Consider the following 72,089-nt stretch of genomic DNA (forward strand, 5'->3'; position numbering starts at 1 on the left):
TATGCTAGTTGAGAGCATTCCACACTTAACCCTACTAAATCTCCCACTCTTCATTTGACAACCTCAAAGAAATGCAGTTCGTGGAGACGAGGAGGACAAGGAAGACCGAAATGGCATAGGGAGCATCATGAGTGAAGTCTTTCTTTATGTTCATGTTTCTCATTTATGCTTTTTCATACTTTCTTGATATCATGCTTGAAATAGTTATGGTTTGTTTATATATTGACTAACTTTGCTAACCATTTTATCTTGATACACTTTGTAATATAAATGTTTGCATGGATTCATTAGCTTCTGAATTCCCAAGTGAGAAGGATAATGATCCTAGAGATAATATTGAGGAAATTAATTCTTATTAGCAACTACAAGTAAATAATTTTTATTTTAGGAGCAAACAAAAACTTTAAAATACATCTTCTTAACTCCCAAATAGTAAGTTAATATATGCAAACCTAAAGCTTAGCAATAATACCTTCCTCAAAAGGTAAATGATTTGAATGCAACTTTAGACAATAATTTAAGGAGTATAAGTTTTAGGAGGGTTGCAACATAGTTGAGGACATGCGGAAACCAAAGCAAAAATTATAGTGGAAGATCCAACATAACTCATGGAAAAAGGATAATTATTGCTAAAATCTTTGACTAGTAAAGGTAAGTTCAAAGCCACAAGTACACATACTGTTTCCTATTCATGAAAAGAATAAATATCTTTTTTACTAATAGTAAGGATGTTTAGTAAGAATATTCATAGATAATTGGTAGATTCTAGAGCTTTTTATCAAAAGTTGAGGTTAGTCCTTGAAAAATCAATTGAAAGGGTCATGAAATTAGTCAATTCATTGCAAATATAATAAATATATATATATATTATTCATAAATAATAAATTGATAAGCCTAGTGTACAATAGTTCATTGGCATTCAATTTGTTCACATCCTTGAAGCATTTGGATTATTGTTGAGCAAAGTTTCTAAATAATACATTTGTTTCCATTTGAACCTCATATTATTTGATTGATAATATTTTTTTAAACCCCTTTTTGTTTCTACCTTTTGTATTCGATATGTTTATAGCTATTTGTTGCCATGTATCTAAAATAAATATTTTGAAATTAAGTTCACAATATTATTAGAGATTATTGAGATCTATGAAATTCTAAACCCATTGCTATCCATAACCATTCCTCAATTTTCATTTATATAAGATAAACATGTTAAGATATGACTATTATATAAGTGCATTCTACCCTTCACTGACCAGATGGAACACATCCAACATCAATCATTATACGTTGACTAATTTATCTCCTTGAACCCTTGATACCCTTGATAGAAAGTGGTATAATACCTCATATTTTAAAAGATTATTGAATCCCCTTTTATGAATAGTCAAGGTACATGAAGAGGGTTAAAACTAGGAAGGCAATATTCAATAGTTATAATGTAAATAAACTAATTAAAACACAAAATAAAACCATTATACCTTACTAATTATACCTTCTCCTTCAGATTCGGCTTGATGAAGTGGAAGATGTGCCCTTGTGCTCCACATTTGGATTTGCCCTTCTTGGTGGATGTGGATTGCTCTCCAATTGCACAACAAGTGATTAAGGATGTGGAGTGAGAGATGGTTGAATGCTCAAATGAGGATTTTTGATGCAAATATGGCTATAGTATGGATGCACAAATGAAGATTCTAGAGCTATTAGGCTAGCATAATATTACTTGAATTGGAGATATGAAATGAACGAGAGGAGACCCCAATTTATAGATTTGAAGGGGGATGAATGGATGGTCAAGATTGAAGATGAATCAAGGGTGGAGATTGAAGGAAAGGAAGCATATGGATTTAGGGGACATGAGAGGACAAGGTGTGGAGACCAAGAGATTTGTAATAAAGGCATTTCTTGTGTCCACACTCCCCAAGGTGCATAGGGAAGATACCCTCAAGTACCTTGGGGGAATAAAACGAATTAAAAATTACTTGGAGAGAGGACAAGGGAATTAAAAATTCTCAAATAATGACTTGCATGGGGAAAGGAAATGGGAAAAGGAATTAAAATTTCCTTGGGAAGATGAGAGACATGGGAGAGTGTGAGATTTTGAAATCCTTGAGATGATTGAAATGGGTGCATTTAAGGTTGGGAGGTGAGGAGGGGACAAGAGGATTTAGCCAGTTATGGCTATTGGTTGACTTGGTGGCTAATCATAAGGATTAGCATTACCAAATGATTAAGAGGGGTGTTTAGGTGGGATAATGAGGGATTAGAAGACAAGTGGGATTTGTAGGAGGATTTTACAAGAGGAGAGAGAATGAGTGGAGGAATTAAAAAGTAGGAAATAATGATAATTAGGTTTCTATAAGAATTAATTATCTTAATGAAGAAATAGTGAAAGTGATTTGTAGGAATCACATGACTAAGTTAATTAATTGTCATTAATTAACTAAAAGGGAATTTAGAAGAATTAATTAATTTTGAGGACTTTAGAAGAAATAGGGAATAGTCAATTTATTTAATAAATCAATTATTGGACTATAGTGACATGATTAATTAAATTAAATTAAATTAATTCTGAGAAGAATAAAGGTAACATAATTAAATCAATTAATTACGTAGAAAGGATAAAATTAATTAAATATTTAATTTAATTAATTTTGGACGTCTACATTTTGCCCCTCTTTTACGCATCGGAAAAATTGGTGATGGGTAATAGACAAGAAAAGAGATGCCCCAACGTCAAGACCGAGTAGGTATATGCCCCCGTGAGAATTTAACTGGGAATTTTGGAAAATTTTTGGAAAAATTCTCGAAAATAAGAAAATGACAGAAAAAAGGAAGAAAAGGAGAGATGAGAAAACAAAAATAATGATGGGAGAAGAAAATAAGTGAATTGACAGAAGGGCGAGAGAACAGGGCTATGGGGGCCCTATATAAGCCACACGGGGCCCAACGAGGGGTCATTGTCACATACACCTTTAGGAGATTGGAGAGCACAAAGCCCTTGGAGAGATATGGATCACATTTCTTGTCTCCACACTCCACAAGGTGCATAGGGAAGATACCCTCAAGTACCTTGGGGAAATAAAAGGAATTAAAACTTCCTTAGAGAGAGGACAAGAGAATTAAAAATTTCCAAATAATGACTTGCATGGGGAAAGGAAATGGGAAAAGGAATTAAAATTTCCTTGGGAAGATGAGAGACATGAGAGAGTGTGAGATTTTGAAATCCTTGAAATGATTGAAATAGGTGCATTTAAGGTTGGGAGGTGAGGAGGGGACAAGAGGATTTAGCCATTTATGGCTATTGGTTGACTTGGTGGCTAATCCTTATAATTAGCCACTAGAAAATGATTAAGAGGGGTGATTAGGTGGGCTAATGAGGGATTAGAAGACAAGTGGGATTTGTAGGAGGATTTGACAAGAGGATAGAGAATGAGTGGAAGAATTAAAAATTAGGAAATAATGATAATGAGGTTTCTAGAAGAATTAATTAGCTTAATGAAGAAATAGTGAAAGTGATTTGTAGGAATCACATGACTAAATTAATTATCATTAATTAACTAAAAGGGAATTTAGAAGAATTAATTAATTTTGACGACTTTAAAAGAAATAGGGAAAATCAATTTATTTTATTATTGGACTATAGTGACATGACTAATTAAATTAAATTAATTCTGAGAAGAATAAAGGTAACATAATTAAATCAATTTATTACGTAGAAAGGATAAAATTAATTAAATATTTAATTTAATTAATTTTGGAAGTCTACATTTTGCCCCTCTTTTACGCATCGACAAAATTGGCAATGGGTAATAGACAAGAAGAGAGATGCCCCAACGTCAAGATGAGGGTAGGTATATGCCCCCTCAAGAATTTAATCGGGAATTTTGAAAAAAATTCGGAAAAATTCTTGAAAATAAGAAAATGACAGAAGAAAAGAAGAAAAGGGGAGATGAGAAAACAAAAAAATGATGGGAGAAGAAAATAAGTGAATTGATAGAAGGGCGAGAGAACGGGGCTATGGGGGGCCCTATATAAGCCACACAGGGCCCAATGAGGGGTCATTGTCACATACACCTTTAGGAGATTGGAGAGCACAAATCCCTTGGAGAGAGATGGATCACATTCCCGTACATGAGCATCACGCCAAGAGGGTCTATCGACATTGACGACCAGAGCAATATGGCCCACTAGTAGGTACCTTAACCCTACTTTGTATTTTAGTAGGTTAGCGCATTTATTGTAGGCAATAAATAGGCCAAAAGGTTAGCAAGGCGAAGGCCTTGATCGCCATATCAACATCTCCATAGGGGTTCAACATCTCCGCAGGTGAATAACGCCTGTGTAGGCGTTTAAAGGGCTAAGGAAGGGGGCCTGACGCTAGTGCTTGTGGTCTAACGCAAGCGCAGGCACTGATCAGGATCAAAGGGGATAGAAGGGGGCAGAGATTGTGGTTCAACATCTCTGCCTGTGGCGTGACATATGCATCGTTGTTTCGATGCTTCCATTGGAGGGGAATCAACGTCTCTGCTAGGGAAGCAAAGGGGAGAAAAATGAAGGGCAGGAAGGGAGGGAAATGGGTTCAAGGGGCACATACGTTCCCCAAGGAAGGCATAGAATAGGAAATAGGTTAAAATAGGCTAGGATAGGGTAAGGTAGAATAAAATGAAATTATGAAGGTTAATGAAGTGAATTGGCTAGATGTAGGCGGATCAGGGACCACTTACATCATGAGAGTATTGGCCTCCGACTATGAGGCTATACAGGTAGCTCCGATAAGACGAGAGGGAGATCCTGAGCATGGTGGGCTTAGGTATCCTTAGGAGATGGCTCAGGATTAGGGACCATACCGCTATGATGACTGCACTGGTGGAGTGGTGGGACAACAGGACATGCACTTTCCACCTTCTTACTAGAGAGGCTCCTATCACATTGCTAGATGTTTGGAGGATCTTGAAGATCCCCATCCAAGGCTTCATCCTCAAGTACAGGTTGGATAGAGGGGAGTACTATCTGTGGCAGGTGTGCGAGTACACAACATTACCTATGGAGGGGATGCAAATGCACCTAGTCCGAGATATGCAGATTCGACACATCCCAGGGCTTGTACTATTTATTTGCGGATTGATTAGTGGACGCATGATGCTAGATCTGAGCGGACATGAGTTTTATATCGGATGGGATAGATGCATTTATTACATGGTAGAGGATTGTGTGATGTACTATTGGGGTGCATTGATGCTGGGACAACTGTACCATGACATGCATTTATCTTTATACCAGGATTATCAAAATCTTGGTATAGGGATCACATTGCTCCATATTTAAGCATGGGAGCACATTGCAGTAGCGCGGCCAATAGGTCGACATGAGAGGTGGTGATGGTTCCCATACATCGATAGATACAAAGACCTGTTGCACTATCACCATTTGGGGGCCATGTGGTTTTGGAGGCGCACTTTTGATGAGATGATGTTCTTCTATTGGCACCCATACATGGATTGTGAGAGGTGGAGGGAGGACATGCAGCTAGTATGGGTGCAGACTGAGTGTTGTCTTTACGGGATGCTAGTATATGTCACTGAGCACTATGCACCACACCGGGTCATGTGATAGTTCGGGCATGTGCACGATCTGGTGGGATATGAGAGGATATACTTGTGGATTACATGAGAGGATGGGATGTGGGGATAGGTAGTCAGACCATTGGAGGCCCAGATCAGTTGGGAGACAACATAGACCATTGTCTGGGATGAGCGATACCAGGCTAGTGAGGATCCTGGTTGCACAAAGGTATACATGCAATGGTGGGAGGCACATAGGCCGGTTCGACTGAGCATTCCTGGAGTTCTGGAGGCAAATGAGTTGCGACCATCGATTGATGAGGTCATAGGGGGAGATGAGGATGGGCGAGCGAACGGAGTGGTAGCCAAAGGGGGACAAAGATGAGGAGGAGGAGGAGGAGGGAGAGGATAGGCTACATGAAGAGGGAGGGGGAGACAATAGGTGCCTCATGATGAGGTACCATTATAGCTGCCGACAATGTAGCTTGGACAAGTGCCTGGGGATGGAGAGGGTTGTGATGCAGAGCCTATGGACATTCCAGATGTATAGGTTCAGGGTTAGGTAGGTGGGGAGACATAGGTAGGATGGGTCTCCTAGGTGGAGTACAAACGAGTTGTCTAGAAGAGGGATGGGGCTAGGGAGAGGGAGAGGAGACTAGAGGCCAAGCTACAGGATAGGGATACTGATCGGTGGAGGACAATGAGTCTGTAGGAGGAGCTAGCAGTGGAGAGGGTGAGGGAAGCTAGCCCACAATCAGAGGTAGAGCGACTGATCAGGGAGGTGGATGACCTGACAGAGAGCCTATAGGTTGCTCGGGCAGAGGTGGCATCTCTAAGACAAGAGAGAGATGAGACTGACCAACTCCTAGAGGAGGCGAGGAGTGGGGAGGCTATCAGCCAAATGAGGGCAGAGTTGGAGAGGATGGACGGGGAGATGGACACACTCCGTTCTCGACTGAGCAGAGCAAAGGCGGACGCAGTTATACTACAAGGTAAGTGAGATGCAACCTGACATCTACTAGAGCCAACAGGGTTTGCACAAGTTTATGCAGATCTTACCAGTTGATAGCGTAGGGCAGAGATTCTGAGTCGGGAGGCTGCTTATTACATGGGGTTATATCATGGAGTAGTGCCGACAGAGCCGAGGGAAACATCCTATGCAAAGAGCACTCGATCCCATAAGATCCATAGCGAGCAGTCATGAGGATTAGTGGCGATGAGGCCATCTCAAGGCCGTGAGGTAGGATCATCCAAGGGAGCAAGTAGAGGAGGTGGGGATGAGAAGAGAGGGAGAATGGGATAGCCCTCACCATATGTATGTGACACTTGATTATTTTGACCCTTCGGGGTTGATGTATATTGTACCATGATTGACATTCATTCATTTTTTTGATATATATGAGATGCGATTTTGGCAGCGTATATGCATGTATGGACTTTATTATGGGCTTTGATGGAATTTGATTATTGTTTTATGATGTGATGGATGATGATGCTATGATTATGATTTAGTGTTATGATGATGCATGTGATGGATATTATCTGACTTATTTGTGATGCATGATGGATGGTTCTATATGTATGTGTATACTATTTATGATGTTTCTGACATGTTTGTGGATTGAGGATGCATGTGGATGATATGTCTATATGATATGCATGTTTTGGATTTTTATGTGATGATAATGCTTATGCTTATGATATCTGATACAAATGAATGCTATATATTATGATGTGATAAATGTGAGGTGATTAATAAAATACAACTAAATGAATGATAACTAAATGTGTCGGATGATGTAATGAAAACCCTTATTTAGCCACTAAAAATAAAACAAACCAAAACCGTGTGGTCGTTTAATGACTTCCATGACCATTGGCATGAAAAATTAATGAGTGAGATCCTGATGCATAGTATGTTGAACTTGTTCTTGACTAACTTAACGTGATCATCTTTAAATGTTTTATATTGAATTGTGTGATTATTAATGATTGTGGAAATAAAAAGAGGCCAATTAATGGCGTGCATTACCATTCATGTGAGATATTAATGTTTGAATGCATCTAAATGTAATGAGATTATTTTTCAAATGTTTTATATTGAATAGTGTGATTATTAATGATGAATACAACACTAGATGAGATGCTAATGTTTGAATGAGATTTCATTAAAATTACATCAATATTTATTATGAACCTACAATATGCAATTGCGAATGTGCATGACAGATACATTTTGATATATAGTCAAGATTGTATGTACTCGCTTGCATGTCTTAAATGCAATTAATGTTATGCAACTAAATGAACAATGATTATGAAACAAAATGAACAATGCACCTAATGGTTATGCAAGTAAATGATAATGGCGATGAAATGATTTTTAGAATGTGCCAATCATAATACAACAACATAGGACTAGGTGGAAGAAAGGAAAAGATGAACAAATTGAGGTCTCCAAAATGCATAATGGTAGGATGAAATGAAAATGATGAGATTGAGATGGAGGGATTTGTTGTGCGAAATAAGGAGAGCAAACCTAGTTTTGATATTTCCAAGGATAGTCTACACCACTAATTATATGAACAAGGATGTTATGAAAAACCCAAGGCGTGGACTGACTCTCAGACAATAGGTATCCCTTGCACACAATCGTGTAAACACCATATAGATGTAGATATAGGGCTGTAGGTTAATGCAAGAGAAACCATCAAACACACCATACCATAAAGACATGCCCCAGTATACATCCATCCAAAACATACCAGGATATAAGATGATCCTAGCAGCCATAGGCAGGAATAGTCATAGGACAAAATGATGTAAATCAAAGTGAAAAAGATCAAATCATGCAAACAAAATGCACAAGGCCAACCAACATCTCTTGCCAATAGTAGGATGTAGGACTAGGGATAAACTGCCAGACCTGGGAAGGATGCATCCCGTTGGGCAGAATTGTCTGATAGGACTATTTAGGCAATAAAGTAGAATACGTGTATGTATGGATGCAGTTGTGATGCGAAATGTAGAGACTTGATTAGGCTCATTGTGGATGGGTGTTTGGATGACGCACAAGTAAAAAAGAAGCTCAAAGCTCAAAAATTGGGGTTAAGCTCAGTGTACTAGAATTAAACCTCAGTGTGATGGGATAATCCTTATTCATGTCTTGGGAAAAGACTCGTCATCTCAGAGATAGTGGAGTAATGAAGATAACCTTGATATGCACTTGCGAGGTGGCGAAGGTTTATGTGGTGATGTGGATTGAAGGAGACAACCAGCTATAGGTGAGGCTAGAGAGGGATGCCATTATGTTGATTCATTAAGAGATTAGACATTCCAAGAGTGGGATGGGAAGAATTATGTGATGGATTGGATTGAAGGAATGGATGGGTCAAATGGTTTCAAACGAGCAAGGGGAATGGAATGGGGGATCATAGGATTGCCTTTTTTTGTAGAATGAAGAAGACAACTGGTTGCAAGCGAAGTAAGGGTGATGATGGTAAATCAATGAGAGAATCATCCTGCATAGATGGCCATGTAAATAGGCTTGTATAATCCTCCTCAATTCTAGGGTGCAGGAATGACGTCAAAATATTTGATTTTTATTAAGGAATATGAGAATCAGGTGGGCGGGTGGTAGGAAATGGGAGGATAGTGGAGGATCACAAGATGACTCATGTCATGTTAGAGCATTTGAAACAACAAATCTGATTGTTTGAGTCATGTCAATTAATTTTGCACATTTAAATTGATCATCTCCATGGGTGAGTGGTTGAACTGCATGTCGGATTATTTGATTTATGGAATATGAACGCCGAGTGGGTGGGCGGGGGAAGGATATGCCATGAAGTGGAATTTGGTTGTGAACACTGTAAAAGTGGCAAAACCACGAGATGGGGAGGGGTAGCCATATTGTCCGAGTAGATGACACAAAGTGGTTTTCACTAGTGGACGAATTGATTTTTTCTTTACTTTTTCCATTTTTCCATTTTTTTGTATTTTTCTTGATTTTTTGATTTTTTTGATTTTTTGATTTTTGAAAAACTTGGTGATCTTTGAGGACTAGGCATAAAAAATTTTTAGGTACATGATTTTCATAGGTTCATCCAAGGGTTCACCTTTAGGAGTAGCCAACTGATAGGCACCTGATCCATATTTTGCAGTAATTACATAGGGTCCAAGCCAGTTAGGCTCAAACTTGCATTTCTTTTCGCAGTCCTGCATGTTTCTTTGTTTCTCCATGAGCACAAGGTCACCAACATTAAACTCCCAAGTTCATACCTTCTTGTTGTAGCTTAACCGTAGGCGATCTCGATAAACCTAGAGGTGATTCAAGGCCTTGAGGCCTCTTTCATCCAACAGTTCAAGCTCTTGTAGCCTAGCAACTCTGTATTCTTCTTCTGGGAGGATGTTCTACAATGAGACCCTTAGTGATGGGATCTCGATCTCAAGGGGTAGGACAACTTCAAAACTGAAGACTAGTGAGTATGGGGTGGCACTTGTGGGTGTGTAGATGCTTGTGCGGTAAGCCCAAAGGGCAAGATGGAGTTGCAAGTTCCAGTCACAACCAACTTCATTGACTATCTTTATGAGGATTTTGATGAGGGTTTTGTTCGAAGCCTCAGCTTGACCGTTACCTTGTGGGTAATATGGAGTGGAAAAGTGGTGTTGGATGGATAATTTCTGATAAAGTTCCTTAACATCCTAATTTTTAAATGGTCTGCCATTATCCATGATGATTGCTTTGGAAATTCCATAGCGATAGATAAGGTAATTCAAGATGATCTTGGAAATTTGTTTTCTAGTTGTGAAGGTGAGTGGTATGGTTTCAACCCACCTTGTAAAGTACTCAATGGTGGTTATTATGAATTTATGACCATTGGAGGAAATGGGATGGATTTTACCTATGAGATCAACACCCCACTGTAAGAAGGGCCAAGGTGTTATGAATGACTGCAGATCTTGAGAAGGTGCATGTATTTTGTCTCCTTGTTTTTGACAAGGAACAAATTTCTTCACACAGTGATATGCATCTTCTTCCATGGTTGGTTAGTAGTATCCTGTTCACAAGAGATTTTTAGCTATTGTAAGGCCACTTGAGTGTGCCCCACAAATGCCTTTGTGTACCTCACATAATGCCCATTCAAACTCCTCTTTGCCTAAACACCTTAGGAGGGTTCCATCGAAATGCCTTCAGAAGAGGGTGTCACCAAGGATAGTATATCGAGCGGATAGACATATGAAGGTCTGTTGTTGGGTTTTAGTGAGGTGAGGTTAGATAATGTTATTGCGAAGGTAGATGCAGATTTCTTGATAACAGAGAGATTGGGGACCAACAAGAACACACACCATTTCAGATTCAGGGAAGTCATATGCCAGAACAAGGAGTTGCTCAACCAAGAACTCAAATTTTTGACTGTTTGTCAATATTTGTAAGAGGGAACCAATTGTTGCCATGGCCTCAACAACTCTATTGTTTGTTCTAGAAACTTTCTCAAACTGGATAACAGTGAAGTGTTGCTCAAGGTCTTCAACCATGCTAGGATAAGGGAGCAATTTATCATGCTTAGTCTGATACTCATTGATGCTCTGCAAAAAGGGAAGGTTAGTCAATGATAATAAAACACAAACAAGAAGAAAAGCCAAGTTGTTAGTGTTAGAAATCATAAACAAAATACTTTCCTACACAAGCATATCAAAAGAGATACCAAAAGCATGATAGAATGTCTAACTAGGAAGGTAAATATGATGAGGCATCTCCAAATGCCTCCTAACATGCTCTTGAATTCTTCTCCCTTGTTCCTCTCCTCTCCAAGTTCCAAAATAGTGTAGCTCTCAGCAGCTTTTTGCACTATGGATGCTTATGGAGGATTGAGATTGTAGTATTGTGCTCCAAATGTGAAATGAAAAGCTAATACTATGATGATATTAAAATGATTGATTTTTAACTAAAATAACAAAAATATTAGTTTGCTATGCTAAATGCTCTCTAAAATGCCTATAGCTTAGATGCATACAAGTTTTCAAGATCTGGATTATGAAGAAATGGGCTCTATTTATAGGAAAAATGGAGCAATGGATGGTTGAGATTGAACAATCTCAACAAGGGTCAGGATTGAATGATTTCAAATCCATGTGAGGGCTTTCAACCCAATCCCAGGATGACAAGTGTCAATGTGAGATAGGTTGAGAGGGGAGGGAATAAGCATTAAATGCTTGACATGACCTTAAGAGTTAAAGTCAAGGTTGGTTGAATGAATAAACTCTTTATTCAAAGAATAAAACTTTTATCCAATGGATAAACTCTTGTGCAAATGTGAAATGGATGAATATGGTCAAAACAATAAATGTTTAGGGAGACAAGTTTGAAATAACCATAAATGGTTATGTAAGAGCCATAAATGGTCATGTAAGAGCCATTAGTGGTCTTGGAAGACTTTGGGGGTTAATTTGTTGAACACACAAAGCATTAAATGCTTTTCAAAGACTTTGGAGTCTTTGAGAAGTGACTCCATTTTGCTTAGGAATGTGACAATAATTAGGGGATGGATTAGGCTAATTAGGAAGGGGTTGGAAGAATCTAGAAGGGGATTAGATTTTGCAAGTGGATTTGGTGGGTGAGGGAAAATAGGATTTTATTAAAATAAAAATTCATTTATTTCAATAAATGTGTGCAAGTTGCATTTGTAGGAAAATGCAAGTGGGGTGGGGATAATGATTTAAATAAATGTTTTATTTAATTTATTTAAAAGAGGAAAAAGGGATTTAATTAAATAAATAGATTTTATTTATTTAATTGATTTGAATTTGATTTTAATGAATTAATTAAAATAAATTGAATAATTTATTTAATTAATAGAAGAATGTTTGGGGATGAATTAATTAAATATTTATTTAATTAACTAGTGGCTAGTGGATTTTTTTAATCAAATAAATACGAAATATTCATTTAATTAAACTGGACAGATTTGTGTGATTACATTTGCCCCTCTTTGAAACGGTGCGGTTTATCGCGTCGTTTCAAAGAAAGAAAAACTGGTGTGAAAAAAATGCCCCATAAAATGTAAATTTAATGGGTGGTATGCCCCCTCGAGAGATGGGCCGAAAAATTTCGAAAAATTGGGCAATCTCTCGAAAAAGAATGAAAATTGGCGAGGTGGTAGAAGAGAAGAAGTTATGCATACGGGTGAAGAATAGAAGAAAACGGGGGAAAAATGGAGAAATGGGGGACTTGGGAAGTTCACGGGGACCACGGCGGTGAGCGGGGAGAAGTTACGGTGACGGCGAAGGGTATAAATGGGGTGAAAGGGGCGAAAACAGGATCATTTGTGACCGCGACCATTTGGAAATCAGAGCTCTGATAGGGACATTTGGAGGAGTGAGTAGCAGTCAGGATGCCGATTCCAATCACCGAGCATAGATTTGAGCGAGTTCGACGGTTCCAGCGCCCAGACGACTATGGACCAGCGGTACGCAAATTTGAAAAATTATTTTTTATGCATTTTTGTTAGGTTTTTAGCTGAGTCCAAGTCAAGTCGGAGCAAGAGCGCTGGAACTACGGTTTTGACACTTTTGCTCCATAAACTAGTGCTATTGCGCCACAATGGCACTATTGACCTATTGTTTGAGCGCTTTTGCTCGGTATTAGCGCTATTATATGCAAGTTTTAGCGCTTTTGGTTAATAAGCGTTGTTGATGGCTTAATTGAGCGCTATTGCTCTTAAGTAGCGCTACTGTGTAGTTGTATTAGCGCATTTGTAGTTTTAGCGCTATGGAATAGCTAATTGAGCGCTTTTGTTAGGGTTGTAGCGCTATTGTTTGGAAATTAGCGTTTTTGTTGGTATAATAGTGCTTTTGTCTTAGGATAAAAAGATGCCCCCGTTTGGAAGAAGAAAAATCTCCCGATGCTAATGATGGATGGATGGCGAGGTGAAGTGGGAGTTGTTTTGAACCATAGCAGCCTGATGAGACTTAGGTCATTTTGTTAGGATAAATGCTCGTTGAAGTCTAGGTGGCCATGATTGCTTCCCTGTTGAGACCCGAAGATACTTGATCAAAGTATCTGTTGATAGTCTAGGCTTAAACTTAAGAAAGTTTGAAAATAAAACAACTGATGGTGATCGATGGATGTCCATGTGCAGGAGGAGCTGCGCGTGTTGCAGTTACGGGAGCGACATCCTGCGACACAGGGGTTGCGGGATCGATTGACACAGGTGGAGATTGATTGCATTGCCGCGACTGGTCTTTATGAGGTGATGCACATGCCCGTGATTCGTATGAATCACAGATTGATCATAGCACTAGCAGAGCGGTGGCACAGCGAGACGTGCACCTTCCATCTAGCATAGGGGGAGATGACAGTGACCCTGGAGGATGTGTGGCACATCCTGCGGATTCCGATTCAGGGGGAGCTAGTCACATATGACAGATCTTGGGAGACTCTTGTGGTGCAGAGGATTTTTGATGAGGACGTTTATATTGATGATGGTTTGGTGGCTTGGGAGGATATAGGGACATTATATGAGTCTCTACCAGCAGTTTTGTCAGGTATTGTGGGAGGACTGCTATGTCTAGATAGGCGTTCACATGGTTTGGTGGTGGGATGGGGGCAGGTTATCGAGATGATGATGACCGAGGGGACCCGATTTGCGTGGGGGCCGCGCATGTTGGCGCACATGTAACAGGAGCTCCATGAGGTGGTTTACCGGGGGAGGGGTTCCTTAGCAGTGGGCATGACGCTGCTACATATTTGGGCTTGGGAGCATCTACCAGTGACTCGACCGGTGAGTCTTAGATTCCGGGCAGTAGACCAGCCGTACATGTTTATGTACAGCGGCATGATGAGTCAGCCCCACTTGGAGAAGTTAGAGTGGTGGCGACGGGCTTTAGACGACCTGGATGTAGTGATATGGCGGCCATACTTGGAGTGTGAGCCATGGGATGATGACGTAGAGGCACTGCCATATGTGTTTATGACTCGATTCCTCATTGGGAGGACCTCATACCACGTAGAGAGATAGGTGCTCGGACGAGTGCCGAGACAGTTTGGGCGGCAGCAGGGATTGCCTAGGGGATCAGGAGAGTATGCTCGAGTTATTCGGGAGAGGTGGACTGCCTTTACGGATATCACAGGGACCATTGATACAAGGAGGAGTTCAGCTAAGTGGGAGGGGGATGGAGAGGGAGATCTCGATGGATAGGGGGGAGGGGACTACTGGAGAGGGTGGTGCAGGTGAGGCGGCTATGGATACTGGGGAGGGAGCTACTGGAGATCTGCGAGATTATATGATAGTATGTTTGTAGACTCGGATAGAGGATTTGGAGGCGGAGGTGGCAGCTAGGGATGTGTAGCTTTTTGCACGGGAGTCAGAGTTGAGAGTGGTGCTGTGGGATAGAGATAGTGCAGTGGAGAGATTGGCAGAGCTGCAGGAGAGAGTGCGGATTGGAGTAGGAGCACAGGGGCCTACAGGGGAGGTGATGAGGGAGATGCGACGAGCACAGGCTGAGATAGAGTACTGGCGGGGTTTATACGAGCAGGTGGTGCCAGTCAGTCAGCGAGCTCTTAGCTATTCGCAGATGCGGCAGGCTAGATCAGAGCAATCGCAGAGGGTGCAGAGCAGTGGGGGTGTGATGGGTCCACTGCAGAGGGAGAGATCAGGGGATGCAGGAGGGAGTGGTGGTTCGATGAGGCCTCCATGGAGAGATGGATCAGGTGGTGCGGGTACCAGTGGTGGAGCAGGGGGAGGTGTTGGGGCAGCATCTGGCCAGAGTGGCATTTGAGAGAGCATTCATGCATATATGTATTTGTATCATTGTTTATTTTTTGGACTGGATCTTGGATGGCTCTTGGTAGCCGATTTTGTAGACTTCATTGCACTCTGATATATGAGATGAGATATATATGAGGAGATCCCATATTTGGATGATATGCATTTGATTATGTATGGATGTTTATGCAGGATGATGAGTTTATTGCTTTAGATGGATATGTGTATATGTATGCATTGATGAGATGTTTCTTATATGCATGTTTTTATGATGAGTTATGATGTTGGATACTGACATATGAATGCAGGTTTTATATATGTATGATTTGTTTTGATTTTTGATGTAATGCTTTATATATGTGATGCCATGATGATGATGTATGCTTATGATGATTTATGAACAGGATTTTGGTGTTTCCTATTTTGATATAATGATGAGATGATTTATGTAATGGTGTTAATGCAATGGTCGAATGAATGATGTTATGTATGAATATGCATCTAGATGTTTGTTTAAATGAATGTAATATGGATAAACAAAATGTAAAATACAAATGTTTATATGATAATGTCTAAACGAATGCATATGTATAATGGATATTTATAAAATGGTATGAACCAATGTGTTTTGGAAACAAATGGTTTTATGATTCTAAATGCTTTTAAATATGATTTAAGTACAAATGATAATGTGATGATATTATAACTTATGGTTGAGTAACTGCACCTTAATGCAATTTAAAAAGGATAATGAATGCAATATGAATGAATCCTAAAATGAGCATAATAGGATACTTAGTAATGAAAGAATGCACCTTTTAACTATAAATGAATGTATGCAAATAATAAATGATAAAGGATGATAAAATGATGATGGATAATCGACACTATATGAATGCCTAGTAAATGACTTAATATAATCAAAGACAATTTAATCCCACGAATGAATCTAATTATTTATGATTGATGCAATGATGCGAATGTTTAATGAAAATTAATGTCCAAAATGAACTATATGCAATGTTAAGAAATGACACAAATGTACTTAATGCAAGATGCAACTAAATGCGATGATGATATGACCATGAGGAATGCAAGGTTTTTGGGACTTTGCATGATGCATTGATGATGTATCAGAGTACTCGGTCGTGATTGTATCCAAGACCAGTTTTTAATGGTCACTTTTTGCATAAAAATCCTATATATGAATGAGTGAATGGATGGGTGATATGCAACGAAATGCAATATATAAACAGATGAGATGAAATGACGATCCATAGTGCTCTATTTTCATCATTGAGCTTTAAAATGTTGGAAGAGAATACAAGCATCTTGACATAATGATTCAAGATGACCTGAGTATTCCTTTCATGGATTTTATATAGCAAGTTAATACAAATGACTTGATATAAGGGTCAAGTCGACTAGAGTATTGCTTGCGGAACAGACAAGGATTATCTCCATTCATGCATGACTTGGATCGTCCTCCTTGATCTTAGGCTGATCATATCCTGAGACAAGTGCATACCGTACTAAGAGATAAAACCTTTATCCAATTTGGATGAGGAGGAACCAAAGAATGAGAATTGTACCTGCAAACAAACAGTATATACATAAAGAATAAAGAATAAGGATCCTTGGTAATGGTTCATGCCCATATGGTCGAGGTATATGCTGTAGTCAGCAAGCTGTAATGATCCATGACTGCATTTGGCATAAGATCACGTAGCTTGGTGAAATTCCCACGTAGACACCATTAGTACATGCCCCAGAACTTCATCGGAAATAATGCCCAAACAATACAAAACAATGCTGAAAGATCTCGATACAGATAAACGAATGATTGTAATCACAAATCAACCAAGTATTTGATAGCTTAACATAATTTTCTTGTCAAAGAAAACGTCACTTTTGTCTTTGTTTTGGTAAGGAAGGATGCATCCTTGTTAAAGACAGTTTTGAGTGTTGATGTGGATTGTGTGTTTGATTGGTAAATGGTCATTTTGTGGAGTATATCATAATGTTTGTTTGGTATCTGCACGGATGAGTATGTACAATGTGTTGTCGTGTTTTTGATTGATTTTTGATGTTTTCTGATATTTTTGGATTTTGAATTGTTTTGAATGTTTTTGGATTTTGTATGAGACATTTTCCAATGTTTTTGGTATTTTGATGATTGCTTGAATGAAGAACTTAATGAATCATAAGACAATGCAGAATCCATTTCCATCAATAGGTTAAAGGCATTGCCCCCAGTTTTAGACATGACTATGAAAAAGCGGGACGCAAGATGTATGGAGTACTATCATAATTGCAGATGAATAACAAGCCATGGTTTTGGATGGATGGATGTATGTATGAAGTAGATGTGATCACAACAAGTCTGAAAGACAATGGAGCCATAACCTTTACGAGTGGTGCCTGTTTGCCAGGTTTTCACCATCGTACTTACCCAAGGTGCCACCGGAGTGGTTGTTCACCGTTTGGATGCATGATTTTTCTTTACTTTTTTGAATGTTTTTGTATTTTCTTCAGGACATTTTTCTGAATGTTTTTGGTGTTTTATGGTATGTAGGGGAGCCTAATGCTCTATACACCTTAGGTATAAAACCGTTTTAGGTGCATGCTATTGATTGGATCTGCAAGCGGTTCTCCTTCTGATGTAGCCAATTGATATGCCCCGGACCCGAACACAGCAGTGACAACATATGGGCCCAGCCAGTTTGATTCAAACTTGCCCTGATGTTCTCTGTTTGGTTGGTTGCGAGGATTCTCTCGTAGAACAAGATCACCTACCTCAAATGTACGAGGTCTAACTCAGTGATTGTAGCTTCTTCTCATGCGCCGCTGATAGGCTTTGAGATGGTTGTATGCAACTTGTCGTTTCTCATCAAGTAACTCTAAGTCCTGAAGACGGGATACTCTATAGGCTTCGTCATCAATGAGATTATGCAAGGAAACCCGTAGTGATGGTATCTCAACCTCAATAGGCAAGATAGCTTCTGCACCATAGACCAATGAATAAGGAGTTGCACCTGTAGGGGTTCAAATGCTGGTTCGATATGCCCATAGTGCTGGATTTAGTTGAACATGCCGATCACGGCCAGCATCATTGACTATCTTCTTTAGGATCCTCAATATGTTTTTATTGGATGCTTCGGCCTGACCATTGCCTTGTGGGTAATAGGGGGTGGAAAAGTGGTGTTGGATGTGAAATTTCTCACAGAGTTCACAAACATCCTAATTTTTGAAAGGAAGACCGTTATCTGTGATGATGGACATGGGTACACCATACTGGCAGATGATGTAATTGAGGATGAATGAGGCAATCTGCTTGCCGATGACTTGGGTAAGTGGAACAGCTTCGATCCACTTTGTGAAATATTCGGTGGCGGTAATAACGAATTTATGGCTGTTGGATGAAGATGGATGAATCTTACCCACAAGGTCAAGGCCCCATTGACAAAAAGGCCATGGTGTCATGATTGGTTGCAGTTCCTGGGCTGGTGCATGTATCAGGTCGCCATGAACTTGACATTTCTTGCATTTTCTGATAAAGTAGTAGGAATCCTTTTCTATAGATGGCCAATAGTATCCATTGCGCAGGAGTTTCTTGGCGAGTGATGGACCACTTGAACGAGTCCCGCAAATGCCTTCATGGACTTCTTCCAAAGCCTTTGTTATCTCATCTTGTTCCAGACATCGAAGGAGAGTACCATCAAGACTGCGGCGGTATAAGGTTTTAGTAATAATGGTATATCGAGCGGTTTGGCGAATGAAGGTTTTATGTTGGTTATTCGATTGGTTGGGAGGAAGGGTGTGATCGCGGAGATAGGTATAGAATTCACCGTACCATGGGGATTCAGAACCGACAAGGTGACATATCATCTCGGATTCGGGGATATCATAAGCAGGAATCCAAAGCTGTTCTACCAAGAACTCGTAGTGTGTTGAATTCTATGGAAGATCTAAGAGAGATGCGATGGTAGCCATGGCGTCAGCAGCTCGATTCTGATCTCTTGGTATCTGCTCAAAAGTGATAGTAGTAAATGATGTCTTTAGAGTGTCCACCATTTGCTTATATGGCATGAGTTTATCATCTTTGGTTTGATATTCATCTGTTGCTTGTCGAATGACCAGTTGGGAGTCGCCATATACTTGTAGTTCTTGTAATTTCCATTATACGGCTAACCTGAGTCTTGTGATCAAGGCCTCATACTCTACGATGTTGTTGGTGCATGGAAATGTGAGCCTGTAAGACTTCGGGACGCTGTCACCTTGGGGTGTGATAAACAGAATGCCTGCCCCCGAGCCATGCCTAGTGTATGAACCATCAAAGTAAAGTTTCCATGGTTGTGTTGTTGTGATCATGAATATCTCTTCGTCTGGAAAATTGGAAATGAGAGGATGATCACCTATGAGAGGTGCATCAGCCAATTGATCTGCAATAACCTGCCCTTTGATAGCTTTACGGTCTACATACTCGATGTCAAATTCAGTTAGAATCATCACCCATTTGGCCAAGCGGCCTGTCAATGCTGCTTTGCTGAGTAAATACTGGAGTGGATCAATCTTTGCAATGAGTTGTACTTTATGGGTTAACAGATAGTGCCTTAGTTTAGTGGCTGCTAAGATTACTGCTAGGCAAGCTCGCTCAATAGGCGTGTAATTGAGTTCATAGCCCACCAGTGTGCGAGAGATGTAGTAAACAACACACTCTTTTCCTTCTACATTATGTTGTACCAGTAGTACACCCAAGGCTGTACTTGTTGCTGAGATATAGAGTAACAATGGTCTATTTGGATCTGGTGGCATCAGCAATGGTGGATTCATGAGATAGTCTTTAAGCGTCTGAAATGCTTGCTGGCATCTGGCATCCCACTGAAAGCAGATATTCTTATGTAGCAGATGTGTAAATGGGTGACACTTATCAGCCAATTGTGCAATGAATCTTCGGATGGATTGAAGTTGCCCTTGTAATGTCCTTAGCTGACTGATATTCTTTGGAGGTGGCATGTCCATGATTGCTTTTACCTTTGCTGGGTCGACCTCAATACCTTTGCTTGAGACAATGTATCCTAGAAGCTTCTCGGAGGTCACTCCAAAGACACATTTCTTTGGGTTGAGTCGAACACGGTATTGTTCCAGTCTATCCAAGATTTTATCTAAGATGTGAAGATGCCCTTCTCTGGTGAGTGATTTTGCTAGTAAGTCATCAACATAATCTTCCATCATAGTATGCATCATGTCATGGAAGATGGTGGTCATTTCTCTTTGATAGGTTGCTCCTACATTCTTTAGACCGAAAGGCATCACATTCCAACAATATGTGCCCCATGGACAAGTGAAGGCTGTCTTATGTTGATCTTTTGGTGCGATCTTTATCTGATTGTATCCTAAAAAGCCATCCATAAGTGAAAGCATGGCATGTCCTGCTGTTAGATCCACTATGATGTTGATATTTGGTAAGGGAAAGTCATCTTTAGGACATGCCTTGTTTAGATCTCTGAAGTCAGTACAAATGCGGATGCCCCCTTTTGGATTGCCAACAGGCACAATATTGGAGATCCATTCTGCATAATCAATTGGTCTAATGAAACCAACATCTAGGAGTTTCTTGAGTTCTGTTTTGACTAGCACTAGAATCTGGGGATGCATCTTACGAAGCTTTTGCTTGACAGGTTTGGCTCCTTCTGCTACAGTAAGGTGATGCATGACTAAATCAGGATCAAGCCCAGGCATGTCTGCATATGACCATGCAAAGTTGATCTGATGCTTCTGGAAGAACTCTATAAATTTAGGCTGTTCCTCTAGAGTGAGAAGAGATGCCAGATGTATAAGATGAGGATCTTCAGGAGTCCCCACGTTGTATTCTTTGGTTTCCTCGATGAGAATCGTTGATTGTTCCTGTTGTGTACTAGCAGGGAGAATGTCAAACCCTTCATCCTCAGGCGCCTCAGAGAGGTTTTCACCGTTGGATACGCTCTTTCTTTTTACTTTTGTTGAATCAAACAGTGCCACGGTGTGGTTTTCAATGGAAGATCCATGTTTTATTGTTATATTTTTGCAGCTGAAAGGTTTGGCACCAGCCCCGAAGTATGCTGCGCTATTAAGTTCAATGGCGAATCCAGCTTTGTGATCCCCACTTGGTAGATTATCCCTTAATTCCAAAAAGTCAATGATGGCCTCATCGTTTTGAAAGAAGTCAAGACATGGGGGATTTGGTTGGTTCCATTCGATGAGTTCAGGGTGGATAATGGACATTACTTCATCGATTAGGTTAAGTGTGTTAGATGTATCAGTGAGGGTTAAGACGTTATGGTGAAGGTCGTTAATGGTACTCTCCTTGTCAGAATCAGGCGTAGGATGAGACATAGGGTCTGTGGAAGATGTTTCCAGTTCAGGAACCCAAGTCGTCTTTATCTGTGCTTCTCCGTAAATAGGGATGTCTTTGCGTGGTGGAGGTGGTGATGTGTCTTCCTCATCTGAAGTGTTAAGCTATACAGAATCAAATTCCCACTCATGTGAGTCGGTCTCTGAGTCACTTTCCAGCATCCGATTACTATACCATACTGGGATGTCTTTTGAATTGAATACTGCAGGTGTGATTGGTTGATGTACCTTTGTAGTGATTGGTGCTGCAGGGCGGTTGATGGGGATCAAGGAATCTGATATAGGGAGTATCGGTAGTGTTGACTTAGCGGCTTCTGTTGGTACTGCTGGTGCCATGGATGCTGCTGCGGGTTCTGATACAGTTGCTGCTGCTAATGGTGCTGCTGATGGGATTACTGGTTTGATTGGTGGAATGAGTGGCTTTAACGATGGTTGTGTTGGGGTTCTGAGCCTCGGTGGGGCAGTTGTGATGGTGTTTGATGCTATTTTAATGATGAAAGGTGTCCTTTTTTCCATAGGCGGACAAAATGGTTTGTTGGGTCTTCCTTTGAACTTGAGTTTAGGAAAGATCTCTTTTTCAAAGCCTAGGCCTGTATTACCTTTGGGCTTTAATTCCGGTAGCAGAGGTTCATGTCGTCCTTGTTTGCAATATCCCAAAGCACTCTGACCATCATACCCCATTCTTTGCATAATGAGGAGGCCTTTGCCATACTGATCCGTAGGAAGTCTAACTTGTGGTATATCGGTGGTGATGGGATCTTTATAAATCCAGTCCGCTAAGTCCTTCTCTTGGGTTTCTTCTTCTTGACTCTTTCCAAGGATGAAAGGTGTCAAAGCACATGCTAGCATGACTAGTGGTTGCTGGAGTACCTATTGTGGTTTACCATGTGTTCTAGGGGAAATGGGCATTTGTCCCACACAAAAGAGTTGACTCAAGTTGTATTCCCCAGGACCTTCCTCCGCTATCTTCATCTTAAGCTTTTCTTGCTTGGGTATAGTGGTGTTTGAACTGGCAAGAGAGGCGGGACTTATGTATGATGTGGAAGAAATGGCTTCTCTATTATTAGGAACGGTAATCTTTGGTTGATGGCTGATATTATGGCAATACGCAAAGGGATTTGCATCGCCCAGGATTGTGATCTCTACACCGTTATGTGGGAACTTGATACATTGGTGGTAGGTAGATGGAACGACTTGCATGGCATGTATCCAAGGTCTTCCTAACAATAGATTGTAGGGCAGAGGAAGGTCCAGAACCTAACAAATGATGTGCTTTACCACAGGGCCCACTCGGATTGGTAGTACCATAGCTCCTTTGGATGACCGATGTGCATCGTCATAGGCTTTGACTGTGATCTTCTTAGGAGGATCCACTGATTCTACCGCATATCCCAATGCTGTGACCAACTGTAGTGTACAAATATTCAGGCTTGCTCCATTATGGATCAAGACTCGCTTGATCCTATGCTGGTTAATAAATCTTTCGATGTGGAGTGAGGCATTATGAGGTTGCCGGAAGGAAGAGTTGTCACTTTCGGAAAAAGTGAGACAAGGTGATGACTTGAGACTTCCAACCATGGCTTGAAATTGGTCTGTATTCAGATTTGCAGGGACTGACGCCTCTTGGAGTGCTTGATCCAAGATAGTTTTATGATAGGGCGATAGGCGCAATAGCTCTAAAATGGATATAAGCGCAGGGGTTTTATCTAATTGTTCCACAAGATTGTACTGCTTTGGGATGGAGGTGGTGCCTTGTGGAGTTGCCTTTATGGTAACCTTACCGTGACGTGTAACAACATTGCAATTTGAGTTGGTATTTTTGAAGGTTATGGTTGTAACTTGTTCACTGGCATCATACAGATGATTTACAGTGTAATTATACGCAGCCTGCGTATAATCTGTGGTATTAGTGCCTCGCCTGGAAGTGGAAGGACCCCTTTGATCTTGTGATGGAAGTGGATTTTTGAACATCAGATGATCATTATTTGTTGTTTTTGGGTCATGTCCTTCAATTTCAATTTCTCCTCGGTCAATAAGATCCTGAATGAGATCTTTCAATCAGTGACAATTACTTGTCTTGTGCCCTCTTCCTTGATGGAATTCGTAGTGTTCAGTATCTCTCCACCATGCTGGTTTTACCTGAGGCTCATAGTTTGATAGTTTAGGTAGAGTGACCAAATTTTGAGAAATGAGTTGTCGCAATACTGTTTCAATGGGTTCCCCTAAGGGAGTGTATGTGTGTTTCTGTTTTTGCTGATGAGGTCTCGGTTCATTGTGAGATGTGATGCGACCTTGATTAGAAGGAACATTTGTGTTGTTTTGAGGTGGAGGATTTTGTCCTGCAAACCAAACCACAGGTTGTGCGTTTTGGATAGTCCGGGCATCCACAACCCCATCATTGACGATATTCTTGTTTTTATTCCAGAAACTTGGTTTATCACTATTGAAGCGCGGGCGAGGACCATCTTTTGGTTCATTAAATATTTTGATGAGTCCTTTCTTGATGAGTGCCCGTTCACATTTTATACCCTTGGTGATCATATCATTAAAAGAGTCTGTGTCTTTGACATCCAGGTGAAATTCCATTTCTTCGTTTAAGTTGGAAATGAATATTTCCACTAGTTCTCGTTCAGGTAACTGAAGAGAACGTCTGCTAGACATTTGGCGCCATCGTTGCAGGAATACTGAGAATAGTTCACCTGGTTTTTGTTTGGTGTTGCACAGATCAGCCATGGTGATGTCGCGTTCAATGTTATGAGAGTAATGAATGAGGAATTTTTGGATGAGTTCCTCAAATGTTCTAATGCCACCTGATAGTCGAGAAAACCATGATGTGGTCGTTCCTCCCAAGCTTTGGGGAAAAAGGCGCATTAGGTATGTGTCTTCATATGCCACTTCGAGACAAGCAGAATGAAATTCCTTGACATGATCACAGGGATCTCCCTTTCCTCTATATTTTTCAAATTTGGGTGTTTCGAATCCTCGTGGAAAGGGTGGCATATAAAGATTACTATCAAAAGGATAGGGACAGATGTCATTGAGTGAGAATTGGTTAGTTTTGACACCACTATGAAGTTGTTGGGTGAGATTCTCGACTTGTTGCCACAACATCTCCATTTCATTTGGAGGAGGAGGTGGTGGGTTACCTCAAGGAATGTTATATCTGATGGGATCTCTACCTCTTTCCTCTTCATGGCGACTTTGTCTTTCTGATGCTTGTCTTAATTGGGCAAGATCAAAGTCAGAGGGGAGTTTTTCTCCTTCTTGAGTGAGTCTTAAGAAGTGAGCATCCGCATTGCTCCTGAGTATTTCGTCAAAAAGTCTGTTAAAGAGAGGGTTATGCTGAGCCCTTTCTATTGTTGCAGGAGTGGGAGTACTTGGGTTTTCGTCATCTGCATTTCCTCCAAGTGCTTCTTGAAATTCATTGAGATTTTCCTCTTCCTCTGCTTCCCTTTCTATTTCTCGTTGTCTTGATTGTGATCGGGTTTGAGCCATTTTGTTTATGAGTCTTTGTTGAAGTTGAGTAAAAATGATGATGAAATGAGAGATTGATGATTAGTGAATTGTGTTGCATGTGGATCTCTAGCACTTTTAAGGTAGATGTAACCGAAAATTCCTTCTTTGAATTGCTTGCTTGTTTTGATAAGATTTGATGTGATAAGGTGTAGAGAAATCTGAGATGTGTTACAGATTTAACTACCTAGTAATGAGAGGATTCACTCATGAACTAGTTTTAACCTGCGTAGATGTGTCTCTTAGGATGAGCTTATCCTAGATGTAGAAACAATCTAAAAAGTGATGTGATGCATTTGATTCAAGCAATATCTAAAAGATAACTTGGGACAAGAACCTCTTAATGTTTTGAGAGTTGGAACAGATTGATGATGAAGTGATGATGTATGAATAAGATGATGGATGAAATGTTTTCAACTTTAATAAAAGCTTTGTGTTACAAATGGGACAAACTCTAACTCTTCTCTTTCGGGTGTTGGTGGTATTTCTTGAGCTGTGTTGTATGTGATACAGACGTTTGGGAAGAAGTTTGGATTAATCTTTCCTCCTTGGTTTTTGTGATAACTTAGAGCTCTATATTGCATAAAAGTTCTGCGGTTCAATGATTTTGAATCAAATTCGTTTGTTTTGCCTTGAAGGTAGAGACGCATGTGACGCAGAAAAACTCTATGGGAGACAAAGATTTGTTAATTGATATAGAAGAATTTCTTCCTTTTGATCAAAGCCTTTGAGCTTAATGGTCTTCTTTTCAAGTTGATATTCTGATGACGCTTCTTCTTTCGCAAGATGTGAAGAATGGTCATAAAATTTTGACTCTTTGTTGTTTGCACTTTGTTTTTGATGTGTTTGGTTGTTTTGAAAAATGTTTGGTTGGATGAATACTTTGTTTTTGGGATTGATTTTCTAATTTGATGTTTCTTTGACAAGAAAACAAAGCAAGCACACAAACACAAGATTGTAGCCTTAAAGGCACAAATGAGTATGGGTCTAGATCAACCCAATCCTTGGACTTGTATATGACCGTTCCTTTAGATGTATTTTAAGGTGTATTTCCAAAGCCTGAAGTCGGCTCAATTTGCACTTGGTCCTTAAAATGAACACACTTCAAACACTTTTTATCCCTAAGGTCAAATGGCCAGTTGTGATAAATTTAGCCCACATCTTGATATTTCTTTGACTTTGGTACTACATACCTTATGAATCCCGTCGTGGCAGGTAAGGATGTGATATACTAAGTCTTTCACGAGCATAACAAATAGATGATCCCTATGATGGGGGAGTCACCACTTTTATCAAGCCACAAGTGACTTTTCAAAAAGCTATGTTTCTACTCAAGGAAATATGTATGGTGAGTATCTTGGGAGCAAAACCATCTATGCTCTTGCACTAAATTATATCGCAAATATCCTCAATCAATAGAATAGGTGGGCTACTACTTAAAGGTGTTTAGTCACGTTCGATGTTTTTGGACATAAGTTCATTCTACAGTGACTCACTTAAGAGCCTTGTAACTGGTGGTGGGGCCCATTTGTCCTTTCGGCCAGTTACACTATAGGAACAGCTATACCCAAGGCTACAACTTTCACTCTCACCTGATTTTTATAGCGGCTCGAAGGATTTACCGCTCGAGGTCGTTCCCAAGAGTATCGATCCCTTGGCAGGCCTCTCTTAAAAAGATAAAATTTTGAGTGTTACTAACACTTTTCTCTTGCACCTAGGACTACGAAAGCCAAGGGAGAGGATAGTGTGTGTTAGAGGTAGGACCACTCGACCGACTTTTTGCACAAGTGTGCCAAACACGTAAAACACTTGTTCTTTTTAATCTGTCATTGCAATGTGATCTAACTATTTGGAGATGTTGCTCCAATAGTCATGATGTTCTTTTTAACTTCAAAGCAAATGTGTTTTGTAATCTAGAATTTGGAAATCCTACACGTTTGCTTGAAGTAAAATTTGTTTGCAAAACAAATGGATTGTGTATTTTATGTGCACCAAATTTGAAAGTGTGGATTGTAAATATTTTTAGTTTGATGCAAGGAAAGAAAATTTGTTTGTTGATTTTAAGCACCAAAATGAAGATGAATCCTAACTTGCAATGGAAGTAAATGTTTGTTTTCAAGTTTTTAAAAGCACCAAAGGAAAATTTGTGATTTTTAATGGTGAGTTTTAACCTACACAAACCACAATTTGTTAGTAAAATCTATGTCCAAGGGGGGGCTTCCACAAGCCTAAGATTTTCAATTTTTCGGTTACAAGGTGAGTTTTACAACATTCTGTTGCAATAGCGCTAGTCTGCGTTTAAACATAAGCGCTATTTAACACAGAAGCGCTGAAAGAAGGGTAAAACCGGAGAGGCAAAAGCGCTGAAAGATTTTCAATAGTGCCAAAAGAACGACAAAAGCGCCAAAACAAATCCAAAAGCGCTAAAAGAAAAAGTGTCGGTAGCGCTAGAATGTGTTCAATAGCGCTAAAGCGCAACCTGTGTGACAAATTCAACAATCAGACATGTTAGTTTACAAAAAAAATGGTATTTTTTTGGTGCTCGGATTCATGTCGGGTTCACCAAATGATGCTCTGCAAAAAGGGAAGGTTAGTCAATGATAATAAAACACAAACAAGAAGAAAAGCCAAGTTGTTAGTGTTAGAAATCATAAACAAAATACTTTCCTACACAAGCATATCAAAAGAGATACCAAAAGCATGATAGAATGTCTAACTAGGAAGGTAAATATGATGAGGCATCTCCAAATGCCTCCTAACATGCTCTTGACTTCTTCTCCCTTGTTCCTCTCCTCTCCAAGTTCCAAAATAGTGTAGCTCTCAGCAGCTTTTTGCACTATGGATGCTTATGGAGGATTGAGATTGTAGTATTGTGCTCCAAATGTGAAATGAAAAGCTAATACTATGATGATATTAAAATGATTGATTTTTAACTAAAATAACAAAGATATTAGTTTGCTATGCTAAATGCTCTCTAAAATGCCTATAGCTTAGATGCATACAAGTTTTCAAGATCTGGATTATGAAGAAATGGGCTCTATTTATAGGAAAAATGGAGCAATGGATGGTTGAGATTGAACAATCTCAACAAGGGTCAGGATTGAATGATTTCAAATCCATGTGAGGGCTTTCAACCCAATCCCAGGATGACAAGTGTCAATGTGAGATAGGTTGAGAGGGGAGGGAATAAGCATTAAATGCTTGACATGACCTTGAGAGTTAAAGTCAAGGTTGGTTGAATGAATAAACTCTTTATTCAAAAAATAAAGCTTTTATCCAATGGATAAACTCTTGTGCAAATGTGAAATGGATGAATATGGTCAAAACAATAAATGTTTGGGGAGACAAGTTTGAAATAACCATAAATGGTTAAGTAAGAGCCATAAATGGTCATGTAAGAGCCATTAGTGGTCTTGGAAGACTTTGGGGGCTAATTTGTTGAACACACAAAGCATTAAATGCTTTTTAAAGACTTTGGAGTCTTTGAGAAGTGACTCCATTTTGCTTAGGAATGTGACAATAATTAGGGGATGGATTAGGCTAATTAGGAAGGGGTTAGAAGAATCTAGAAGGGGATTAGATTTTGCAAGTGGATTTGGTGGGTGAGGGAAAATAGGATTTTATTAAAATAAAAATTCATTTATTTCAATAAATGTGTGCAAGTTGCATTTGTAGGAAAATGCAAGTGGGGTGGGGATAATGATTTAAATAAATGTTTTATTTAATTTATTTAAAAGAGGAAAAGGGGATTTAATTAAATAAATAGATTTTATTTATTTAATTGATTTGAATTTGATTTTAATGAATTAATTAAAATAAATTGAATAATTTATTTAATTAATAGAAGAATATTTGGGGATGAATTAATTAAATATTTATTTAATTAACTGGTGGCTAGTGGATTTTTTTAATCAAATAAATATGAAATATTCATTTAATTAAACTGGACAGATTTGTGTGACTACACTCATCATTTACTTATTTGATGACAAGCTGGGAGTCACCATAAACTTATATCTCATTGATCTTCCATTGTATGGCAAGGCGAAGTCCAGTGATAACGACCTCGTATTCTGCAATATTGTTGGTGCATGCAAAGGCAATCTTGTACGACTTAGGAATACAATCTCCTTGAGGAGTTATCAGTAGGATGCCTGACCCCGATCCATTTTGTGTGCATGAGCCATCAAAGTACAATTTACATTTGGTGGATGTAGAGACAGTCAAGATGGCATCATCAGGGAACTCAGCTATGAGGAGATGATATCCTTGAAGAGGGGCTTCAACCAGCTGATTTGCTATAACCTATCATTTTATGGCTTTTCGATCTACATAATCAATGTCAAATTTTCTTAAGAGCATGACCCACTTAGCGATGCGACCTGTGAGGGAAGCCTTAGACAATAGATACTTCAAAAGGTCAATCTTGGCTATGAGCTTTGTCTTGTTGTTGAGCATGTAGTGCTACAATTTTTGTGTACTGAATAGTAATGCAAGGCAGGCTCTTTCAATGCGAGTGTAGTTAAGCTCATACCCTACAAGAGTGTAGCTGATGTAGTATATTGCATGCTCTTTGCCATTCTCATTTGTTTGTGCCAACAATGCCCCCAGTGCCACTGATGTTGCTGATATGTACAAGAGAAGCGGCTGCCCTGGGATTGGTGGCATTAAGACTGGAGGAGAGGCCAAGTATTCGTTGATTTTGTCAAAATCCTTCTGACATGGACAATCCCACTTAAACTTGGTGTCCTTGTGAAGGAGGTGAGCAAAGGGATGGCACTTGTTTGCTAGTTGCGCGATGAACCTGCGGATGGGCTGGAGTTTCCCTTGGAGACTGCGAAGCTGCCTAAGTGTCTTAGGGGGAGGCATTTCCATTATTGCTTTTACTTTTGCGGGATCTACTTTGATGTCTCTACGATAAACTATAAACCCTAGGATCTTACTTGATGTAACTCCAAAGACACACTTCTTGGGGTTTAGATGCAACTTGTATTTCTCAAGTCTCTCAAAAATTTGTCTTAGGATGGGAATGTGCTCTTCTCTTGTTTTGGACTTACCTAGAAGATCATCTACATAGTCCTCCATTATTTTATGCAGGAGGTCACGGAAAATTGTTATCATAGCTTGTTGGTAAGTAGCTCCTGCGTTCTTAAGGCCAACAGGCACAACTCAACAATAGAAGGTGCCCCATGGTGTTGTGAAACGTCTTATGTTGATCTTGCTCTACGATCCTGATTTGATTATACCCCGAAAAACCATCCATAAGTGATAACATTCCATGCCCTACTGTAAGGTCCACAATCATTTCTATGTTTGGTAATGGGAAATCATCTTTTGGACATGCTTTGTTCAAATCCCTGAAGTTTGTGCATATTCTAATTCCCCCGGCAGGCTTGCCGACAACTACAATGTTGGAGACCCATTCAGGGTAATCAATGGGTCTAATGAAACCTACATCCAACATCTTTTGTAATTCCTCTTTAACCAATAGTATTAATAGTACTATCTGGGGATGCATCTTTCATAACTTTTGTTTAACTAGTTTAGCATTAGGTCTGACGACAAGATTGTGCACCACCAGTTCTGGATCAAGGCCTTGCATGTCTGCATAGAACCAGGCGAAGTTGATTTTTGTCTCCTTTAGAAAGCTAATGAAATTATGTTTCTCTTGATTCGTTAATGATTTAGCAAGGAACACATTCTTAGGATTGTCTTTCATTCCCATGTTGATTGTGTCGGTTTCTTCAATTAGTAATGGCGGTCTTTCCTATTTGGATGGAACCATGGCAGGTAAGTCAATTCCCCCATCTTCTTGTGACTAATCCAGGTTTTCACTAGAAGATGTGTCCTTTGTTTTTACTTTTTCTGTGTCCAAAGGTTCCTTAGAAAGGTTTTCACCAAGGGACTTTTTCTTTTCATTTTTTTTCATTTTTGCAACTAAGGGAGTTGACTTGACTACCAAAGAAAGCTTCTAGGTGAAGCCGAATCCCCTGAACAATCGTGTGGTTCTCGAGGTCTTGCATATTAAGTAATGTTATAAGAGCATCATCATTGACACATACATCTAAAATAAGTGGTTGTTGTTGGTCATGTTCAATGAGTTCAGGATGAATCAATTTAAGCTCATATGGTGTAGAAGGGATAATGGGAGTGATGGCGTTTACACGGGTATCATCAAATATATCATCTTCATATTCAAAAGGCATTTCATGGAACTCCTCTTCATCAAAATATTCAATATTAGTAGGAAGATTTGATTGGACCCCGGTGATGGTGATCTTAGGCACATGTGAGTACCCCAAGCCCCTATTGTACTTGTATGAAACTAGGGAGATGGGTTCTTTTCTGCCTTTTTCTCCAGGTCCAAGACCATGTCCTTTATAGCCCATGTTTTCCATTATAGTAGAGGCCTTCAGATACATCTATTTTGGTATTTTCGCTAGTTCTTCTTCTTCCTCTCGATATAGCCAATAGGTGACATATGTTTCCAAGATCTCCTCATCAAGTGGACCCCACTATTGGAAAGTGGTTTCTTTGCATTGGACAATGGGTTTCTCTTGTTTCTTTATTTCTTTTGTCTTGCCATACGACTTAGGAGATAGTTGGAGTTGATCCATATAAGGGGCATTCTGCAAGGTGTACTCTCTGATGAATAATGATGAATAGTAAATAACCAACAGATACTATGAGGGGGGGGAGTGAATCAGTATAGACAAAAACTTCTTTAACAACTCAAACTGCAAAGACTGCACTAACTGGTAAACAACATCACCGATCTAAATCAGGGCACTATCGGTAAAACACAGTGAGACTGTGAAAGACATAAACCGGTACTATTTAGATCTTCACAAATCCTAACATCTCATTTCCACTTCACCCATATGCTTAAACAAGTAATACATAAAAAATATAAAAACCACTGGATCAACATGCATTACCGATTAACATAAAACACTAAGACATCACATGAAAAAGCATCACACATAACACACTGATTTTTCATGTGGAAAACCAACTGGGAAAAACCATGATGGGGATGAATACCCACAAGTTGTTCTTGAACTCTTCTGAAGTCCGCTCTGTTAGGAGCCTAGTCTGGTTAAGGACTTTACAATAGGTTCTGCAAGGAACTGATCCTGCTAGGGATCACCCAGTTAAGGGATGGCTAAATACCCGGTTAAAGCTTAGAACCATGTTAAAGGTTACCTCGCAAGAGGATTTGAAGAACTCAATGATTTTGAGTCACCCTGTTAAACGATTTACAGAAAGCCTGTTAAAGCTACCCGGTAAAGGGATTTTCCAACTGCTGAAATGGTTAGAGGTCAACAACTGATACATTGATTTGATAATAGCACTTAATGCCAAGGCAAATCCACTTTAGTTCCTTCACATCTGCAATCACACTCTGCAGATCTTAACTCACTACACCGGTCTAGCAAGAATTAAGTATCTCTTCACTTGGATACACACACAACATTTGCCAACAATTTCACAATGTAAATCATCATCAATCTTATAGACAACAATTAGGTCAGTAGCCAAAACCTAAAACCCTAAGCATCTAGGTTATCAATATAGTCGGTCCAATCCAGACTGTTCAATCACATTGCATAGAGTAAAACAATCTTGAACAAATCTCAAGACATTCTCCATCGTCTGTTCTTCACTGCTTCTCGAAGCTGATAACCCATAACGCGCTTTCCACCGTTTACTGAGACTTCACACATTCCCGAGGTAGATAGGATCAATCTTCTTCATGCAAGATCCTCAAGGAAATTCTTCACACGCACAAAGCTGACGCGACAACATGATCTGATCTTCATTTTGATGCTAACTCATCACAGGATATTATCGATCGAATCACATAGGCTTGGAATGCATCATCTGGAAACCCTGAAGCCGAGACTACCAACTAGTAGTCATATCAAATAAAACCTCGATACAAACTTTGCAAATACCGGTTTACATTCCAACATACCGGTTCACCTTTTCACATATATCGGTTCACATCATCATACCGGTTCACTTCATACCATCATACCGATTCTCTTGCCAGTTTGCTTTCTTCAATATACTGGTTCATACTTCAACATATTGACATCAATGACAACATACAATATCATCATGTCATCAAACTCTGCACATATGCCAACACTCTCGACAACCATTTTTTATAATTTTGATCTTGTTCTTAGGTGCGGATGAGGTGGATGTGATATTGGATGGATCAGATGGAGGGAGGGGAGCAGGTCTATTAAGCAAACAATGATAATGATGTTTCCCTTCAAGCAGTTTGCAATACTCAAAAGGTTGCAGTTCAATGCATATGGTGATTTCCCTACCATTGAATGGAAATTTTAGACATTGATGGTAGGTGGAAGGGATGGCTTGAATGGAGTGGATCCAAGGATGACCAAGAAGAATGTTATAGGGGAGATCAAGGTCCAAAACATGGCAAGTTGTATCCACTATAGTAGGGCCCACTTGAAGAGGCAAAGTGATTGTTCCTTTGGAGACTCACTCTGCATCATCATATGCTTTTATTACTATCTTGCCTGATGTGTCAACCAAGTCCTTAGAAATACCTAGTTTACTTAACTTATATGTTAATATATTCAAGCCAGATCCATCGTCTATGAGGACTCTCTTAATTTTGTGTTTGTACACAAGGGCTTCAATGTGGAGAGGCTTGTTATGGGATACGTCATCAGAGGGTGTGTCATTGGATGTGAAGACCAGATGGTGTTGTTCGACAAGGTTACCTATGAGGGCTTGGAATTGGGTAGCATTGATATTATTAGGGACGTAGGATTTCAGGAGGGCTTTCTCGAGGATCTCTTTGTGGACAAGGGATGTTTTGAGTAGCTCAAGGATGGCAATTTGTGTAGGAGTCTTTCCAAGGTGATCAAGAATATCATATCGGTGGGTGGATGACATGGGGGGTTGAGGAGGGGCTCCTAGGACTGTTACTCTGCCTCAGTGAGTGGTGACCTTGCAATGATTTTGATAAATGGGAGGTGCAACGCCTTAAACTATTATCTTTTCTTGGGAAGGGCGACTTGACGACTGAGGGTAAGGGGCCCCTTGGATGGTGATTCTGGGTCTAGTGGTGGGTCCACTCCTTTGATGGTAATGGTGTTGATATAGGTATCAGTAGGCTCTATGCAACCCACCAAGGAGTCAAAGCCAGATATATAGTTGGCATAATCATAGTTGACCGCATGAGATGATGAGGCCTTGTCTTTGCCATGCTTAGGGAATGGGTCTTGATACATTTAAAGCTTGTCATTGGAGTTACTAGATTTGGTAACATCAACCTTGATATCCCATTTATCAATAAGGCATTGGATGTAATTCTTGAGTTTCATACACTTGCGTGTATCATGACCATTGATACGATGATAATCACAATATTTATTCTCATTGTACCATTGGGGTTTGGGTTTGTTAGGATCAAAAGGGCGCGTCATCAGGAAGACAACAACACTAGCCTTGAAAAGATTCTAGAAGATGACCTCAATGGGTTCATCTAGCAAGGTATACTCATGTTGACTATTGGACCGAGGAGGGTGACCTTCGATGGAGGTGGGATTGCGGGCTTGATCTTCAGAATTGGGCTGATTGCAAGGATTGGATCAAATGTTAAAAAATTTATTGGTGGTGGGTTTGGATGGTGCGACGATTGTTTGGATATGTTTAGCATCAATGACTCCATCATTGGTAACATTTTTGTTTCTGGACCGGAATTTTGTCTTATCATTATGAGGAGGAATTTTGCGTTGATTTTTGATAGTGTTTGATAGTTCCATCCTCTAAGAGCGTATGCTCTAAAGCTATACCCTTCTTGGAAATTTCCGCAAAGGAGGTCAAGGATTGGTGAGTCAAGGGTTTGGACAATTCTCGCATCAGATTGCGTTGAAATAATTCGACCTAGTTTGGTTTTGGTATTGTCCAAGGGAGTCTCTTAATGAGATGTCACCATCTTTGAAGGAAGTTGGCGAAAGTTTCCCCAGGCCTTTGCTTTGTGTTACACAAGTCTATTATAGAGGCATAATTCTCAATTTTATAGGCATAATGATCTATAATTTTTTTGACTAAATCAGGGAATGATGTGATGGAGCCCTGTGGTAGAGAGAAGAACCAAGCGAGGGCCTCTTCAGTGAGACTCTTTGGAAAAAGTCTTCTGAGATATATGTCACTGTAAGACACTTCTTGGCATGAAACAAAGAATTGTTGGACATGATGTCTAGGTTCACCCTCGCCTTTGTATTTTTTAAACTTAGGAATCTCAAAACCAGGTGGATATGGAGTGACTAAGATGGTCGGGTCGTAGGGGTAAAAACATATTTTCCAGAAAGGAATAAGTTCTTTTCTTAGTACCCTCTTTGAGATTTTTTATGAGGTTCATGTCCTTGATTTCCTTGATGAGACTCAGTTGTTGATTAGGGACATTAGGAACATAGTGACCCATATTTAATGTTAGGATTTGATATGGCAAGGATGAGGGACCACCACCAATGTATTGATATGAAGAATGTGGAGGAGGTTGGGAAATGTGGGGAGCTTGTGGTCCTCAAATCGTGCTAATGGAGGGTAAGCTCATGTTGATGTAATTAGCCATGTTGTGGAGAGGGACAAATAAAATATGAGGGGGAACGAAAGGTTGAGGATGTGTGGTCATAGGAATAGAAGTTGCAGGTACAAATATTGTGGGTTCCAACATTGCAGGTTGAGGATGGAGAAGAGCATCAAGGATGGAATTGTTCACAAAGTCACCCTATGGTGGCTTGTCAAGAATGGATCTATCAAATCAGGTGGCAAGCATGCCCCTTGGGAAATGAGTTCAGCTATGAGCCTATTGGCATCATGTTTGAAAAATTTCTACATCATGTCTTAATTATAAGGGTTGTTGATGAATGACTGGACACATGGAGAGAGGTCCAGAATTGATCAACAAGTACCTCCTCTTTGGGTGGAGGATTTTGGGTGAAGGGGTCATTAAATTTAGGAACACTATCATTATTGCCTTGGGCATCCATTTTTGCCTTTTCTAATCGAGTTAAGACCATGCACGAGTGCTTTTGGAAGTGAGTGGAAATGGACAAGAACTGATGAGTGATTTAGATGAGAGAAAATGATGAATGGACTTAGCAAATTTTGATATTGATTAGGAATGGAAGTGATTTGGATTGAGTCCTTTAATTAGGACAAAGTTGATTGGATTAGGATGGCGCCCAAACAAGGTGATAAATAGGTTAGGTAAAATTTAGACCTTGAGATTATGATCAATTGATTGGGCCTTTTCTCATGTGAGATGAACTTGTGTTCCCAATCAAAATAGGGAAAAATGATTTAGGGTTTTTGGTGCAGTCACCGGTTAGGAGAGACCTCAAAGAGATCAATTTGGGCCAGTCAACAAGAGTAAGCACAACAAAAACACAAGGATATGATGGAGGTAATGCAAAACTGAATGGATTGTATCATGAAAACTGATTAGATTCAACTAGTAACAACCGGGTTATAGAAACTGGCTCACTGGCCTGTAAAACATGCTTAATTACATAAAAGGTCACAACCGAGACCTCAAATCTTAAAATAGAAATTCTATGCTCTATATCTTAACTTATCTCTACTTTCCTTACATTCTTATGCTCAATTGAAATGATTTATATGATCCAAAGGGATCCAGTCGACCCAAAAGGGTTGAAATGCCGAAGAACAAGACCTAATGTGTAAAAACAACAAGGTCGGCCTCCGCCAAAGAAATTCCTCCGAAAAATCCAAAGGATGAAGTGTAGATCAAAGGGAAGGTTGACCACATGCCAAGGAACATTGGAATCAATGCTTAGGGCTCCACAAGTTACGTAAGGTGTCTGGTAGATCCTGGTAGATTATAACAAGGCAATCGGTACCAGAAAACTATCTCAAAAACTGGTAGTGATAACTTGTCAAAAAATGATCCAAATGCTCCATAATTTGGGAATAAGGTAGATGATCAAGTCCTCAAGAAAAATGCAACTCCTCGAGATCCAGTGACTCAATGCCAAAAATGTAGAATGAAATAAAAAACAAAAAGGAAATATTTTTCGTTGATGGAAGATTGCCAAGAACCAGGGATGCTCCTGCATCAAACATTCAGGGTTGTTGAAAAAGTGAGTCTCTCACTTTGCTAGGGTAAGAGGAAAACCAAGGTAGTCTAGCTCTTCTTGAGAAATCCAAGATGAATCTTTAACTGGTTTTCATTTCCACTTTACAAGATAATCCTTATATTGACTGCTCTGGGTACTATGCCCAATCCTACTATCCAAAATGTCTTCAATCTGATCTGGTTCCTTCTGGGGCAACTGTTTCTCCAAGTCTGCAATACTGTCCTCATTGAATTCTAGTTCATGATATTGATGTAGACTTGCAATGTTAAATACAGGTGAAATACTCAGACTATCTAGTAACTCCACTTCATATGCATTTCCAGAGCTGAACTTTCTCAAAATCCTGCAAGGTCCAAACTTCCTCATCTGCAACTTGTTATAAGTTACAACCAAGATTATTTCTTTTCTAAAGATACACCATCACTTCATCGCCAAATTCAAATTTCTTATGTCTCCTTTTCTCATCTACTTTCTCCTCATACTTGTTGTTCATGTCCTCCAAATGCTGCTTAACTTGAATATGTAAGTCCTTTATGTGATCTGCAAATTCTTCTGCTTCTGAACTTCTCTGGTCTTCACTGCTAATATCTCTTAATTCTGATATACCTCTAGGGCGTGCTCTGGTAACAATCTCAAAAGATGCCATTCCGGTACTCCTGTTTACTGAATTATTGTAGGCAAACTCTTCTTGTACAAGAATCAAATCCCAACTTCTGGTTTTGTCTCCAACTAAGAATCTTAACAAATTTCCCAAGCTCTGGTTAACTACTTCTATTTGTCCATCAGTCTGTGGGTGAAAAGTAGATCTAAACTTCAAATCTGTCTTTATCTTCTTCCAAAGTGTTCTCCAAAAATAACCAGCAAACTTAGTGTCTCTGTCTAAAACTATGCTCTTAGGTAATCCATGCAATCTCACCACTTCCTTGAAAAATAGGTCTGCTTTATGTACTGCATCTAATATTTTCTTACAAGGTATGAAATGAGCCATATTCAAGAATCTATCCACTACCATAAATATAGAATCATTCCCTCTCTCTGTTTTAGGCAATCCAAGTATGAAATCCATACTTATATCTTCCCAAGGTCTCTCTGGTACTGTCAAAAGTTTATACAATCCCACATTCTAACTACTACCCTTTGTAACTTGAGAAACTCTACAAATTTGCACATATTTCCTAACATCCTTATGAATCTGGGGCCAAAAGTAATGCTTACTCACCATTGCTACTATTTTATCAACACCAAAGTGTCTAACTAATCCTCTACTATGTTTCTCCTTTATCATATTCTCCCTCATATAACTCTTAGGTATGCACAACTGAACTCCTCTGAATAACATCCCATCTCGAATGAAGTAATCCAACCACTTGCTTCTATCTACCGTAACTAGTTCTCTACATGCTCTCCAAGGTTCTGAAAATTTTGGGTCATCATCATACAAGGTTTTCAACTCCTCAAATCCTAATATTGTCACTCTCATCTCTGTTAGCAAATTCCTTCTTCTACTCAATGCATCAACAAATTTGTTAGATTTCCCACTTCTATGCTTCAACACAAAGGTGTAACTCTACAAAAATTCTACCCATCTAATATGTCTTTGGTTCAACTTACTCTAACTATTCAAATACTGCAAAGCTTGATGATCCGTATACAACACAAACTCCTTAGGCAATAGGTAATGTTTCCACTTCTTCAAGGCTTGAACTATGGCATAAAATTCTTGATCATACACTGAATATCTCCTCTGGGCATCATTCAATTTCTCACTGAAATAAGCTACTTCTCTCCCTTCCTGACTCAAGACTACTCCTATTCTATTCCACTTTCATCACAATCCACTTGAAATACTTTATTGAAATCCAATAAAGCTAACACAGGCTTCTTAGTCACTTTCTGCTTCAACAGTTCAAAATTTTGGTTTGCTCTGGTGTTCCACTGGAATTCCTTTCTATCTCCCCTCATTGTCTCAGTCATAGGGTTACAAATTGAAATGAAATTTATGATAAACTTCTGATAGAAACTAGCCAATCCATGAAATGATCTTACCTCTCCAATGCTTTCCGGTGTAGGCCATTCAATAATTGATTTTACTTTCTCAAGGTCCAACTAAAAACCATCCTCAGTTATCACAAATCCCAAATAGACTAATTCTTCCTTCATGAAAGTACAGTTCTTAAGATTTATCAACAACTTTTCTTCTCTCAACCTCTGCAAAACTTGTCTCAAATGAAACAAATGCTCCTCTTTTGTCTTACTAAAAATCATAATGTCATCCAAATATACAATAACAAACTTACCCAAGAATTTCTTCAATAACTCATTTATCAGCCTCATGAAAGTACTCAGTGCATTAGTCAATCCAAAAGGCATCACCAACCATTAATATAGTCCTTTATTTGTCTTGAATGATGTCTTCCACTCATCTCCTTCTCTAATCTTGATCTGATGATTTCCACTTTTCAAGTCTATCTTTGTAAAGTATATGGCTCCACTCAAACAGTCCATTATGTCATCCTTCCTAGGCAATGGAAACCGGTATTTCACTATGATCTTGTTTATTACTATGGAATCGGTACACATCCTCCATTCTCCATTCTTATTAGGTGCTAATACTATAGGTACTACACAAGGACTCAGACTTTCTCTGATCAAACCTTTCTTCAATAGCTCCTGCACTTGTCTATTCAACTCTTCATTCTCTACCAGAGTCATCCGATGCGCATCTTTGTTAAGCAAACTAGTTCCAAGAATCAGGTCCATGTAATGACTAATACTTCTCACAGGTGGTAATCCATCAAACACATTATTTGAAATGATGTCTTTATACTCTGTCAGCAACTATTTTATCTCTTCTAGTTCTCATTCTTCATTCTCCGGGTTCTCAGTCTTCTTAGGAAATAAGGCAAAACACACATTCTCATGTGTCATTCCATCCAGGAATTTCCTTCCATCCACCAAGTAGATTCTAAAATTTGTACAGACTTCACTCTTCAAAGGCTCCTCCAAGGGCAACAAGGTTTGATTCATCCCATTGGCCACAATAGTGTATGTATTCTTTCTCCCATCATCTATTGCCTATCTATCAAACTGCCAAGGTCTACCCAACAAAAGGTGACAAATATCCATAGGCATAATATCACACAAGACTTCATCATGATAATTCCAAAATTTCAATTTCACCAAACATTTCTCACTTGCCAACAACTTATGTTCATCCCGAATCCATGCTATCTGATAAGGTTTAGGATGTTTCTGTAAAGCAGAAAATCGCGATCGAACCCTAGTTGCTCTCCCCTCTTCCAACTCCAAGGAGAGAGAAGGGAGAGTCACTCTAGGGTTGATGGTTTTCACTTAGGAGGGACTTTACATTCAAAAGAGGGGTTGAAACCCACAAGATCCAATCCCACACAATGCAAGATTGGATGCTAAATGCGTTTCAAGGGTTAAGACAACAAGGCTACCCTCTTTTGTAAAGAATGTTGATAGAAGAATTAAGCTAGGAATGCATAGAAAGTGAGAAAGATTCGCTTATAAACCGAGTTAGGGATATAGGATGAAGCTGCGGACCTGGAATTAGCAGTAAAATGTCGAGATGGTGCTGTTCTGCAAATTTGAGCAAAAGTTGACGGGACGATGGCGCCTGGCGCCACGGTCCTCTGAAAAATCCGCGAAATGAAGGGGGATCTGTTCATCTCTGCACAAGGATTCCAGATCTTCAATTTCAGCCGCGTACCTACCACCTACACACAGAAAAGCGAAGACGATTGGGGGGTTAGGGATTAGGGGTTTGCCTTTAGGTCAAACCCCGGTTTTGGAATTAACCAAGAAATGAGAAATGCTGTAAATGTAATGTAAAACAAGTACTAATACCTTGTTGTAAGGATGCTTGTATCCTTATGTGCGAAGGTATAGATGTTGTTGTTTGTTGTATGTTGTATGTTGTAGCATGTAATGTGTTGTAAGTGATCTCCTCTTCAATGGTTGAATCCTTGTCTTGAATGCAACACTTAGCCTTGAATGGAGACTTGAAATGATCAATTGCTTGAAGGAATGCTTGAATGCTTGAATGCTTGAATGTTTGAGTATAGTTTCCACGCTTTGTACATCTATCCTTCTTTTTTTCATCTACCTCCTCAAATGGGAGAGGAAATGTAGTTTATATACTTGCCAATTAGGGTTAATAGACTGATTTTCCCGACCTTAGGCCGACCAGGAAAGTTAATTTCCAATTTGCAAACAAAAAGACCCGAGACCCCATAGGAGACCGGGCCCAAAATAGGCCCAGGGACCAGGGCGCTGGGCGCCCTGGTCCTGAAGGACCAGGGTGCTGGGCGCTCTGGTCCCACCTCCCGGGACAACAGGGTGCAAAGGAGGTTCAGGCCAGGGTGCAAGAAAAATGCAGTTTTTGGTGTCGTGAGCAAGTTTTGGGGTCTCCATTCAGGTTGCATGTTGCGTCGCCATCATGAAGACCGAAATGCAGTCGAAATTGCAAGTGTCGCAATTTTAGGACGCTACAGTTTCAATATTTCCAAATTCAACTTATTCACCATCTCTTCTGAAATAAGATTATCTGAACTGCCACTATCAATGACAACTTTACAACACTTACCAGATACCTTACATCTGGTCTCAAAAAAATCCTTCCTTTGCAAGGGTTCTTCATCTCTTTCGGTATGACGCAAATCTCTCCTCATCATCAACGATTCTCTATCTTCTAGTTTATTAGTTGATCCGATGGGGTTTTCTTCCACCACTTCTGTTCTTTCAGTATTCTCTATCTAGTTACACTTGAAAGAACGATGTCCTTCTCCTCCAAACTTATAGAAAGTTCCTCTAAACACTCTCTTGTCTTGTCTTCTATCACATTTTCCAAAATTCTCATTCTGGTAGCCATCAGGTTCTCTCCTCCGGTAGAAATTTCTATCATCTTTCCGGTATGAATTACCTTCTTTGCTCACTTCCTTGTCCTTGTTCTGATCTGCACAGGTTCCTCTACCTCTGGTATATCCTCTTCCTCCTTGAAATCTTCCTCCAGAAAACCTTCCACCTCTACCTCTCTACCTCTTCTCATATCTTTTGTTCATCTTCTCTTCTGCTTTTAAGGCATACTCGTAAGCTTCTTCAACACTCTACAATTTGATCAAGTTGAGTTCATCTTGTATAGGCACACACAATCCATTCAAATATCTTGCAACTTGTTCAACTTCATCACCAACATGTCTGGATATGATATTCAACTTGTAAAATGCTTCAGTGTACTCCTTCACACTAGATTCCTTCTAACTCAAATTCTACAACTTCCAAAACAGATTCACTTGACAATCAATTGGCATAAATTTTGGTTTCAATTTAGCAACCATCCGATCCCATGTCTTGATCTTCTCTTTACCTCTTCTCTATCTATCAACCTACAATTGCTCCCACCAAAGAGATACATGACCTTTCAACCGGGTACAGACATATTTCACCTTCCTTTCTTCTGCGGTGTTTTCAAAATTAAAATATTTCTCCATCTTCAAAATCCAATCCATCAATTCATCTGAATCCAATTTTCCATCATATTCCGGTGGGGTAAAATGAGGTTTAGTATTCGCCCTACTAAAAACCCTCAAAAACCTCTCTTCATTTGGATCAATCACCGGTGGGTTTACTTGTTTTGTCGGGGCTTCTTCTCCTTCATCTTCACTCACATCTTCAACATGTCGACCTCTTCTCTAGGTTGTCTCAATAGCTTCCAAATGGGCTGCAATTCTCTCAACATTTCCATCACAACAAGGTCTGCATTCCCATGTGCTCCACCATTCCTATTTCCTCTTCGCGCCATCTTCACGCTAGTCCTCTGTAGTTGTAGATTGGATCCCAATCCACACCCTACAACAAAATTTCTCAGGACAATGCAATCTCCGGAATGAAAGCTCGCTCTGATACCACTTGTTGTAGTCATCGGTTAGGAGAGAGCTCAAAGAGATCAATCCGGGCCAATCAACAAGAGTACACACAATGAAAACACAAGGATATGATGGAGGGAATGCAAAAATGAATGGATTATATCATGAAAACTGATTACATTCAACCAGTAACAATCGAGTTACATAAAATGGCTCACTGGCTTGCTAAAACATGATTAATTACAGAACATGTCACAACCGGGACCTCAAATCTTAAGATAGATCTTCTATATTCTATATCTTAACTTATGTCTACCGTCCTTACATTCTAATTCTCAATTATAATGTTTTATATGATCCAAAGGGATCCAGTCGGCCCAAAAAGGATCAAATATCGATGAGCAAGACCTAAAGTGTAAAAACAATAAGGTCAACCTCCACCAAAGAAATTCCTTCAAAAAATCCAAAGGATGAAGTGTACAAAGGGAAGGTCAGACACAACATTAGAATCAATGCTCAGGGCTTCACAAGCTACAAAAGGGATCCAGTAGATCCCGGTAGATTATAACTAGGCAACCGGTACTAGAAAATTGTCTCCGAAACCGGTAGCTATAACTTGTTGGAAAATGATCCAAATGCTCCACGATTTGGGAATAAGGTAGATGATCAAGTCTTAAGAAAAATCCAACTCCTCAAGATTCGATGAGTCAATGCCAAAAAATGCAGAATGAAATGCAAAACAAAAAGGAAATATTTTTTGTTGATGCAAGATTGCCAAGAACCGGGGATGCTCCTACATCAGTATCAACCCAAATGATTAAGAAAAAATACTTGGGGTAGATTATTCCCCAAGCACAAAAGCAAAATGATTGATTGATTTAGGATAAGGTCTAAATTTAACTTCACAAAGATGTGAACCTTTGGATGAATTTGATTGGTTGATTGATTTTGGATGATTGGATTGGGGGTTGGATTAAGGATTGATTGATGTTTGATTATTTGATTTGGTTGTTGAGTCCTTGGAGATGAATAACAGGAAAGATTGAAGAAGGGAATGGTGATTTTTGGAAGAGAAGAAGAGTGATGTCAAGATTACTCTAGATGGAGAGATGACTCAATATGTAATTGGTTCGACATGCAAATTGTAGGAAGGAATACAACCACCCCCATTTTGACGATAGTTGGTGTAGAAAGACAAACTAGATTCTTGATGGAGGGCATGGGTTCTCAACTCATCATTAGCATCAAACTCATTTCTATGACCATGGGTATAATCGTGGTAACGATGTAGGAAGGTCCTATGTTTTAGCAAGATTTTTTGGTTGATATACAAGAATTTGGCACGTTTGAGGGATGTCTTATAGCTACGCTTCTTCTTCTTGACTTGGTGATAGATGGACTTTTTGGGATGTTTGATGGACTTGGGTTTATGGAACATGAAGGAAAGTGATTGAATGCGGGTTTGACTTTATGAAAATTTGGAAAATGTTTGCAAATTTTTTGGGAAGGGTGTATTTTCAACTACTCTTGGCAAGAAAACATCAAGCAAAGCATACAGATTGGCCAAGTGTAACACTCAACAATGAGTCTAAAAGTGATGGGGGCCTAGATTAGCCCAAGCAAATTTTATAGGTATAGCACAAAAAGAAGACACACATCAAACATACGACTTAGGTTGGAAAGTGGAAACCACTTGATAGCCCCTCGCATAAGAAATACCTCACTCAGGCGGATAGATAGAGATTCCGGTAGCACTGGCTCCCCTCCACGACACTCACTTCTCGGGCATACTAGATTCTCTTACCCCAAAGACTCGAGGATCTATTATATAGGGAATTCCTATCTCATCCTAAGTGGATACATGAGGAGTAACTTTGAGGTACGATCCGCATCCCCTGCACTATCAAATGTAGGATTTTGGCTACTAAAATTGGTGTCTAGTGTAGTTTCCAAGGGATCACCAATCCAATGATGGATTATCAAAGAAATCCACTTAAGGCTCTAACTGAGCTTATTGGTGTAAGGAGGGCCCCCATATACGTTGAATTCACTCAACACCTTAGTCACCTGACCAAATTATTTATATAGCGGCTCAGAAAACCCGCTCGAGATCGCGTTGGGAGAGTTGATATCCTTGACGTGTCCCGATTCGAGATACTCTTATGGGGTGATGAAATCCCTAATCAAGAAATACCCCTCAACTATGAAAATAAAAGATGGGTGTTGTTGATCACTCTTTCTCTTACACCCAAGGTCCACGAAGGCGAGGGGAGAGGATACTTGAGTGAACGGTGGGTCCACCCTACACTAAGCATGCAAGTGCACCAAAAAAATAGGACACTTGTTCATTTTAAGCCCACATGTTCATGGTTTTCTAACTAGAATGCAAAAAACAATCTAAACTAGTGGAAAATAAGTGTCTTGGACAAGTGTGTTGCAACAAAAACAATTAGTAGTCTTAAAATAATGCCTTGGACAAAGGAAATGGACTTGCAAAACTCAAAATTTGATCAATAACCCAAAAAACCCTATGGATAGAGCGTAGGCGCAGACGTTGCAGCATCTGCGCAAATGTTGAAGTAACTGCACGCACCTAAAAACCAAAAAAGCGGGAAATGCTAATTCAAATTTTTAGTTCGAATTTTACCTTCTATGCAGATGTTGATGCGTATGCATAGGCATCAAAATACAAAATTAAATGCTAACAGAGTTCGATGAAAATTTGAAATTTGAATTTCAAAATTTAAAATTTGGGCGGGATGTTTGGGTCAGCAGAGGTATTGAATTGGAGATATGAAATGAAGGGGAGGAAACCCCAATTTATAGATTTGAAGGGGATGAATGAACGGTCAAGATTGAAGATGAATCAAGGGTGGATATTGAAGGAAAGGAAGCATATGGATTGATGGGACATGAGAGGACAAGGTGTGGAGACCAAAAGATTTGCCATAAAGACATTTCTTGTCTCCACACTCCACAAGGTGCATAGGGAGGATATCGTCAAGTACCTTGGGGGAATAAAAGGAATTAAAAATTCCTTGGAGAGAGGACAAGGGAATTAAAAATTCCCAAATAATGACTTGCATGGGGAAAGGAAATAGGAAAAGGAATTAAAAGTTCCTTGGGAAGATGAGAGACATGGGAGAGTGTGAATTTTTAAAATCCTTGAAATGATTGAATTAGGTGCATTTAAGGTTGGGAGGTGAGGAGGGGACAAGAGGATTTAGCCATTTATGGCTATTGGCTGCCTTGGTGGCTAATCATAAGGATTAGCCACTAGCAAATGATTATGAGGGGTGATTAGGTGGACTAATGAGGGATTGGAAGAGAAGTGGGATTTGTAGGAGGATTTGACGAGATGAGAGAGAATGAGTGGAGGAATTAAAAATTAGGAAATCATGATAATGAGGTTTCTAGAAAAATTAATTAGCTTAAAGAAGAATTAGTGAAAGTGATTTGTAGGAATCACATGACTAAGTTAATTAATTATCATTAACTAACTAAAAGGGAATTTAGAAGAATTAATTAATTTTGAGAACTTTAGAAGAAATAAAGAATAATCAATTATTGGACTATAAGATTAATTAAATTTATTCTGAGAAGAATAAAGGTAACATAATTAAATCAATTAATTACGTAGAAAGGATAAAATTAATTAAATATTTAATTTAATGAATTTTGGACATCTACAGTACAATATCCATTTGACAGTGAATCCAATATATTAATTTTTCATATTCAACTTCCCTAGAAAAGTGTGGTTAATGAGATTTAGGTGGATCACCAAACAATAATGAAGTGCATGATCATAAAGTATCACCAAAAGGTTGAGTGTGAAACATTTGGGAATTTAGGTTTTGGAGCATTTAACTTCATCGAGAAACCAAGTTCCCAACAAACTAATAAAATTAAGCATGAGAAAGATGTGTGGTCATTGTTTTTTGATGGGCCAAATCCAAACAAGGTTATGAGGTAGGGGTAGTCATTATTGATCCTACTAGAAATATTTTTTTAGCATATAAGCTTCACTTCCTGTATAATAACAATATGTAATTATATGAGGCTCTCGTTTTGGTTTTAGAGTTTTCTACCACCAATAACACCAAAGTGTTTCATATTCATGGGTACTCATAATTGAGCGTAAATGAAGTTAGAAGCAAGTTTTAATGCAATTTTTATTTTATTTTATAAGTTACAAATTCAAAGCATGGTATTTTCTCTAAAGTTTTCTCGCTTTGAATATTTCTACCATTGTTAGGGAATTGAACACAATGAATGAGTTTTTAGTTATATCTACGGAAAACTTGGCTCCTTTGAGAGGGTTTGCTTCAAAGCACTTTCATGCATAAGTTATTTCAGTTCACTTTATACCTAATAACATGGATATTTTTTAAGTAGTTGAAGATGAGGACCAAATTTAATAATTTCTAACAAATTATTGATTTTTTGCTAATTATATTATTGATGAAGAAAATAAATAATTTGTAAAATATGAATGGTATACGAAGGAATTATGAACCTCAAAATAAATATGATCGTCAAAAGTATGATTTTGTTGAACAAATTATTTGACCTAAGCGTTAGGTCTGTACTAAAACTAAATCAAATTAGTGAGAGTGGAAGTTATTCTTATCCATCAATATTGATCCAAGGAAGACTCTAGGGGAAGGGTACTAGTAGTGGATATAGTTCCAATAATGGACAAGTTTTTGTCAACCCAACCACTCGTTATTAGAATGTAAACCAAAAAATTGACAATGAAAAGTTCATTAATGAATATCACATGTGCCAATAGTGGATAATTTTTTATCTTTTTTGACCATAATTAGCCCATTTGTGCACCACTACTGGCCCATTTGTGCACCACTAATGGGACGTTTGTGCATAACTACTAGGGCACTTGTCCAATACTACTAGATTACTACTAGATATTTTGAGTTATCTACTATTGGTACAAATGTGATTATGTATTAGGTGACACTTATAAATGATCACTTTTTAACCTTTTGCGGACATAATGAATTCCACAGTGTGCATCATTACTACCCAGAAGACAAATCCTTAGTTATAAGAAGTTAAGTCGTATACAGAGACAAAAAGATAAAAATGAAATCTGATGTATGGTTTGAGAGTTAAAAATGTTCAAAGTTAGGTATGTCCACTACTATTACCCTTCCCCTAAGTTACAAAATATGTGTGCCTCTTTCAAGGACAAAGAGAAGAATTAATTGATCAATTAAGGGAATGAAGAGATGTGTTAGCATAGTGTTGTGAATATTTGGAAGTTTTTAATCGTAAATTAATAGTCCATAATATTCCTTTCAAGCCTAGTGTTAATCCTTTCTATCATAGCCAAATATTAGTTAATCATATTCTAGAACCTACTATTCTGAAGGAAGTCCAAAATTTGTCATGCTCATGTCATCTTCCTTCTAGACATTCATCATGGGTGGATAATTTGATCCCAATTTATAAGAAAAATGGGATGATAGGATTGTATATGAATTTTAAATTATAAATACAGTTTCCAAGAAGGATAATTATTCACTTTCATCATTTATTAAGGTATTTCAAAGTATGAATGGTTTGGATTTGTTATCTTTTATTTATGACTTATTGAGGTATAATCATGTTTTTCTTTACCAATATAATAGGTATGAAACTACATTCAGTATAAAGTAGGGAAATTTTCCTATAAGAGAATATCAATAAGATCAATAGATTAGATAGACCCATTTTTAATAGAATAATTGACATAAATTTTCAATATTTGGTAGGAAAAAGTATTATAATTTATAGAGAAAATATCATTGTTCTATCAATGATTAGGTCTAACCATTGTGCTCACTTAAAATATTTTTTTCAAAGATGAAGACAATATGGTATTTCACTTTAACATCAATAAAAGTAGGAAATAAATATTTTAATTTATTAAAAAAATATCATTATATTATCAAATATTAGGTATAACCATTGTACTCACTTAAAGACAATTATTTTTCAAAAATGGAGGCAACATCACATTTCACTCTAGCATCAATAAAAAAATTATAAACAATTTAAGACAAACTAGTCAATCATATCATTACAAATGCATAATATTATAGTTAATCTAAAGTCATTTTTTTGAAAATATTTACTTTGTGCAAAAGTTTACTATCACTTAGACAGATTGTTAATTAAATTAGTGTTAATGTCAAAATAATATGTGAAAGTGGAGTGGTTAGAAGGAGCCAATTCATTTAAAGAGATAAATGTCACTATGTCTCAGGCTTCAGTACTAACCAACTTAAACTACAAGAAAGAGTTCTATCCATATTATTTCCCTTAGAAATACACATTGCCAATTGTCTTAAAGTAAAAAATTTAAAAATATAATTAGTGACATTCACAAGAACTTCATTTCATTAATAGAAATATTATCTCCCGGCAAAACAAGTTTACCCTTAACTAAAGTTGCGAAAAAAATTATGCCTACAAGTTTACACTTAAGCAAAAACAAAAGTACACTATTTTCTATTGTCCCTAACAAAGCAATTAAATTTCTCTTGATTTAGACTGAGTTGGATATTGAAGAGGAAGTGGGTGACCTTGCTAAAAAAAAATTTGACTTGGAAACTAAACCTCGAAAAATTATAAGGGGGAAGCGAATTGCAAAACTAATTGTGTAATGACGTTTTACTTCCAATCAAGAATTATAATTAGGGAAATTTTAAATGGAGGAAATGTAAGGAAGTTAAGTAGCGAGACAACTTCCTATACTACTGTTGAGAGGTGGGTAATGTAAAAAAAATAACAAATCCTTACAACAGTTACACAAACTCAACAAAAATAAACATAAATAGCATGCATACCACAACACAATGATTGACATGGGGAAAACCATTTTGGGAGAAAAACCCCACACTCCAAAGTCCACCCAACATATTATTCAAAAATCAATAATAGATATAATATACTTACATAGAAATATTTTCAGAAGAGTATCACCAACTAGAGATTTAAAGGTAACTCAATACATGTAAGACTCTTACACACAACCTCCATCTTATATGAGATACAATCATGAAACTGTCAAATGGTATCATAAAACCATGGGCTAAATTTTGAATGGTTAAATAGACCAAAATATTGAGAAGGGGGGTGAATCAGTAATCCCACACTTATAAAACTTTTGTAGATATTATAACCTTAGCAATTAATCTCATTAACATGAATTAATAAATGCATAATAAGCAAACAACACAATCACAAATAGAACACTGGATTTTATATGTGGAAAACCCAAATAGGAAAAACCACAGATAAGGTTAGCTCTCAAGGTAATAGAACTAGTTATATGGTGTTTACAAAATGGGTGGCTCACTGCCGGATGACTCATTGACAAATTACAAAGCGACTCATTGTTGGAATGCTCAAGTTACAATAGAAATAAATGAACTGAGGAAAATTGCATCTCCAAATGCATGAAGTTAGTTCCAAGATAAGTTTAGATATCAACTCAAAACAACTCACAACAAATTCGCTAAATGATCTTTCCACACTATCCACAACTACTTGCAGCAGATCCGGTAAAGGATTACTGCAACACTATGACTCCACTTTTCTAATCCAACTACTTGTAGCATATCTGGTAAAGGATTACTGCAACAATGTTTGCACTCTAACTCTCTTTCACACACCTTCACTCATTTATCATATTCCACTGCTCATGTTGTATGTTCCTCTCCTATCTATACCTCAGTCATTCACATGCTTCATACTCTACTATTCCCATTACACTCATCATTCCACATACACACATACCTCTACATATACACATAAATGCTTTACACAATAATACTGTTGGTGTAAATAAATATTCATTTTGGATATTATTACACTTTACTTAAGTTTACTTAGGAAATGCATTTCATAGTAGTTTGGGTATGAGACACTTGGGTGTTTGTGCCACATTGGGATAGTGTGTGTAGGAGAATTTCCACCTTTTATGGTGTGCTCTTGTTGTTACACTCCACATTCAGTGGGTGATCCACCTCATGTGGAATATTATATTATTTCTCCTACCTACCCACACCTATTTCCTACCTACCCTTGTTTCTTATTGAGCCACATGTCATGTTTGTGTGCTCACATATCCATATAGCCTTGCCTATATAAGCAGGCTCATATTCATTATATGTATCGATTGATGATCCAGTTGATCAGTATTTTCATCTTGATAGAATACAATTTATTCCTATCATCTATTTTGTCTCTCTTATTTGTGCTTTCCATTGCCTCTAGATCTTGGCAAAATCTCACATGGTATCAGAGCTGGTCCATGTCTCACAAATACATTGCACAAATCAACATGTTATCCAAAAAATACCTCGACCAAAAGTAAGATAATCAATTCGACCTTCACTGATCTTCTACATACTTCCTTCACACATTTCACTTACCGAAACATACAACTCAATTACCAGAACAAAACAAGGGTTTACCAGACCCACAAACACAAATTCCAAGCACAACAACTCCCAAACTTCAAGATAAATATGCCAAAGATTCTAGAACATAGAACCATGCAATATAATCATCCAGATAACAATACAACTTGATACAACAGATACAACTAATACAACTGATACAAACGATACAATTGATACAACAGATACCAGAACATGATACAAACCATGATAAGAAAAACACAAGATTCCAGAGAAGATGATCTTTCGAAAACAACTTGAGTAGATCATATATGCCTTATTGCTTCATATCAAATACATACCTATCTTCCACTATTGCTCAACATGTCATATTTGTTCCTAACCAAATTACTGGGTTTGACCTCATTGACAACATTCACACAAATCTAATGTTCTCCCCTTTATTATTAATGGCAAAACATCTCAAAAACATATCTGCACATAACTCCCCCTTACTCATATTTCTCCATTACTCTACCTTTCTCCTTATGTGTCCATTTACCTTTCTTTCCCTTTGACATCAAGGACAAAGGGTGCCTTTGATGAAAAAAAGATAGAAAAAATAAATGTGTTCGATAACAAAAAGAATGTCAAAATTGAATGTTAACCAAAGAGAATTCTTAATTTCTTTTCTTCTAAAATATCTGCTTGTATTTCTCCTTGATCTTCGGAAGGAGAACCTTCCATGAATGAACAACTAGTTTAATGCTAGCAGATAAACTTCTACACTCTACCAACACATCAATAGAATGAGAAAACATATCCAGAGTAGAAGGATTTTGCTCATACTCAACAACATCACCAAGCAATACTGAGAAATGTTCTAGTTTAGCCTCAATAATTTTCTTTACTTTCCAAAAAATACTCACATAGTCTTCCTTCTGCCTCTACAAACATAACATCTTGGACTGCAAGGAATTCACCTTTTTCCTTTGCCCACCATCTTTTTTGCTCGGAAAGTCAAATGTCTTACCTAGAGAATTCAATTCTTCTTCAATAGATTCAACTTTTTCTTTGTGCTTCACCATAGCAGCCGACCATTGAAGACAATATCTATAAACTTTGTTGGCACTATTGATACAATCTCTCATTTCATTTATGCATTTTGATAAATTCCTTTTAGCATCTTCACATTTTCCAACATATCCTGCATGTTATCAGCTTCTGCATCTAAATCAACTTTCCGTTGCTCTACAATCTCCAATTATTCCTTAACCACAAGGGATTCTGGATCATCCAATTTAATTACTTCTTCATGTTTCTACTCTTTCCACTTCTTCTCAGGTTCCAGAGAACCAGAGGACACTATCTCCTTCATCTTCCTCTTACTGGAGGTTAGACCCTTAGCCGATCCTATAGCAAGGGATACCGTACCGATACTCCACATATCCTAAAATGATTTAAAGTAAACATCACGAGCTTCTTCTCTCTTTTCCAAACCATCAAGTTACCGAAATATTTGTCTAGTAACCAGGACTCAAGATTCCCACAACACATTTTTCTTTGTTGGTAAAGATCCCAAACAATGCATAGCCAAACATACAAGCAATGATCCAAACCAGAAGGGATAACCTTGATCTTTTGTAATTCTCATATTCTCTAACAATTAATTCATTAACAATTCACACAAATTGAACACAACATCTTCCATAGCAATCATGTGTGCAACATGCACAATAATAGTCGATGTAGAACCTTTCCTATTTCTAAAATAAATCTTGTAAGATATACCATATGTAACATACCTCACAATGGGATTGATGATTTTATCGATTAGCAATGCTCTCTAATCTCCCATCACACCAGTTATGGTTTTAACCTCCTTGTTCTTTACCATTTTCTTAACTAGTACACTCCCTTTGTCACACAGACCACTAACAGTTGAAATGATATTATTCGTGATTGGATAAGGTCTATCCAGCATGATACAGTCATTCTACACTCAACTTAGGATTAATTTGATCATACCCTCATCATCAAACCATGAGAATTCACTCCACAAATCAATTCCTTTATACCCTAACTCCTTAACCTTCCGCAAATCTGCTTCACTCAAATTGCTTTCCATCTTCATGATCTTTTATGTGTCAAACTCATCTAGCCGCACCTTTTCCAAAGTCTAAAAAATTATGTTGCTCGATTCCCCAATGAACATCTTTGATTCCATGATTACTTTCTCTGCTTCTTTTCTCTTCACTTTTTAACTATTTTTTTGCTCCTTAAACTCTTTTCTTCACATAATGATGAAAATGATCTTAAAATCACAACTTTATCTTACCAATACCTTCTAGGGTTTTGCCACCAATAAATGTCTTGTAGATGATGTTAGCACATACATTGGATTATCAAATCCAATCTCAAACACAATCATGCCACACCAATAGCATGAACTACTTTAGAGAGAGGGGGTCTGAATGATTTGCTTTGAAAATTCTCCCCGAGCTAAAGCAATAAGCTCATTTACCAGAGGAAGAGGTGCTTGCATTAGATTCTAGTACACCAAGCTTTCTCTCATTGTTCACCTCCTTCTTTCTCCATACCATGAATTCCTTTTTCTTTAATTCGCTAGCCTTCATCACATTCTTCTCTATAGAATTCTTTATACCAACTTCATTTCTTTACTAATTAGTATAATGTTTGGATTGCTTGCAGTTGTAACAATTGATGTTTCTCTACATTGAGTTTGCTAAATGTGTTCTATATCTACACTAATTAGTTTTGTGACCATAACCATTGCATAGATGACAATATCCACAAAAGTTACCATTCATGTTATTCATTCCAATCAGATAATAATTCTAACTCACAACATGACTTCTACAGTAATTTGCTTTATGACTAAACTTATTGCAATTATAACATTGAATACTTCTACAATCTGCAACCTTATGACCATTGAAAACAATAACCATTAAATGTTGGGTACCTTTGTGAATTTGATTGATAAACTAGTATTTTCATTGAAGTATATCTCTTATTCCGGGTTTTTCTTGCATCTTCAGGTTTCTTCTCTTCTTCTACCTTAACTTCCTTGCCTTTGTCTTTATCATTTTGATTTGAACATTCAATGGTCCGAAATCCTAGTCTAGTCTTGTGTAAATCAGCTTTTTGCATGTTAATCAGATCTTCCAGTAGTTTTCTACTTTCAAGGGCTTTACTTTCTACCTTTAGCTTCTTCACTTATTGTTCTATCTTTTCACATTCCTCAGTCTTTAGCTTAATTGATTCTTTCATGGTTTCTTCTATCTTGTGTTTCTCCTCAATTTTTAGCATCAGATCTGCAACAATTTGATTTGTCTGCTTCAACTGATTGTTAACTTCCTTATGTCTCAACTTGAACTTCTAGATCCATCCTCACATCTTCATTACAAACTCATTTGTTTGTCTGATGTTTTCCTTTAATTCCCCATTCTCAGACACCACACTTTCTAGATCTTCAAGAGTTGTCTGCAATTCTTCATCTAAATGATAATATTTAGTCATACTTATTGGTGCCATGATTCAACCAAAAAGGATCTCCCTCAAGCAGTTAAGATTTCAAACAAGGGATGAAGCTCTGATACTAATTGTTGAATGGTTGAATGAACCAAAATACTAAGAGGGAGGGTGAACCAATATTTCAACACTTAAAATTATTTTGCATGTATATTAACCTTAGCAATTAATCTCATTAACATGAATCAACAAATGCATAATAAGAAAACAACACAACCACAAATAGAACATCGAATTTTATACATGGAAAATCCAAATGGGAAAAACCATAGAGAGGGTTAGCTCTCAAGATAATATAACTAGTTATATGATGTTTACAAAATGGGTGGCTCGCTATTGGATGGCTCATTGTCGGAATGCTCACTAGAACTGAGGAAAATTGCATCTCCAAATGCATGTAGTTAGTTCCAAGATAAGCTCAGATATCAACTCACAACAACTCATAATAGATCCAGTAAAGGATATTTCCACACTATCCACAACTACCTACAAAAAATCCGGTAAAGGATAACCTACAACACTTTGATTCCACTCTGTTAATCCAACTGCTTCTAGAAGATCCAGTCAAGGACCACTACAACACTGTCTACACTCTAAATCTCTTTCACACACCTTTGCTCATATATCATATTCCACTGCTCATGTTGTATGTTTCTCTCTTGTCTATAACTCAGTCACTTGCATGCTTCATACTTTGCTATTCCATATATAAAGCAGAGATATTTGTGTATGTGGAATGAAGAGTGTAATGGGAATATACACTAGTAAGCACATACTCCAATGATATGTCGGCCAAGCACAAATGATTTACACAATAATACATTGCTTGGATCAACACATTATCCAAAACATGCCTTGACCAAAAGTAGGATAATCAAGTCGGCCTTCACTGGTCTTCTATACGCTTCCTGCACACGCTTAATTTACCAAAACATATGCCTCAATTACTGGAGCAAAACAAGGGTTTACTGAAAATATCTCACCATAATCAACACCCTCAACTTGAGAGTAGCCTTTCACAACCAACCTTGATTTATACTTCACAATACCTCCATCTGAACCAATCTTTTTCTTGAACAAACATTCATAGCCAATAGGTTTACGCCCTTCAGGAAAAGGTATAAGATCTTGTGTATCATTATTTTTCAAAGCTTCCATTTCTTCTTCCTTATAAACCTTCTAGGATTCTCCATCATTCATACCTAAATACCTCTCCTATAGATCTAGGTTCATCCACATTAGTATTTAAAGAAAAAATAAATCTCCAATCATTGGGTGAATACCTTTTAGGTGGTTGTCTATGTCTTGTATACCTTTGAACAATATGAGTTGGAGGTTATTCCTCCTCTTCTGAAGATTTAGATCTAGATGAGTTCTCCTCAACCTCTTTCCTATCTAGGGATCCCGATTCAACTCTTTCTAGCATAGAAGGAAATTGAATCACATATTCATGTTTAGTCTTCTTTGGCTGCAATGTAACAAAAGGAGGATTCATTTATCTAAAATAAAACTTCTACTATGTATTACCTTTAGTGTAATACGGTCCCAAAACTTGTATCCTTTCACACCATAACTTTATCTGATGAAGATACATTTCATAGCCTTGTTCTCCAATTTTATTCGCTTCTCCTTTGGCACATGAGCATATGCCTCACAACCAAATACTCTAAGATGTCTCAATGAAGGCTTATGACCCATCCATGCCTCCATAAATATTTTATCAACAAGAGTTGATATAGGAGAGTTGTTAACCAAGTAGCAAGCAGTGACAACAACTTCAACCCAAATTTTTTGATCTAAACCAGTACCAATAAACATGCTCCTATCCTTCTCCATTAGTGTCATGTTCATTCTTTCTACAAATCCATTCTTCTATGGAGAATACAAAGTTATCTTATGTCTATTAATGCCATAATCTTTACAGTATTTGTCAACATCATTAGAGAAAAATTCACCCCCATTATTAGTCTAACATTTTATTTTCTTCCCAGTCTACAACTCAAACCATTGCTTTAAATTCTTTAAATCAATTGAAAACTTTAGATTTACTCTTTAAAAAATATTCCCATGTCCTTCTACTAGAATCATCATGAAATGAGACATATTATGTGAATTTTCCAATGGAAGGAACATCTACAAGACCAAACACATCAAAATGAATAAGATCTAATATACCAAAATATTTATGAGAACTTGAGCAAAACTAAATGTGGTTTTGTTTTAAATAAATGCATTCCTCATAGAAATCAAAGTCAAGATTACAATCATGCAAACCTTCACCAAGGTTTTTGTTTTTCAAGTTACTTAGACCCTTTTCTCCAATGTGGCCAAGTCTTTGGTGCCACAACATATTCTTCTTTTCAAGTTACTTTTCTTAAGAAGAAAGAGCACCTTTAGGTACTTAAAACCCATGACCATATACTAAACATGGAACCCTCACATCTTCCAACAAAGTATCCACAAATTTAGTTTTTACAAAAGTTCTATTATACTCAATAGTGTATGCTTCTATCTTATACAATGTGCCAAATATGACACCTCTAACAATCACCATAACACTTGTAACCATTTTACATACAACATTAGAAAAGACTATTTGCACACCTGCATCTATCAATTTCCTCATAGATAATTAGTTTTAGATTATCACCGGTCCAATTTACACCTCATGTTTGTGCTCCCACTTTCGCATATCCTATCCTCATCTCCTCTCTAGGTCCATTTAGGCTCAATTATCCAACCTTTATGTCATGTACACCCTTTGGTGGGACCCATTGTGAGATGCCCACCCCCTTAACTATTTATTCTAGTCCCCTTTGTAGAAGGACCAAGGTGCTCCAAAATGCCCCGGTCCCTCTCAAAGGGGACTTGATTTAAAATGGGGTAAGTATTATATCCCTTGCTAGAATTTGATCCCTGGGACTACACATGACTGTTGGAGATTGGCCTAATCGGTAAGTTACCTAGGTAACCCTATATAAAGACATCTTATCAATTGATTTAGACCTAGAACATCAATTAGAGTATTCATGCATCTGTGAAGCATTCATCATCAAGCATATTCAAAGATTCAGGGTTACATATCCATCATCAACCATTATGGAGAAAAGTTACACCAATATTCATGAAATGATGTGTGTGTGATTAGGGTTTTCATGTTCATGTATTTGTCATGTCATTACATTCAACATTTGTGATTACATTCAAAGAACATTGCATCATCATCATTTGCAGATTTGAGGTATATATCCCTAACATTTATTTCAGTATTTGCATTATTTCAATTCATGGTTAATTCCAAAATCAGGGTTTGACCTAAGGCAAACCCTTATTCCCAACACATTTTCCTTTCTTTTTGTGAGGAGAAAATAGGTGTGGATCTATACTCGGGAAATCCGGTAGAGTTCATAGTGATGTACACGTTCAATGTTCAACGTCAAAATTTTTGGAGGACTGGGGAAAATTTGTGCTACTTGGTCCCAAAAAATTAGGCTAAACTTCATAGGACAAGCTTTAGACATCTCATTTTTCTCAGATCTAGGTTGGTGGCTCCATGGGACATCTGCAGCTTGTTGTTTTCATCAAATCACTTCACTAATACCTCATTTTACCCTAATTTCATAATCAATCAAAGCCAACATAGAAAGAGGATTAATCAACCACATTCCCCAATTGAATCCAATGAGAAATATCAGACTCTTTCCTATTAGAATTGATCCTAGATATATTGGGTTCAATCCTCTTACAATGTATGTAGATTAATTGGGATATTTAGTGGTTTTATTACTTTAAACCCTAATTCTCAATTTTTGCCACATTACATTTTGGTGAACCCGACTCCTTGCATGTTTATTTTTGAGTTATGGTCTTAGAATTGATTTTTTTAGGCATTTAATTTTTTTTCTTTTTTTGCACTCATAGATCATAATTACATAAATTTAGTACTTAATTTCATAAATGCCCTAATTTATTTTGTTGATTTTGGTTTGTGGGTTGCATAATTTTTCACTTATATTTTCATATCCGATTTTAAGCACTCTTAATGGAAATTACAAAATCCAATTTGTTTTCTATTTCACATATGATTATATTCCTTTTTAGTTATCTTTATTATAATCATGTGTTGGATAATGGCTTCTTTCATTTTACATTTCTTCTTTTCATTCATAACATTTTTTCATATTGTATTTCTAGGGTTTCTAAAAAAAATCCTACTTGAAAATCATGTCTCAAAGCTTTTATCCATGTTATATGGTGTTTTATGATGACATTTTTAAGTGCATGCATTACATGTGTAGATAACATAAAGGCTTTTGTAGATAATTATAACCCTAAAGATGACATCAACAAAATTAATACTTGTACCTCTCCTAGGATATCTAATGTGAATGAGGTAAAATTTGATACTCCTATCAATGATCTCTCTAATGGAGATAAAGCATCGAAAAAATGATAACTAAATGATGAATGGTGAGTACCAAACCAGTACTGAGAGGGGGGGTGAATCAGTATAGTCAAAAACACTTTCCTAAAACCGGTTTATCTGCAGACACTGCGTTTTGGCAAACAAACAGTAACACTGGTCTTAAACAGAGTACAACCGACAAAACCCAGAATAACTGAGACAAGCATAAACTGGTTGACACTTAGCTTTCCACACAACTTAATACTACACTTTCATTTCACCCTTATGCATGAATAGGTAATCTATCATCAGAAATATATAAACAGCTAGATCAACATGATTTACCGCTTGACACAAGACACTAAATAATCACATGAAAAACATCACACATGACACAGTTTTTTCACGTGGAAACCCAACTGGGAAAAACCACGGTGGGAATGAATACCCACAAGCTATTTTTGAACTCTTTAGAAGTCTACTCTGTTAGGAGCCTAGTCCGGTTAAAGACTGTTACAACAGGTTCTGCTAGGAACCGATCCTGTTAGAGATCACCTGGTTAAGGGATGGCTAAATACCCGGTTAAGGGTTAAACCCTGTTAGAGGTTACCTTGTTAGAGGATTTCAAGAACTCAATGAGTTTGAGTCACCCTGTTAAAGGATTTACAACAAGCTGGTTAAAGCTACCCGGTTAAGGGATTTTCCAACTGTTGAAGTGGTTAAAGATCAACAGGTATTACAACAATATGATAATAGCACTCAATGCCTAATACAGATCCACTTAAGTTCCTTCCTTATGCACACACACTATGCATGAATCAATCCTCTTATCTCATCTGGTCTAGAAAGAATCACGTATCTCTGCACTTAGATACACACACACCATTTTCCAACAACCTCAATATGAAACACAAAATCGACCTTATAGGAAACAAATAGGTCAGTAGCATAAACCCTAAACCCTAAACATTTAGGTTTACCAATATAGTTGGTTCAATCCTGACTGTTAATCACATTGCATTTGACTACAACGGTCTTGAACAGATCTCAAGATATTCTCCATCGTTCCTTCTTCATTGCTTCATGGATGCGATAACCCATCACGTGTTCTCCATCGTTTACAGAGACTTTGCACATTCCCGAGGTAGATAGGATCGATTTCCTTCACGTGCTCAAGCTAACGTGGCAACACGATCTAATCTTCATTACAATGCTAACTCATCACACAACCTTTGAACACTTAAACCGGAAACCCTGAAGTTGAGACTACCAACCGGTAGTCATGCAAAACCTTCATATACCGGTTCTCATACCAACATATCGGTTTACCTCAAACAAACATACCGCTTTGCCTTTTCACATATACCGGTTCTCTTTGCATGTTGCAAAATTCAATATACCAGTTCACTCTTCAGCATATTGACATCAATGACAACATACAATATCATCATGTCAACATATTCTGCACAAATGCCAACAAAAAAAACATGACACCATCCTCTTCTCATAGGAATACTCTAGTGCAAGGGGGGAAAGATCAAAATATTTTTTTACCAATCCTTTTAGATCCTCCTTATTCTCCCAGAGCTTATCTTAGTCATCAAAAAATTTGTAGGGAAGATGATGTTAAGCATTTTATTCATGACCTATCTCTTCAAATAAAATCAAGCAAAGATAAAGCCCTATATGATAAGGACTTTCCCTCTTAATCTATCAAAGAGGGTATGAATCATGATGATAGAAAGGAAAAATTACCCACTAAGGATATTCCTTCTTCATCTAATTCTCCCTTTGGTCCTTCCATGTGCCCTTACAATACAAATTTTAAAGAGATTCATGATAATAGTCCTTCTTTTGCACAATTGAAAAGCTCTTATAGGAGTGGCTATAACATAATATCAAAATAAGGTTATAGAGGACAAGGACTTGCATATGAACAAGGAATAAAAGTCCCTATAAACCCTCCTTCTCAAGATAGTACCAAAGGTCTAGGACATCCTCATCATTCACCTAAGGATGATCTCCTTAGGATTCAAAACTTTAAGAAGTATCATTCAAGACATAGAGCATATCATCAATCTAAAGGAGATTCTTTTAAAAAAATCCTTCTTCCTCAACTGATCATTACCATAATGCCAATGATAGTTGTAGTTCTCAAAAAATAACACAAGGACTCATTGACAATGAAACCATTAAAATCAAAGAAGACAATCCTCCTACTTCTAGCAATCCTTGTCCTACATCTTAGGAGACAAGACCTATTCTTATTGTTGACCAACATAAATTAGCTACTAGGATATTTTGGAGATTGAAGTATGATAAGAATGTTGTTTTTCCTTTCATTAGACTTAATTGCAATTATAAGAATAAGGAAGGTGATGAACATTTTCTTTTTCATTGTAGTTATTCTCATTCTCTTAGAAATTGTAAAGCATTTTAAACATTTGTTCAAGACCAATATGATAGAGCTCGCATAACTCTTACAACTAAACTTGCACTTTTTTTTGGTGAAGAGATAGTGTCTTAGCACTCTATTCACCCTTCATGTTATTTCTCACCCTATGACACTAGTATTTAACTTTATTGGGGGCTCTTTGTCATGAATGGTGATGCTATTTCAATAACAAATGTATCTTGGGGAAGCAACATATTTTTTTCTTTATTTCCTCGCTTGGGGGGCAAGGACAATATACATATCTAATTCTATCTCTCTTTGAAAATCACCTCTTCTTTAGAGTTGAATTTTTGATAACATTATGTCCTTTCTTGCATATAATTATCCTTCATGCAAGTACATGTGTGTTCCTTGAGTAGGACCTATTCTTTGTTTGAAACAACATGTCTCTTATGAATACATTTATCCTTAGAGGTTGTGTAAAACCTTCTCATTGTCCTTGTGCTTGGGGGGCATTAATCTTTCCTACCCTTTCTAAGGATCCATTTTTCCTTTGTTGAGTGGTGTTTTCTTATGATACGATGTCATTCCTTGTCTGAAGTTATTTGTTTTCTCAAGGATTCTCTCTTATGCAAGAGGTGTGTATCCTTTGTTGAACACACTTGATGCTAAGAGGGGGGGGGGGGGTAATCAACATAAACTAAATTTTATAACTTAATAACACAATTAAGAACTTCAATCCATTAGACCATATTATGAAGAGTTAAACGATAGAAGCATAAGCACTCACATAGGAACACCAATATCTAATATGTGGAAACCCTAAACTGGGAAAAACCACAATGAGAGTTAACCCACAAGATAATCCACTATGTATGAAATAATTGCAAAAGGTAGAGATAACTACTTCAGACTTTCTATCCAATGCTAATTGCTCATGGAGCAAGATACAAAACAGGACTTGCAAACCTGAAGATAACGACACTCAAGGTAAGATACATAATTACAGTATCAAAAAAGAAACTGTATAAATAGAAGCATCTTATAATGCCAATTATAGTCATTATTAAAGCACAAAAATCTACTCTTACTGAAATATTCAATCCACCAGACCTTCTGGATCACTTTATCTAAATCCACTATAACAACTACATTTCAAAAACAACTAACAAACTTCCTTGCACCACACCCTTATTGATCTTCGTTACTTCGCCATTCACACATCAAACTCACTCACATACAAAAATCACTTCCGTAATTCAACTCTCTTTCTTACACTTCTATTCAACAAATCATCATATATATATCAAACTGGAACAAACCATTCTCACCAAGTTAGAAAATAAGAAGGATTGTAATGTGTACATACTTTTCTGACCAAGATATACAAATAGACCAAAAACATGAGACATAAAACATAAACCAAACCAAAACCATCATTCAAATAAGCCAAAAGAACACTCATTGTGGGATCACCAAACCAAATATACATTTATCCAATTCCGATAATATGAAGGTTATGCTTGCACCAATTACAATTATGCACAAGAGAAAGAGTTCGGACCAAAACAAACAAACCTGAACCAATCCAAAACATGCTGATATCATTCCAATGGAATTGCTCAAACATAGAACTAATTATGTCAATCTCTAATTCCACACCAAATCACCTCATACTTCCTCAACGTCTCAACATAGTACCCATACCTATCCATACACAAATGTTCAGACCAAACATATCCAAATCACACTAGTTGACATCAATGAAAATAAAACACATATTTGTAATAATCTCCCCCTTTGTCTTTGATGACAAACAATAAAAAATGTTTACCAAAATAATTCACAAAATAATCTTGCAAAACAAATCACAACAACTCCCCTTAAAACAATGTCTCAAGACAGAAAAATATAAACATATTTTAGTAACTTTTCTCCAAATTGCCATCAAAGACAAAAGCCATTGTCCACCAAGCCACTGAAATCATTCAAAGTCATTCGACCAGATATATTTGAACTAGTTATTTCTTTTTATCACCGAGGCCTTCCAAGAACGAGTAGAAGCATCCATAATTCTACTCCGACTCTCACAAACAATACATTTTTTCACAACCTCATCAAATGAACTTATGCCTTTAACACTTTTCTCAACACTTTTTGCATTAACCAACAATCTCAAATAAGAAGAAAGTTTCAATTCAATATTAGCTCTCAATTTTGTAAAAAATATTGATAAACTTATCTCTTTGACTTCTCCTCAGAGCTAACTGATTATGCAATTCACATGCCTTATCCCTTTCTTTACCAAAGACATCTATTAACGCTTTGTAATCTTTACCCATTTCAACCAGTTGAGACTCAATCCAACCAATTTCATCTTTAAATTTTGGTGAATCCACAATAGTGGGTTACAATTTTTGGATGAGAAATTGCACTCATTTGTCCAAACATAATTTTTACCACTTTCGATCGAATGCCATGTTCGATTAGACCAAAAAAAACATTCGATCGAGCTTATTATTTTAAATACGTTCGATCGAATATAAAATTATTAAAAAAGGGGTTCGGTCGAACCTAGGTTTGGTCAAACCCCTTTTTTAATGGTTTTTTTAAAAAGAACATAGTCGTTAAATTTATTTATGCTGACCATGTTTGATAGAACATGGGTTCGATCGAACCCCAAGGGGTTCCATCGAACCCCTTTCGATAGAACATATGTTCTATCGAATCGGCCAACTAGAGATCTCCCCCCCAAACTCTCCTGGTTTCTACAAATTTTTGGCCTTCGAACCTCAAATTAGGGGCTCAAATGGACCAATCTTGACAAACCTAAATGCATGATAGTATTACTCGAAACAAAATTTCCAATGATTATTATTTTAATATACATTGAATTTATTATGATTTTTTTAAGATTTACTAAACATAGGTTTCTCACCAAACATCAACTCTTGTGTTCAATTCTTATGGAAAAATAGTAAACAAGTGAAAGAAAATTCTGAAAAATATCTATGCAATAGGTATTGAAGTCCTCTTTCGAACAAAAAAAAATTGATTCATACACAAGTTACAATCTACCAAATGAACATATGTCAAAATTATAGTTAACTTTACTTGAAAACACTAGAATATGAAATATTGAAGATAATGTTATGAAACCAATTGAAAACATTAGATATGGATGTTACAAAACTAAATTTAAAAGAATCACATTCATATCTATTTTAGAAAAAAAGTTATGCCAGACAAAATGAGTATCACTCTTTAAAAATGTTTTTTTTGTAAAAAAATAGTTTTCGTGGGAGATAAAAAAATGGAAACAAATTGATTCCAAGAAAATTCAAAAATATATATTTATAATCTACACGCAAAAATGTCACAAATCACTAGTTCACATCATCTACAAATTCCTTACGTTTTAGCAGTAATAGGTGTCTAAAAGTGAAGTTTTTTCTCAACATGAATATTTTAGTGTCAAAGTTGGCTAAAAAGTGTAACCCACTATTGTGGGTTCACCCATTTATGTGTGGCAACCGACCACTTCAAACATAATTTATATAATTTTTCAGCTTCACCAATCGATTTCTTGAGATTCAATAAATTAAGAATTAGCACATGATGTGCCTTCCTGCATTTCTCAGACATCATTTCCTACACATTTATTTTGGTAAGTTCCTTACCAACATCTTGTTAAGCCATTCTTTCAATAAGAACTTCAAGAAGCTCCTCTGGAAGACAATCTACAATAATAGTCACAACCAAATTGTTCTGCATTAAATACTTCGCAAAAGCCTTCTCAATAACATCTTTCTCATATGACACATGATCATGATAAGAATCACCAATATACTTTATTCCACTGGGCATCTCAATCATCTCCAACACTTTTTATTTTGTCAACTCATCATCATCAGACATTTCTTCAAAAACTTGTTGCTCCTCTTTTACTTTCAGACTCTGAAATATTTCATGTGCTCTGCCACAGTTTCTTCTTCCTCATCATCGTTGCCCAAATTCACAAGCTCAATATTCTTCTTCTCCAAAACTTTTTCCCCTTCTTTTGAACCCTTTTCTAAACATCGTAACTGTAGTTGGAGGCATCTCTAGAAAGCCTTCTTGATTTCCTCATCTTCTTCTCTGGTACCAACATTCTGGACCTTCCAATAACCTCATCTCTTGTACCAAATCTTTATACACACGGATCTTTTGGCATCATCAAAATTTTCTCTGCTAACTTCATACATTCATATTCAGACACCTCATAAGGTAAAGAAGTTACCCAAGATACTCTCGGAACCATAGCTTCTAAAAACCAATTATCATTATCAACTAAAAACACAATGTCAATCTCATACAAGTCCAAAACCTTGGGAGGAAATCAATTTTGTAGTGTCCTAAATTGTGCTTGATGCATTTATGACACTTACACATGATGCCTAGTGCATTTATCACAAACTCATGATCAAAATTATATTATTTTGGCATCATGGGCTCGAATGACCAAGCACCCCTAAATGCCTAGAAAACCCCTTTGGGCCTATTTTTGGATGAACAACAACACGACACAGGGACATCCTCGTACCGCGATAACGTCCCAAAAAGCTGGAGGAATCTCAAATTTGGCAGAGAGTTGGATGTTGGCCGACATGTGTCCTTTGGCTCATGTTTTGTCGTAACGGCTCTCCGTGCCTCTTTCGAGTTTAAGAACCCTTCCTAGCTCATTTTGAAGGGTTCCCACTTTGGGTTCTTGAGTCTTGGCTCTTATTATGCTCTTGATATCACATTTCTCTCTTCATGATTTTGGATACACACTCTACCAACATCAAGCTATAACTATCTTGTGGTGGCTCTTACCAACGAACACTATGTTACTACTTATTAAGTTGCCATTAGTTTTATGTCCAAAGTCATTCTATATACTCTAGTCGGTTACTACTACCAAAATACTCAGTCGGTAAGCACAGAGCAGTTGGTTATAGAAGAAAGCAGTCACATAGCCTAGTATACACCGAGTTGTCTACTGAGTATCACTCTATGTCTACCGAGCAACAATAATGATACACTGAGTTGATATACACCGAGTGAAACGTGTTACTAGATTCATTGAACCTGGACACATGTGTGGAAACGTGTTACAAGATCGAGGAACAAAGAACCGTTATCTCATTGGAAATTGCATTTAAAGATTTTGTTTGATTTTGAGGTCATCTATCCAATGAAATATTTTGTATGGTTATTCATTTGATAAATCATGTTTGTAAGATCGAAGAAATGAACCGGATCATTGACATAAGAGATCTATTTATACAACATGAATTAAGGATCAAATAATGAGGTGTATGAAGCAAGACATGTGTAATAGATAAGAATGCACTGAGTATTGTGACTGTTAGAGACACAAAGGTCACTGAGAAGGATTTCAGAGAATAGTCAAGGAACAAAGTAAACAGAAAGGTTTACTGAGTTACTTTATGGGTTACCGAGGTATGCTATAAGCAAGTTAATCTCATTTTGAGCACATGGAATCTGCTATAACATTCTAAATGTAAAGTTGCAGATATTTTGTAAAGATTTTATTGTAATATTTTGAGTTGTAAGAGAAACCTTTAACAGGGTAAAAGACTCTAACAAAGTCTATAAATTGTAAAGCCTTTAACTAGGTGCAACATTTAGAATAAGTGTTGTAAAATCCTTTAGCAAGGTAGATATAACGATCTTGATACTCCTAATAGGGTAAGATATCAGAAATAGCTAAACATGTAGCTCTAACCGAGCAACCTTTATTATTGTAGTAGTGAAGTTGTGGGTGCCATCCCCACCGCAGTTTCTCTCTCTAACCAAGAGTTTCTGCATAACCAAAAGATATGTGTTATGGAGTGAATCATGCATGATTGTTATTTATTTGTTTTAGCTTTATGTTATGTTATAATAGTTTTTGGTTTATGCTTAACAGTAAAGTTATTGTTCAAGAAAGGATTTGAAGTACTGATTCACCCCTCCCCTCTCAATACATTATCTTTCCATATTGGGCCTAACAATTGGTATCAGATCTTGAATCTTGGAAAAGGGTTTAACAGCCTAAAGAAAAAGATCTTATCAATGGAAGGCTATAAACAATCTCAGAGAATTGTGTATCTGCAAGAAGAGTTGGATCATGCTAATCAAGTGATTGCAGACATGCAAAGACAAATGCAAAAGTCATTGTAAGTTAGAAGAAGATTATCTGATGATTTACAGGACTCTCAAGAGTTAGTGGAACAAATTGAAACATCATGTGAGAACAGTATATCTGAAGAGACTGAAGAGATGATTGAAGAACTGAAGGAAAAGAACAAAGCACTAATTGATCAGCTAAAAGCAATGAAAAGAGGACATCAACATTTCAGCACACAGATGACTGAAAATCTTGATGCATTGAGGACAACCGAGGATAAAGTAAGAGATCTAGAAAGAGAAAAACAACAGCTTGAAGCATTAGTATCTGAAAAAGAATGATGAAATCACAAGGTTGACTGGGATTCAAAAAAATCTGTCAGATCAATTGAGTTATGCACATCATGAAGCAAATCTAAAAGATGATGAGAATCAAGCATTAAAACTTGAAGTATCAAGATTGAGCGATGCACTTGAAACAAAGAAGAAATCCAAAGAAATACTGAAGAAGAGTTATGAATCATCAAAGATGTTGGATGAGCAATTGAATACAAGAAGGCCCAACAAAGATGCAGGACTCAGTTACAAAGGAAAAGACTCTACCGAGAAGGGAATCCACACTATCGAGAGAGGAGAATCATCAAAGCAAGCTGGAAACAAGAAGAACATCAAAGGAAAGAAGCCTATTTGCAACTACTATGGAAAACAAGGACATATTGCTAATATGTGCCAAATCAGAAAAGGTAAGCAACCAAATGTCACTAGGTCTAATGGTTATTGTCACAATTGCAATAAATATGGTCACACATCTAACCAATATAGGACAAAGTCTGTTAGCAATTATCAGAAGACAAAATTCAAAGGATTTTGTAAAAACTACAATAGATATGGACATAGTACCGAGAAGTGTTGGTTTAAGCAAAAGAACTATATGTGGTCTGCACACTGAGCAAATACTAGAGGCTACCGAACTCACACAGATCCTAACCGACAGTATTCTGCAGTACCATGGGATTGCAATACAAGGATATGGTGTGAATGTTGTGGAAGATATGGACACATAAGTGCCAACTGCTTTATAAGGTTTGGAATGAACAACTGAAGATCATGGAGAAATCCTGGTATGACATGTTTTCATTGTCACAAAGTTGGACACTTGACTAGAGATTACAGAGATCAACCTAGAGGAGACACTGAAGAAATAAGAAGCAAATTATAGATGATTTGGAAAAAGAAGGAAATTGTGTCAAATGAAGAAAGCACCTTACCTATCGAGTTAGGTGCACCTATTCCAAATTAATCGGTAAAGGTATGAAGGGATTGCATTCTTTCAAAGGTTAAATCTTAATAGTTCCTATTTTATCATGTACTTAATTCAAAATCTGCATAGCTAAAGATGCATTAGGAAATTTGAAATTTTATCAAGTCTTTTGGAAGCCTGTCTAGTCGGTAAATACAGGAAGACTGGCTACTCAGTAAAAGCATAAAAAGGAAGTGGTACCGAGTGTATTTAATGCTTTCTAACCTAACTGCACGGAGCTCGATAAGGTATATTGTGTACTTAAAGCTTTTGCGTGGTCATTTTACACTTACCAAGTTTTTAGAGAGCAGAGCAAAGCGATTCAAAGGCAATCAAACCTCCTCTGAAATGAAATTCAAGGTATTTACACATCGATCTCAAGCATTTCTAAGAGCTAGCTACTAGGAAAAAAAAAGTCATTATCTATTTTATATTTACTAAGTGAAAGCGTTTGTTGGTTAAAGTTTTCAAACCCTAAGGATCTTTTGTTAAGTATTTATCTGAAATCTGCTATGGCACCTAAGATCCAGAAGCCCGTTGTTGTTGAGAACATTGAAAAGCCCTCACTGAAATACTCTCTAACTCCCAAAGTAGCATCTGAACCGGATGATAAAACTGCATTTTCACTCATTCCGGATAGGGTTTTACTAGTTGAGGATGTCAGATTCTTCACTAAGTGTCATGTTGAGGAGCTAGGTCATGTTGAAATCAAGGATACATATGATGAATTGTGTACCGATGGGAAATTGGATAGCAAGTATGAACACATTAAAATCAAGGGATTGATCGAAGCCCTAACCTATCCCTGTGTCTTCAAACTCCAATGGGTCAAGTTTGTTCTGAGCAGAGTTCATGATGATTTCATGTGGTTAACAGAGCAACCATTCAAAATCACCAAGGAAATCATTCATTTGATCACTGGTTACCCTATTTTTTATCTTGCTCGAGCTCAAAAAATGATATCACGGAAGGAATTGATCACTCTAACCGGAGTTGAATCTGATTGCAGAGGCCTGAAATTGAACAATGTGACAGATGCAGAGCTAAAGTTTGCCATTAGAGTCATACGTTATTGTTTCTTCCAATCGGCAAGGGAAAATAGTATACCTTGTGCAGCAGTCGATTTAGCATATAAAATTGTGAAGAAGGGAATGAAAATTGATCTTTGTGAAGTATTGTTGAAAAACCTGTTTGAGAATCTAAACACCATAAGGAAGCTGAAGAACAACTCGACTAATACACTAAAGTTTGGATCACTTTTGGTATGCATTTTTTCTATTTTGAGAAATTCTTTCCATCGGTCGGTAATGTAGTTTGGGAGCTACACCGACCAATCACCCATCAAATCAATGACTTCATCAAACGGCTAGGTGATAACTTTAATGATATTATTGATGATTATTTCAGCAAGTTTCAAGAAAAGATGCATAACAGGTATAGAATTCCACCCCAGTTAGTAGAGAAATACAAGGATGACATATGCTTTGAAGTAGACACCAACTACTGCTATGTTAATGTTGTGGAATCGAGAACTCAATCTTTTCCACCTATAGGTTATGAGATTGATTTTGAAATCACACAACAACAGATAGATGCTTTTCTTACATTACCAAGGCATGCTACCGACCTGAGATATGGTACATATGAAGAAGTTAAAGAAAAAGTAAAGATGGGTATTGTAGTACCAAAGGCTACAAGGAAAGCAACAAAAATGATCAAGGCATTAACGAAGAAATTTAAAGAAGGTTCTTCCTCCACACCTGTCAAGGGCACTCTAGTCATCACCGAGGAGGAATCTGAAGCCCAAGAGGCAGCTATTACACTGAGCACCGAGTTGCCTAAAGGGAAAGTTTTAAAAAGGAAGAAATAGGATACATCAAAGGTATCACCGACTCCTTCAGTAAAATGCCCAAACACAAGATCATCTGCAACGTCACCGAGTAAGAAACCAAAGAATGCTGCCGCACCAAAGGTAACAAAAACTTATAAGAAATCTACTTGGAGACTCATTTTGACTAAAGAGTCCAGTGACACCGAATCTGAAGACGCAAGTAAATTTCAGATTGTCAAGAGTAAAAAGATAGATGTACATAGTGTTGATAATTTTTGTTCTAATCTGAAGCAATATGGTGGATTTGGAGCATTCAGATAAGTATGAATCAAGATTTGATGATGAAAAGAGAAAAATAGAAGAAAATGTCATTTGCACACTTCTGAAATTCCAATTGGTCCCATTGGAAGTATCTAAATCTCTTCCAAATGAATTATATTTGCATATTGATAATAGGTGGAAGTATGCCATGGACTTAGAGAAACATATGAGAGAAAGAAGTCTAGTACATTTCTTTCCAGACATGTCGGTAGATGAGATCAATGAACATCTGAAAAACTGCCACACAAACTTTCTAGTCAAGCAAAGAGCCTTGAAATTGATGAATGGCCTTTATTTGGATGTAGAGAATGAGACCAAAGAAAAGTGCAAGAAATCTTTTGAATGAAGAATGCTGGTGAACAAGTTGAAGTTGAAATAGTTGATGTCATCGAGAAAGATCCTGATATCATCGAGAAAGACCCTGCTGACACTATACAAATTGAT

Source organism: Cryptomeria japonica, chromosome 7 (assembly GCF_030272615.1).
Source record: "Cryptomeria japonica chromosome 7, Sugi_1.0, whole genome shotgun sequence".
In the NCBI taxonomy this organism is placed as follows: domain Eukaryota; kingdom Viridiplantae; phylum Streptophyta; class Pinopsida; order Cupressales; family Cupressaceae; genus Cryptomeria; species Cryptomeria japonica.